A 72089-nucleotide genomic window follows, 5' to 3' on the forward strand; every position below is an offset into this window, starting at 1 on the left:
TTTAACATCAGTAGTTTCTGTGATGGCGAAATACGAGATAGAGAAGTTGGATGGAAGTAACAATTTTAATCTTTGGAAGATTAAGATGCAAATAGTATTAGTTAAACAGGGTCTGCTGAAGACGTTGAATGGGAAGGCTGTACTCGCTGAATCACTTTCAGAAGCAGAGAAGGAAGATCTCATGGAGAGAGCTCATGGTCAGATTCTACTCAATTTGAGCAATGAGGTCTTGCGGGAAGTAGCGACAAAAACTACAGCCTATGTATGGGCTATGGAGTAAGCTGGAGACAAGGTATATGATGAAATCTCTAACTGATTATTTGTATCTAAAGAAGAAATTAATTAGTTTACAGATGGTAGAGGGAGAATTGTTGAAAGACCATATGAATGAACTCAACCGATTATTCTTAGATTTGGCAAACAAAGATGACAAATTCGAAGAAGAAGATAAGGCAGTACTATTATTTGCATCCCTGCCACCACCATATGAAAGCTTTGTTGATTCTTTTATGTCTGGTAAAATAACTACAACCTTTGAGGATGTTAAAGCAGCATTGAACTAAAAGGAGTTTAGACGAAGGTCAATGGAAGAAAGAAGTTCAGGTGATGGTTTGGTTGTAAGAGGAAGGTCGCAGCATGTGGTCAAGGGAAGGGTCGTTCACGGTCTAAATCAAAACCTAAGAAGTACAGATGCTTTAATTGTAAGAAGGAGGGGCACTTCAAGAAGAATTGTCCTGAGCTTAAGAAAAAGCCAGGGGAGACAGCAGACATCGATGAAGATGATGGTAGTGTCTTAGCAATCATTGAAGAATGTGATGAAACTATGGTTCTAGCAATCATTGCATGCTTTGCTGAAAATAGGTGGATTTTGGATATTGGTTGTACATTTCATGTATGTCCTCATAAGGAATGGTTTTCCACTTACACAATCATTAATGACGGTAAGGTGTTAATGGGAAATGACGCTCCTTGTAAGGTGGTTGGAATTGGTACTATTCAGATCAAGATGCACGATGGTGTTGTGAGGACTATAACATACATCAGACATGTTCCAGATTTGAAGAGAAATCTAATATCTTTTAGAACTCTAGATGATAATGGTTGTAAATATACTAATGAAGGTAGTGTTCTTCGGATGTCTTAGGGGGAGTCTTACAGTTATGAAGGGGTTGAAAAAGAATGATTTGTAGCGGTATCATCATGAGACAAAGAAGTTGAGATTACCAAGCTGTGGCATATGCGGTTAGGTCAAATGAGTGAAAGGGGGATGGCTCTGTGGGCAGAAGGTTGGAAAACGGGCATGCTGTGAAGATTGCGTCTTCGGGAAGCAGTGTCGGGTAAAGTTAAGTACAACGGTTCATAATACCAAAGGAACTCTGGATTACATCAATTCAGATCTTTGGGGTCCCTCTCGGGTCAGCTCACATGGTGGGGGTAGATATATGTTAACCTTGATAGATGATTGTTCCAGGAAAGTATGGGTCTACATACTGAAACGCAAAGATCAGGCATTCGTCAAGTTCAAGCAGTGGAAGACCTTAATCGAGAAGCAGACTGGAAAATTGATCAAACGCTTGAGGACTAACAACGGCATAGAATTTCGCGGAAACGAGTTTAATAGTTTCAGTGCAGACCAAGGGATTGTGACACACCATACGGTCAGAAAGACACCACAGAAGAATGGTGTGGTGGAGCATATGAACAGAACTCTATTGGAACGAGCTCGTTATATGCTTTCAAATGCAGGGCTTCCGGGGGTGTTCTGGACTGAAGCAGTGAACACGACAGCGTATCTGGTAAATATTTCTTCCTGTACATCTATTGAGTGTAAAACTCCTAATGAGGTGTGGTCTGGTTATCCTGCGAAGTATGAGAACTTGAGGATTTTCAGGTTCCTCGGCTTATGCACATGTTAAAGAAGGTAAGCTGGATCCAAGGGCTAAAAAATGTGTATTTCTTGGTTATGAGCCTGGGGTGAAAGGTTATCGATTGTGGAATCCGGATTGAAAATCAAAGAAGTTTCTTATCAGTAGAGATGTTATTTTGGATGAGTTAGCCATGGTAACTCAAAAGGTAACGCTTGTAGATGCTCGGGACGGTGTTGGTAAATAGGTGGAGCAAAAATATCACGGAGAACAGGTGGAGTTTGAGATAGACACTTCGGAAGAGGTTCGGCCTCAGGTAGATGAGCAAGCTGAGGAAGATGAACCAGAGCTGGTTCATTACAGTGTTGCGAGGAACAAGGAAAGGAGAGACATTCGGGCACCGGAAAGGTATGGAATGGAAGATATGGTTGCATTCACACTTAGTGTGGGGGAAAACATTGATAGAGGTGAGCCATGCACCTATGAAGAAGCTATGAGGAGCAGGGACGGATCTACATGCAGGCCAAAGGGGGCCATGGCCCCCCTTGACTTGCCGTAAATTATTTTAGAAATGCTGATTGCTTTCTGATTTATCGCATAAATAAAGTTCGAGTCATATGTATAACATATATTTAGCGTGGGTGAGATGGTAGAGGTCCAAGTTTTGGACGTGAGAGACCTGGGTTCGAGCACATAGACTTAGATTTTTCACTTTTTTTTGGTTCGGCCCCCCTTGACTACTACTCCTAGTTCTGTCCCTGATGAGGAGTGGTGAATCAAGGCAGTGGTATCTTGCAATGAATCAAGAGATTGAGTTTCTTCCGAAGAACCGGACATGAAAATTAGCCGAGCAGCCTAAGGGTTAGAAGATTGTTGGTAGCAAATGAGTTTTCAAGAAGAAGGAAGGAATCTCAGGGGTGGAAGATGCACGATACAAAGCACGATTAGTAGCTAAGGGGTTTACACAGCGAGAAGGGATAAACTTCAATGAGGTAGTTTCTCTTGTTGGTAAACATAGCTCTATTAAAGTATTACTAGCTATGGTTGCTTTGTATGATATGGAATTGGAGAAGCTTGATGTTAAGAATGCGTTCTTACATGGAGAGCTGGAGGAACAAATCTATATGACTACTGATTCGATTTTCTTCTTTATATAAAGGGGAAAACAGAGAGCAAAAGGAACAAAAAAAAACCTGTACCAAAAAAGTGAGGAGAGAGAAATAGCCAGGTGGAGCATCTTTTTCTAGGAGGATTTCTAGCTTTTTCCGGCGGCGGCGGCGTAGGGTTTTGGGATTCCGGTTTTCTTGGAGTTCTCTTTTGCTGGTCTGGCGACTGGGGAACAGTTGCTTTTGCTCCCTCCGATTCCTATGGAGGGAGCAGGCAAGGATTTTTGTGCTGAGAATTCGGATGTTCCTGGTTCTTCTTCGACTGCTTCTTCTAGTGATTCCAGTTGGGCTGGTTTGTTTCGCAAGACTGAAAGGAAAACCAAATCTAGGTTGGAATTCTCTCCTCCAACATTTAATAAGGATGGTGTTTCTGAGGTGTTGATTGATGATTTCACTGATGAGATTCGTGACTGTGAGAAGTTATTGATGGGATCATTTGTTGGACAGAGGTTGGGTTTCAATATGGTACGTAGGGTTCTTCTTGCTCGTTGGAAGCCTAAGGGTGAAATGATTCTTACGGTTTATGGGGAATCAGCCTATATCATTAGGTTTACCTTGGAGGAGGATAGATTAAGAGTTCTTGATATGGAGCCTTTCTTCATAGCTCAGAGGTTGTTTATTGTCCGACCATGGGAGTTGTTCATGGAGGAGGATATTGATTCAATGGATTCTTTGCCTGTTTGGGTGTGTATGCGAAATGTTCCTATGTTTATGTGGAATCCTAAAGGGTTGGCAAGCATTGCTAGTTATCTTGGAAAACCTATTATGTTGGATGATACTACTGAAAGGAGGACTCGAACTGGGTATGCTAGGGTCTGTATTGAATTTTCTAAGGAAAGTTCTATGCCTGAGGAGTTTTCGTTTATTGTTGGAGAGAGGCTGATTGTTATTCGAGTGGAGTATGCTTGGAAGCCTATTAAGTGCTTGAATTGTGGTGTATTTGGTCACAGTGTTGGAAAGTGTAGGCAACCTGCTCGAGGAAATGCCACAGTGAAGGATCCTACTGTGGCTGAGGATAATGCTGGGTCTGGCCAGAAGGAAGGAGTGTTTGATAGTAATGGTCGTGCTCAGGGTGTGTCTCCCATTGGGAAGGCCCCTGCCAAGAGCTCTGCTCCTAGTCTAAATATGGTCTGTGCTCAAGGGTTGCAGCCTTCATTGGTTCCTCTTGCAAAAGGTCATATAGGGGAGTCATCTTCTTCAGCAGGCTCTGGTGATGTTCAAATGGAGGAGGGGGGATGGACAGAAGTTAAAAATACCAAGAAGAATAAGCAAATGGATGGTGCTAGAAGGTTGGTTGCCCCTGCTAGTATAAGTGATGTAGTTAAAGGGAATGCTTCTAAGAGGCAATGTGTCGTAGATGTTGGGGGCATATCTGGTGGTGGGAAGGAGCAGCCTAACATTCAGAGGAGTGATGGTGGTCCTATTGCCAGTGTAGAAGCTAATGAGGATCCTGAAGGGGTTGCAGGTAAGATTGCTTTGTTTGGTAAAGGAGGGGCTGGTGCCCAGGTAAACTTGGCCTTGAAGGGAAGGGGGCCTGTTCGAATCATTAAATGATTAGTGTTGGATGTTGGAATATGAGAGGGTTGAATGACCCTCTCAGAAGGAAGGAGGTGGTTAGATTTATTAGAAGTAATAATTTGGTTTTTTGTGCTTTGCTTGAAACTCATGTTGCTGAGGTTAATAAGGATAAGGTTAAGAGGATGGTTATGCCCACTTGGGATTGGGCTTGTAACTATAGTTGGGATAGTTCTGGTAGAGTTTGGCTTATTTGGGATTCTAGCCAGGTGATGGTGAATGTGGTTGCTATGACTGATCAGGTGGTGACTGCTCAGTTGCTGCTTAGGGATGGAGGATCTTTCTTCATTTCCTGTGTTTATGCTAGAAATACTGTAGTTGAGAGAAGGGGGTTGTGGGCTGAACTCAGAAGAGTCTCACATGCTCATAATGGCCCTTGGTTGGTTTTGGGGGAATTTAACACCATTTTGAAAGGAGAGGGGAAGGTTGTAGGGGCTGTAGTGAAGCCTAATGATTTGAGGGAGTTTGGGGATTGTTTAGATGACTCTCTTTTATTTGATTGTCCATTTTCAGGCCACTTTTTCACTTGGACTAATTCCCAGGAAGGGGATAAGTGTATTGCTGAAAAGCTTGATAAGGCTCTAGTGAATATAGAGTGGATTCAAGAGTTTTCTACTTCTCAGGCTGAATTCTTACCCCATGGAGTATCAGATCATTCCCCTTGTGTGGTTTCCTTATCTTCTGGTATTAAGGTTGGACCTAGGCCTTTCAAATTCTTTAATTGTTGGACTGAGGAGGAGGGGTTCCTTGAAGTGGTTGATAAGGCTTGGAGTATATCTGTGACTGGCAATCCTATGTTTAGGCTGGTTTGTAAATTGAAGAGTGTCAAGGCTGCTCTTACTAAATGGAAAAAGAAGAGGTTTTCTGGTTTCTCTAGCCAGGTTCTCAAGGCTAGATCTGCTATGGAGGACTGGCAATCTAAGCTACAGGCTACTCCTTTGTGTGTGCATACTAGGCAGGAGGAAAAAAGAGCTGTTGCTACTTTTTCTAAAATGGCAAGGATGGAGGAAGCTATGATTAGACAAAAGTCTAGAGTGCAGAAGATTGCCTTGGGGGATGGCAATACCTCATTTTTCCATGCTTCCCTTAAAGAGAGAAGGTCTAGGAATAATATTCCTTTCTTGTTCAATGACTTGAATGAGAAGGTTGCTGATCCTGACCTTGTAGCTGAGGAGTGTGTGAGGTTCTTTCAAGGAATATTTGGGATCTCTGCATACCCTGAGGAGGTGCCTGATTTACTAACAAATATGAAGTTTGACTCTGTTTTGCAGGATTTTGATGCTGACCCCTTGATAAGGAATGTTACTAAAGAGGAGGTGGTGCAAGCTCTTGCTTCTATTGGTGCTGATAAAGCTCCTGGGCCTGATGGGTTCACTGCTCACTTTTTTAACTTTTGCTGGGACATAGTTGGAGATGACTTCATTGATGCTATTAGAGGATTCTTTGTTTCTGGCAAGCTATTAGGAGAGGTGAATTCTACCTTTGTTACCTTGGTCCCTAAGTCTCCTAATGCTTCTAGGGTTGGTGAATTTAGGCCTATTGCTTGTTGCAACATTGTCTATAAGTGCATAACTAAGATATTGACTGTGAGAATGAAAGAGTGTGTTTTTAAGCTGGTTAGCCCTTGTCAATCTGCTTTTATTTCTGGGAGATGCATTCAGGATTATATTCTCTTAGCTCATGAGCTGTGTAGGGACTATCATAAGACCATTGGACCAGCTAGGTGTGCTTATAAAATAGATCTTCAAAAGGCCTATGACACAATTGAGTGGCCTGGCTTGATGAAGATTATGGAGCTTATGAGTTTTCCTTCTAAGTTTAGACATTGGGTTTTTACTTGTATTTCTACCTCTAGATTCTCTATTATGATCAATGGCAGCTCTTATGGATATTTTAAGGGCAGAAGAGGTTTGAGACAAGGTTGCCCCATGTCACCCTACCTCTTTGTCCTTGTCATGGAAGTGTTTAATGTGCTCTTGGTTAAGATGGTGGAAGGGGGAAGATTTGGCCTGCACCCTAAATGCACACAGCCTCTTATCACCCATTTAGCTTTTGCTGATGATTTGTTAGTATTTGCTAGAGGTGATCTAAACTCTGCTTGGGCTCTTAAGGAGACTCTTGATAAGTTTTATCTTTGTACTGGGTTACAAGTCAACAGGACTAAGAGTTCTATGTTTGCTGTTGGAGTGTCTTCTCCTATTCTTAGTCAGATTAAGGGTTGTTTGGGGTTTGATTGTGGAGTTTTGCCTGTTAGATACCTAGGTGTGCCTTTGATTTCTTCCAGGCTCACTTATTCTGATTGCATTGCTCTCTTGGATAGAGTCAGGACCAGGATAAAATCTTGGAAGACTAAGTTCTTATCCTATGCTGGTAGAGTTGCTATTATTAAATCCATTTTGCAGAGTATGGTCTATTATTGGCTCAGTGTATTTGTTCTTCCTAAGAGAGTGCTCAGAGAGTTAGATACTCTGCTTAATAGATTTCTTTGGTCTGGTGCTGGGGATTTTGTCAAAAGAGCTGCTATTGGCTGGAGTAAGGTTTGTTTCCCTATGGCTGAGGGGGGGCTGGGATTTAGAAGCCTTGATGTGCTCAACATTGCTTCCTGTTTATTGGTAAAAACACTTTGTGGGTTGAATGGGTGCAGGCTAATCTTATCAAGAAGAAGGACTTTTGGCTAATGAAGGTTCCTGCTTCTTCTTCTTGGTTTTGGAGGAGAGTGCTGCAATTTAGACAGTATGGACTTCTTTTTGCTGTTCACATTATCGGAAATGGGCAGTCTACTAGGTTTTGGAAGGATAATTGACATCCTCTAGGCTTATTGTTTGACTTGTTCTCCAATAGATTTTGGCATTGCAGCAGACTCCATATTGATGCTAAGGTGAGTTCTTGTATCTCTAATGGGACATGGAGTTTTCCTTGGGAGGCTATTACCTTTTTAGAGCCTGTTGTAGCTAGTATTGGCAATGTCTCTGTTGATGAGAGGTTTGAGGATATGAAGGTTTGGACTGCTGGTGATTCTGGGGTTTTCTCCCTGAAAGCCCCTTATGAAGGACTGAGGAGGGTTTCTGCTAAAGTGTATTGGAGCTCCTTGGTGTGGTTTTCTCATAATATTCCTAGGCAGAGCTTCATATCTTGGTTAGCTACCAAAGGGGGGTTAAAACCCAAGTGTAAGCTGCTGTTTTGGGGCATAGAGGTGGATCCTGCTTGTCTGCTTTGTGGCCAAGACAGTGAGGATGAGCAGCACTTATTTGGTCTCTGCTCTTTTTCCCAATTCATATGGGCAAGTATTTTGAATTTGCTGGGCATTGTGAAGGTTATCACTAGGCCTTGGGTTGAGGAGGTGAGGTGGTGCTCTTCCATGTTTCAGGGCAAGGATGGGTTTGCTGTTTTGGGCAAGTTAGCCTTTAATGGATTCATATATCAGCTTTGGTGGGAAAGAAACAGAAGGATGCATAATGAACAACCTCTGAGCAAGGAGGTTGTTCTGCATAAAATCTTAGAGGATGTAAGAATTAAAGTCTCTTCATTTCAATGCAAGGTTGTTGACAACTTTAGGAATAGAAGTGCTGCTGCTGCCTGGAATGTGGACTTCTTGTTCCATGTCCCTAGAGTGCTGGAGTGCCAATGGCAGAGACCCAGGTTTGGAGTTGTCCTCATAAACTCTGATGGTTCTTATTCTTTGGAGAGGGCTGGTTATGGTTGTGTGATTAGAACCATGAAGGGACTGTCTTGGCTGCTGCTAGAGGTAATTCAGTCCCTAAATCTGTTGCTTACCATGAACTTGAAGGCATTGCTGCTGGGCTTAGGATTGCTAGGGAGATGTGTATCTCTGAGATTATCATTGCTACAGACTCTTCTGTTGCCTGGGCATTGTTGAGTAATGCTGAGTTGAAGCCTCCTTGGAAGCTTGCTTTTATTTGCAGGAAGATTAGGCTTTTAATGGAGGAGTTTAGAACTTGTTCTGTTCAGCATGTCTATAGGGAAATCAATCAGGTTGCTGATTGGCTTTCAAAGCATGGGCCTGCTGAAGGGGAGGAGGTGCTTGGTCCAGGAGATATTGGAGAAGAGCTTGAGCAGCTAATTGAGGATGATAGGCTTGGTGTAATAAGGATTAGAACTAAATGATGTTAGGTGGTCCTGCTTTTCTCTTCACTCTTACAGTTTCTATGTATAGGTCTGTTATTGAATTGTTGCAGTTTCTTTGTTTTTGTTTGAGTAGGGGATTTGTCCCTACTGGTATTGGTTAGTTGGCTGTTGGCCTTTGTTTGTTCTGGGTCTGGCTCCCTTAGCCTGCTGATCAATGCAAAAAAAAAAAAACAAATCTATATGCGTCAACCAGAGGGGTTTGAGATTCTCGAGAAAAAAGACCATGTCTATTTGTTGAAGAAGTCCTTGTACGGACTGAAATAGTCTCCTAGGCAGTGGTATAACCGTTTTGGACACATTTATTGTTAAACACGGCTATGACAGAAGCATGTATGATAGTTGTGTGTACCACAGGAAACCATCATATGGTTCTTATGTGTATGTACTCTTGTATGTGGATGACATGCTTATAACTTGCAAGGATATGTTGGAAATCCACATGTTAAAGGATCAGTTAAAGGGTGAGTTTGAGATGAAAGACTTGGGTGCCTCAAGGAAGATATTGGGTATGGAGATACGGAGAGACAGATCTGCTAGGAAACTGTTCTTGTCTTAGAAAGCGTACATCGAGAAGTTGTTCGAACGTTTTGGTATGACTAAGGCAAAACTTGTCGGTACTCCATTGGCAGCACACTTCAAGCTTTCGGGGGAACTGTCACCGACAACTGATGCCGAGAGGGAGTACATTTCTCGGGTGCCTTATGCAAATGCAGTAGGTAGCATTATGTATGCTATGGTGTGCACAAGGCCTGATATTTCACATGTTGTTAGTATATTAAGTAGATACATGGGCAGACCTGGGAAAGGTCATTAGCAGGCTGTGAAATGGATACTGCGGTATCTGGGAGGAACTGCGAAGCTTGGGCTGGTTTACGACAGAAGGGCTGACACTTCTTGTTCTGTAGTTGGATTTGGAGATTCAGATTTTTCGGGAAATCTTGATTGGAAGAGGTCGCTGACGGGTTATACGTTCATACTCTGCGGGAGTGCCATTAGTTGGAGAGTAGTGATGCAGTCGGTGGTAGCTCTGTCTACAACGAAAGCTGAGTACATGGCAACAACAGAGGCAGTGAAGGAGGCAATATGGCTGAGTGGTTTAGTTCGGGATTTGGGCCTGAAGCATGACATGACAGAGGTCTACTGCGACAACCAGAGTACTATTCATTTGATTAAAAATCAAATGCATCATGAGAGAACTAAACACATTGACGTCAGGTATGACTTTATCAAGGACGTGATTGAACAAGGGAAAGATCACGATGAAGAAGGTTTCTACGAAAGATAATCCAGCAAATATGATGACCAAGCCAGTTACAATTTTGAAGTTTAAGCATTGCTTAGACTTGATTGGGATCTCCAGATGTTAACCCTACCAGGGTTGGAGCAACGATGGCTCAGAAGCGCTGAGCTATGATGGTGGCAGATTTAATTCAAGAGGAGCATATTCAAGTCAAGGTGGACAATTGTTACAAGTGACTCAAATATGAATTGGTATCGAACCCAGTTTACAACCTGCCATCCCACTTACAAGGTTTCAGCGGCGAATTTTGGACTTGTTAGCGGAGCTGATTACTGAGACGGGGCTGGTATGCGAAGCAGTGCTCCGAGGCAGAGCTGGAATGCGAAGCTAGGCTTATGTCGGTTATTAGCGTATCCGTGTAATGTCGGTTGTAGAGGGAGGCGATGGGATTAGGGTTTAGTGTCTATATAAATTTAACCCTAAGGAGATATCAATAACACAATGTCACGAAATCTCTTGTGTAACTTGTTTGCTTATCATAGTGGAAATCATCATGCCGTTGTCGCCGTGGAGTAGGTCTCAACAACCGAACCACGTAAATCTCTGTGTTCTGTTCTTGATTGTTCTTTATTTCCTATTGTTTCTGCTTGGATTACTCGTATTGATCGCATTAAATCCTAATTGGCATAACAGCATCTAACCGATGCGTAAATTCTTCTATCATTCGAGTCATCTGTTACCGCCATTCGTCAACACCGTCTAATCGTTGATTTATAGCTTCTGCTCTTTCATTAACAATATCCATGTGGTTCTCCCTACCTCTAGCAGGTTTTCTTCTCGGTGGCATTGTTAAGATCGACGCAAGCTCTTATTCTAACTGATGCAGCGCGTAGTAGGCAAGAGATTAAGAGTATAAAGATCGCTCCACTATGATCGATTAAATCAAACGAACTTTTATTCAATAAACTAAGCTCCCTTAACAATGAACATAAAAGGCCTATCTATAAGCTTCAAACCCTAAAATAATAGAAGTCTAAAATTACTAAAACTCCAAAATATTTAGAACCTAGATACTGCTGAAAACTAAAAAATAACTAAAACTGGGAAACTGCTAAAAACTAGGAAACCTTCAGTAAATCAACTAATATTCTGAAACTACTAAAACTAAGAAAATATAGAATTCGAAAACTACTAAAAATAGAAAATCTTCCTCTAAGTCATCCAATCCCTGACTTGTCACGACCCCACTTAGCATAAAATTTTTATGCTATTTTGTCAGGTGCATCAGATCCTTGAACGTAGGAACTTCTATTTATCCTAGATACGAGATAAACTCAAAAGGAGCAGGAGGGAGGAACGTAGGGACTTCTATTTATTCTAATGCTATTTTGTTAGGCTGAGTAAGTCTAACACACTCAACTCCCAAAAGGATCAATCAATATTCATTCTTTTACTGCAAAAAGCAATCTGTCTGTCTTGAGCATCAGAGCTGTTTTTGAACTTTTTGCAAGTTTTCCCCTAGGTTTGTCGAAACAAGGAGCAGGAGGGAGGATCATTGAACATCTAGACAGAATATTCTATCATAACAGACACTGTCATGCATCAAGTCCCGGTTTCATGTTGATTTAACGAAAAGCCATTTTTCCACAGCAACATTGAGGAAGCAAAGGAAGCTGAGTTTCAAGGATGCTTGGGAATGTGCTCGGCGCTTCTACGCTCCTGATGAATCTTCCCCCTTGCGTCAGATCAGTAAGGACAAGGTGGTAGAGCTCGTTGCTTCCGTTGCTGTTGAGAAGGGTATTAAGGAGAACATCCCTTTCAGTGATGACAAATGGGAAGTCGAAGCAAACGCTGACTCTGTGATTCGTGTTGATGATGATTCGGATGAGGGCATCACTTTGTCTGAAAATCAGCACCATTCTAGTGGTCCCCAGGACTCTTCTCCCCCCAAAGAGGAGCCCTGATGTTTCTGAGCGCCTATGTCTTTTGTTTTTCTTGCTCGACTTTGTACTGTTCTCCTTCTTTCAATGAACTTCTGTTTTTTCTGCGTGGCTCTTTTTTCCTATTTTTGTTGATACATAAGAAAATTGATCAAACAAACTTGTTATTGTTAGCGTAATCCTAAGCTTACTAATGCGATGACCCCAACTTACTATGCTTCACCTTGAATGTCTTTTTCTGCATAGAAAGTTTAAAAGTTAGACCTATCTTAATCATGCATGTCCTTCAGCAAAATAGAACCCTAATGAGCTATGTATAATCAATTGTAGCTCTGTCGATTTCTTAAGTTTATCTACGGCTTCCGCTTGGCCCCTGGTCGTGGCTTACGCTACCAGGGCTGACTTAATTTCCATTGAGATTCTTCCCTAACTCCTAGTCGTAGCTTTCGCTATCAGGGTTGTTTCGTCGGCTTGAGCACGCTTAGTTTAACTAGGACTTCTCCTTATTCGTCGGCTTGAGCACGACTTGTTTAGACTAGGACTTCTCCTTGGGCCCCTGGTCGTGGATTTGGCTACCAGGGTTGTTTTCCTTGGCTTGAGCACGACTAGTTTAACTAGGACTTCTCCTTATTCGTTGGCTTGCTCACGACTAGCTTAGACTAGAACTTCTCCTAGGGCCCCTGGTCATGGCTTGGGCTACCAGGGTCGTTTTCGTCGGCTTGAGCACGACTAGTTTAACTAAGACTTCTCCTTATTTGTCGGCTTGGGCAAGACTAGTTTAGACTAGGGACTTCTCCTTCAGCCTCTGGTCGTGTCTTGGGCTACCAGGTTGTTTTCGTCGGCTTGAGCTCGACTAGTTTTGCTAATGTAAAAAAATGGCCTTCCGTTATATCAGCATGAAACGGGGACTTGATGCATGACAGTGTCCGTTATGATCGAATATTCTGTTAAGTTGATTAAAATTCCTTTTGCCTGCTCCTAGATACAACTCCTGCTTCTAGGTGCAGCTTTTGTTCCTTGCTCCTGATTCCTAGGGGGGAACCTGCAAAAGGTTCGAAAACCGCTCTGACGCTCAAGACGGTCAGGTTACTCTTTGCAGTAAAAGATTGAATATTGATTGAACCTTTTGGAGGGAGAGTGTGGACACTCTTGTGTGAGGGGTGATCTTTCTGGTTGAGAGATCATGTTAAAGCATGTCGAGAGTATGGGAAAGCTTGTCATGTAGAGGACGATGGGGGGCCCTTTTATAGGATTGTGAGGCGGTCGTGATTCGCAGTCGAGGGAAGTTTTCCCTCAATGTTTATCTCGTATCTAGGATAAATAAAAGTTCCTAAGTTCAAGGATCCTTCGTAGATGCTGAGGTGATAGATCTTCTAGGAGATATTTCCTCCTTAAAAAGTCTTGCAGCCCAAGCTTGCTTAAACACTTAAGATTTATAGCCGATTGGAATCTTAAAGGTGATTCCGGGATTGAGTCAGTAAGTTGTTGGCGCGCTTCTTCCTCCCTAGTTTAGGGTGTGAGGCATCGACTTAACTTACGTGGGCCCCCCTCATTTCTTTGGAGACTCCAGATCTGATCTGTTTGTGTCGTGGGCGAAACAGGGCTGTCACGTCTAGCTGACCTCCCAGTTCGGGGTGTAGGTAGTGGACTGTTTTAGGGTTTAGCTGTTATATTGCCTTAAGCGGGGTTGACCCATTGGACTTCAGGTCTTTTCTTGACTCTTTGATGTCTGGCAACGTCTGGACAATTTATGCATCATCATGAGTCCTGCCACTCCTTATTCGGTAGTAGAGAAATTGAGGATAAAAAAAAACTTTCGAGTTTTAAATATCTAAATGACCCTGAAGACAAAGGGTATACCTGGACTAGAGTTATTTCGTGAAGCTCAGTCGTTATTTCGAGTTTGTTGAGATCCGTGTTCCGAGGCTGATCTTAACTGAGCTGTTAGTGAGGCCTCTTCTATGACTGTGCTGGTGAAGTGTCGTTTCATCAGGGTTGTTTTTCGTCAGAGTCGTCTGCATGATGGTTCCTTGGATATATGCACACCTATCCTTTCTCGCGTGACACTTTTCTATTTTTGCCTGAGGAGATTGATTTCCGCCTCCGTTCGTGATTCTATGACCTCATGGATCTGATCTTCTGATCACGCGTTTTTGGCATCGATATTTTGAGTTACTGCCCACGGTACCTCTGTTGCCATGCGAGGCACATGGCGTCTTGCGACTGGAGGAACGAACGAGCTTTGTCGGGTCCCATTAATTCCTTCTCTGACCTGGTCAGTCTTGAGCCGCACTTTGACACCCAGTATTGATTTGGTGTGTTATCGAGGCTATTCTTTCTTCCTTTGTTTTAATGTTCTCTAGTTTTGTGGAGAGGGTCTCTTGATCTTCTTCTTCCGTTATAGTCTCAGTTGGCCTTGAAATTTCATCAACACTTATCTTTTTCTTCAACACTTAACATTTTCTTCAATATCTTTTGCTTTTGATATTTCCCTTTCGAATCCCTTGCTTGGTACAGTTCCAGATGAGACCTCTGTTTGAGTTTATATCCGGCATTTCTTGAAGAGAAATTTTTCCGATGATGGTGATGGCCAAAGGTGTAGTTTCTGATAGTGGAGATGGCTACCCCCGTGGATCCTCCTTGTCTGGGGTTATTTCTGCTGGTGACGCCTTTCTCGATGTACGGGGGTTGTGAACCTCTCTTATCATGCGTCGATCAGCGACTGGCGATCTTCTCGGGTAGTGGCTGGGTGTCAAGTTTCTATCGGCCACCTGATATATGTCCTCCTTTTCTATTTCGAGGGAGGTGTTTCTAGCAATTGCTCTTTTTCCACGTGAAGGACTTTGGCGGCTGATCACATTTCTTTTCCAAGTATCTTGTTTTTGGTTTCCATACGTTGTGGGTGTTGGCGGATGGGTTCGCCATCCTTTTTTAAGTGATAATCACTCCTTGCAATTTCTTATGTAATAGACTCGAATGTCGGTGCTGACTTTTGTGTCCTTGATTGTAATTTCTTCTGTAATAGATACTGTTTTGAGATGAATAAGAACTTAGTTATTGCTCTTTGACCCTTGCTTTAACAATTCCTTAAATTCTTCATTCTTTCTTGCGCCAGTTTATTCTTTTATTCTCTTACCGCCATAAAGGTCCCCTGGCAACCGCGCTGTTCGCTTTAACTGCCTTGCTTATATATATACACTGAACAGGAGAATGTCTTCATCGTCTTTCCTATGGCTACTTTGTCGATTCAGAGGACTTTCCCTGGAGATAATCTTAGACTCGTCTTTCATCTGGTCCTTATCACTGATGATATCTTTATTCGTCGATATCTTATCGAAGTCGAAGGCGAGGGTTTCGTCCGGGTTCTTTGTTTCATGGGCTTGACCGTCTTCGAGAATTTGGAGTTAGTTCTCGCTGTCGATCCCTTCTGTCCCCTGAACTTTACTCAGAGGGGTGTTCTAAGTGATGGCCGACCAAAGACCTTCGAGGTTATGGGGTATCTGATCCGTCTGGCGAACGGTCGGCTTATCACGATGGTTATGACCACTTCTGTGGAGTTAATTCCTCCTGACGTGGTTCTTCTTTCTCCTCCGTCTCCCTATTATTCTTCTTCCTCTAATGCGTAGTAGTTTTAACTTACTTGTTTCTATTTTTTTCCTTCTATTGTACATGTGCTTTTGCTGAATGAACTCTATTTTTTCTTCGTTCCTGAAAACACATAAAGATTTTGTCCAAGAAAATCGATTATTTGTTAGTATAATCTTAACTTACTAATGCGATTTCCCTAACTTACGCATGCTCCGAATGATTTCCCCTGAAACATAGAAAGATAATTAAACCAATTCTAATATGCTCTAATCTTACTAATTCCTTCAGCAAAATAGAACCCGAGTTAACCCTGTATAATTGATTTCTGAACAACTTCGAAGTTTAAATAGGGCTCCCTCCTGACCCCTGGTCGTTGCTTTCGCTACCAAGGTTGTTTCGTCGGCTTGAGCACGACTATGTTAACTAGGACTTCTCCTTGTTTCGTCGTCTTGAGCACGACTAGGTTAACTAAGACTTCTCCTTGTTCGTCGGCTTGAGCACGACTAGTTTAGACTAAGACTTCTCCTTGGGCCCCTGATCGACGCTTTCGCTACCAGGGTTGTTTCGTTGGCTTCAGCGCGACTAATGTAACTAGGACTTCTCCTTGGGCCCCTGGTCGTTGCTTTCGCTACCTGAGTTGTTTCGTCAGCTAGAGCATGACTAGGTTAACTAGGACTTCTCCATGTTCGTCGTCTTGAACACGACTAGGTTAACTAGGACTTCTCCTTGTTCGTCGACTTAAGCACGACTAAGTTAACTAGGACTTCTCCTTGTTCGTCGGCTTGAGCACGACTAGTTTGGACTATGACTTCTCCTTAGGCCCCGGATCGTGGCTTGGGCTACTAGGCCTATTTCGTCGGCTTGAGCACGACAAGGTTAATTAGGACTTCTTCTTATTCGTCGGTTCATCCAGGGATGGAATCCTCGAACGGGCGGAAAACAGGCACTAACTCAACCGGTCCCGGAGGAACGGGCACCAGTCCTAAGTGTCCACTCGGACATCCAGACAAAATGGACGAACATTTTGGATTTTTCTCCAACAAAGTGCCCGTCCGTGACCGTTTTGATAGTCAGGCAAGCTGAGTATCAGTCGGTCGAGCGATCACTAGTGAAAAAATAAAAAAAAATTTATTCCAAATTAAAACTGTTTAGTAGCTAAATAAATACCACTTTCTAAACTCCCGCCTTACAATTCCAAAAAGTAATGAATACAATATCAAAAGATAATCATTGAGATCACTCATAGATCACGATCAATTATATTTTTCTTCTTATGGATTACGAACGGTTTATCGTGGATTCTAGGATTATTGATGAGATATTGAGATTTTGAAGAAGAGAAAGACTAGAGAAGTAGAGAGGAGAAGACAAGATTAAGCAAAGTAATTTCTAAGGCTATATATTTTTACCTTTGAAATATAACAGTTGTAGCTAACTCTACAGATCTAAAGGCTTAAAATCAATCATGCAAGCGAACAACTATAACGGGCAAGATAAACAGACAGGTGTGGAAGGGTTCGGTCGAGCAGATTATATACGCGGACGGACTCGTTCGGCTCACCGGTTAAGGACCTATGATCGCGTCCGTCCGCTTAAGCTCTTTCGATCGGGCGGGTACGGACCGCTTCGGGCATCAGATGGCAACGGACCCTTCGGACTCAGGCGGTAGTGGGCGGGTTCCGGGCCAAAATCCCAACCCTAGCTTCAGCACGACTACTTGAGACCAAGACTTCTCCTTGGATCCCAAGTCGCGGCTTGGGCTACCAGGGATGTTTCGTCGGCTTGAGCACGACTAAGTTTACTAGGACTTCTCCTTATTCGTCGGCTTGAGCACGACTAGTTTAGACTAGGACTTCTCCTTATTCGTCGGCTTGAGCACGACTAGTTTAGACTAGGACTTCTCCTTATTCGTCGGCTTGAGCACGACTAGTTTAGACTAGGACTTCTCCTTGGGCCCCTAATTGTGGCTTGGGCTACCAGGGTTGTTTCGTCAGCTTGAGCACGACTAGGTTAACTAAGACTTCTCCTTGTATAATACTTGTTTTGAAAAAGCATTATTTATTAATTGATACTGCAGCATGTAGCGCTACACTCCGGCCTAACCACTTTATTATAAAGAGAAATCGAAGAGAAGTAATTGTAAAAATTGTCCGTCGTACCTGGACGGTCTTTGTCTTACTCTTGCATGTCTGCTGTGTGGTCATCATAAAAGACTCTGTCCTTTCTCGTGCTGATAGGGACGGTTATCTCTTTCTTGCAGCTTCGGGTCGAGATTAGATAGCATTCTCGGGTTGTCTCTTGGTTTGCCCGAACTGTTCCTACGAGATTTGTTCTCGGGATTGAGAATTTCATCATCAAGTGATTCATAGAGACGATAGCCCCATATTCTTTTAGGAAGTTTCTCCCTAAGATGATGTTATAAGCGTGCAACTTGTCGACTATGGCAAAATTCAGCATTATTGCTTTGTTTGGTACTCTGTCCCTATTCCGCATAGGCAGTGATAGGATCCTGTCTGTTTCGACTTGGTTATCGCTGAAACCTACTAAGCAAGATTTGGAAGTACGTCCTGCTCATGACTTCGGTAGAGTTGTCAGTGTCGACTAGGATGCGTCCAATGTTCCAGTTAGCCACCACAGCCGTTATTACCAACTGATCGGTATGTGGGGTAATCACCCCTATTAGATCATCGTTCGTGAAGATTATGGGTGGCGCTTCCGCGTTGGGCTTAGTAAACAGGGCAGGCGGAGTTTTAGCCTCGTTAGCGTACCTGCGCTACATTTTCCACGTCACCACCGAAGGTCGGACCCCCAGCTATGGTGTTGATGTTACCTACCGCTTCTGGGTGCTGCTCAGATCCTCCCTCATCCGAGGGCCCTTTATGTTCGTGACTCGGAGATTGCCTTCTCTTCCTGTTCTGATTTTCCCTCTTATGGTGTTAGTCAGGCTCTTGTTTCCGTGCAAGTTCTTCCATCAGAGTTTCTGACACTTCGTCGATTTTTTGAATCAACCCTGACATCTACCGTGCCAGTAGTTCAACGTAGGTCGGGTTGCTTGTGCGCTCGAGATCGGCTCTTTGCCATTTTAAGATACCCGGTTTAAGTTGGGTGTTCCGATGGTTTATCTAGGTACTCTTACTGTAGGGATTTATACCCTTATACTAGTGTTTATAGCGGATAACGACATCTAATGTCTAACACTAGTATCCCCAAGATCATCATGCAAAACTAGTAATTAAACTAATGGAGATAGTAGATTACCTTAATCGCTTTTCCCTCGAACTAGTTGAATTGATTAAAGAAGACCAAGAGCTTCAAGTGTAGCTCCTCTACTTGGGACACGAGCAATCAACTTGATCTCCACCTTGTTGTATAGCTAGCACACCAATGGTGGTTGGAAAGAAGAACACCTTCTTCTTTGACTAGATAGATAGTAATGGGAATTAGCTCGATCACTTTCTCCTCTCTACTTGATGTGGTAGGGTAAGAAAGCTTAGAGAGAAATTCCACACCTTATTCTCTGCCCTAAGAGTGTTTATATAGAACCCTAATAAGAATCCACCTCCTTTTAGGTTTCCCAAAACACCCTTTAGAATAAGATTTAGGGAAATAGTCGAAAATAACAACTATTGATATTTTCTCAATTCCCTAAGGAGGAGGTGTCCAAACACCATGAAAACTGGCAGATATTATGTTTATTATATCAGAAACTAACCCTCCAAAATTCAGCCCAATCCGAGTCCTAGAAGTACCCGAACCGGTCTAGGCCCAAAAACCCTGTTTTTGGCCTTTTTGTACTATCTTTGCCTAATTCCTTTTTAGGCCTATGAGATATGTTTATGGGACACTCCCATGATTATATCTCACTCCCACTAGTCATATCCTAGATCAATTTGTCACTCTTATGTGTAACCCGTTGTAGGATCCGATCGAAGTTAGCCGCGAATTACTTCGTAATTCGACGATCGTAGTTGGTCTCTAGCTATAACTCTACGATCCCTAAATCAATCGGACTTGATGATCTTCTACATCAATTGTCCTATCCGACAAATTATTCGCATTGTCACCTTGGTCGGAGGACATCTCCTTCAACTCCTTCACTTACATCATCTGAATACCTTTGGTTGGGAGCGATTACTTTGCTGGTAGCTTGTTCCTACGGGAAGGTGCCTCCGGATGTGGAGAAAAACTTTCGGTCTCGGTTCTTGACCGCTCTAATTTTTCCTCCATCATTACTTCTTTCCGGGTGGATTGGGCCCTTCGAAGCCTTTCCTGTAGTTGCTTCATCTCTTGCTCTTTTTGCAACTGATATACTTCTAGTTGTTTGATTTCAACCAAGTGTTCTTTCCGGGTGGTTCTGGCCCTTCGAAGCCTTTCCTCAATTCGGGTTACCGGATTGAGGATATTGCTGAAGAGATGTCCTCCTTCTAGCACCAAATACTGATGTCAAAAAATGGTCTTCAGTTGTATCAGCATGAAATAGGGACTTAAGGCATGACAACGCCCGTTATGATCAAACATTCTGTTAAGTTTATTGAGATTCCTTTCGCATGTTTCTAGCTCCAGCTCCTGCTTCTACCTCCAGCTCCTGTTTTTTGCTCCTGCTCCTTGTTCCTTGCTCCTAATACTTGGGGGGCAACCTGCAAAGGGTTCAAAAACCACTCCGACGCTCAAGTCAGTCAGGTTGCTCTTTGCAGTAAAAGATTGAATATTGATTGAACCTTTTAAGGGGCAAGTATGGGAACTCTGTGTGAGGGGTGATCTTTCTGATTGAGAGATCGTGTTAAATCTTGCCAAGAGTATGGAAAAGCTTGTCCTATAGAGGACGATGGGGGGCCGTTTTATAGGCTTGTGAGGCGGTCGTGATTCGTCATCGAGGGAAGTTTTCCCTCAATGTTTATCTCGTATCTAAGATAAATAGAAGTTCCTAAGTTCAAAGATCTTTCGTAGATATCCTGCCGAGGTGATAGAATTTCTAGGAGATGTTTCCACCTTTGAGACTCTTGAAGCCCAAGCTTGCTCAAACAAATAAGATCTGTAGCCGACTGAAATCTTTAAGGAGATTCTGGGATTGAGTCGGTAAGTTGTTGGCGCGCTTCTGCCTCCCTAGTTTAGGGTGTGAGGCATCGCCTTAACTTACGCGGACCCCCCCCCCCCTCATTCCTTTGGAGACTTCAGAGTTGATATGTTTGTGCCGAGGACGAAACAGGGTAGTTACCTCTAGCTGACCTCCTAGTTAGGGGTGTAGGTAACAGAGTGTTTGAGGGTTTAGGTGTTCTGTTTCCTAAGGCCGGGTTGACCCGTTGGACTTGAGGTTTCTTCTTGACTCTTTGACGTCAGTCAATGTTTGGACAATTTATGCATCATCAAGTTTAACTAGGACTTCTCCTTGAATAATACTTGTTTTTAAATGCATTATTTATTAATAGGTATTGTAGCTATTGCTACATCATAGCCTAGCCGCCTAATTGTAAGATAAACTTGAAATGAAATAACTAGAAAGTTTGCTCATCGTACCTGAGCGGTGTTCGTCTTATTCTTGCATGTTTACTGTGGGGTAAAAGACTTCGCCCTCTTTGGCGTCAGTAAGGATGAGTTTCTCCTTTTTTCACTCCTGGGTAGAGATTAGGTAGCATTCTCGGGCCACTTCTTGATTTCCCTAGACTGTTCTTACTCAGCCCGTTCCCGGGATTAGAAACTTCATCATTAAGTGATTGATGGAGACGACAACTCCGGATTCCCTTAGGAAGTTTCTTCCCAGGATAACGGTGTAGGCGTGGTATTTCTCCACTATAGTGAAGTTCAGCAACATGGCTTTGTTTGCTACTCAGTCTCCGATGATCATGGGTAGGGATATGATCTCATCGGTTTCGACTTAATTGTTCCCGAACCTTGTCAGGCAAGATTTGTAAGGTTTAAGGTATTGAGAACTTCCCCCGAGTTTTTTGAAGCACATTCTGGACATGACTTCTGAGCTGCCTGTATCGACCAGAATTCATATACCGTTCCAGTTGGCTATCACAGCTTTTATCACCAGTGGGTCGATGTGTGGAATGATTACTCCTATCAGGTCGTCATCCGTGAACACTATGGGTGGTGCTTACTGCTCGGGCTTGACGAACAAAGTCGGTAGTGTTTTTGCCTCATTGGCATATCTTCGTTGTTCGCCCTTGGTGCTCCCGCTGAGGGATTGTCCTCCCGCTATGGTGTTGATCTCGCCTATTATTCTCGCCCGTTCTTCGGGTCCTTTGGTGGCTTTCTTAGTGGAGGTAGAATGAGTATTAGTGTCAAGCCCCGATCCGACTCCTTCTTTGCTGGCGGGTCTCTTATTCTTTTATTCGTAAGATTGGGATTCCCGTTTGATGTATTTGTCCAACTCTCCCTTTCTCACGAGTTCCTTAATCAGATTCTTGAGGCGTCTGCAACTGTCAGTCTTATGACCTTAACCTCTGTGAAAGTCGCACCAGGCTGACATATCCCTCGGACCAAACTCCTCCCTGTCGTCATTGGGCTTGGGTAACTGTACCTTTTTTTCTGCACTAGAATTTCCAAGATTTATTCTCTTCCTTTTGGCAGAGGGGTGAAGGTGGCGAAATCGGGTCTTTCATGCTTGCTCTGATCTCGTTCTCTAGTGGGCCTGATTTCATCTCGTTATTTCCTTCTAGATGCCTCGGTTTCGTATGGGATCCCAGCGACCTCTTTTTCTTCCTATAATTATCCTTTTATCTAATGAAATGTTGGACTTTCTCCACCAGTTCTCCGAGTGTATCTGGGTCGTGGTAGGAGATCTCCCGTACGATATCTTGCCCGAAGCATCTTTTGAGGGCAACGAGGCCAACATTCTGGTCGAGGTCAGGAACTTGCACCATAAGGTTCCGGAACCGCTGCCAGTACTCTACCAGGGGCTCGTTATTTCTTTGGACGATGTTGAACAGTTTTTCGGTCTTCCTTCTGATAGAGTGGCTGCCTCAGAAAGCGTTGCAGAAAGCCTTAGTTAGTTCTTCAAGAGATCCTATCGAACCGGCTTCCAGGCCCTGGTACCACGCCTGAGCTGGCCCTTTCAGAATTGTAGCGAAAACCAAACACCACATGTTTTTGTCGGTCGTGCTGAGGTTGATTATTGAGACGTAACTTTTGAGGAACACCTCCAGGTCTTCTGCTCCATGGTAATGCTCTAGAATGGGACAATCAAAGCTTTTGGGCTTCTCTGCTTCCAGTATCTTTGTGCTGAGAGGTGGGAGGTCTATGGCTGTTCTTGTTAAGGCCTGTATTTTCTCGCATATCTTAGTTAACTCTGCTACTTGATGCACCGGGATTTCACTAATGATTGGGTCATTTGTGCACCCTGGTTCTGTGCCCACTGGTTTGGGGACGTAGGGTCGATTCGAGTTCAACACACCTCCCGCATCTAGCTCACTTTCCAAGTACAGCTGCTCGAGGGCACTGAAATGACTGGCTTCCTGCTCCGTTAGGAAGACACCGACATGTGTGGAGAATAGTTTGCGAGCTCGAGTCTTTATGCTTTCCAGCTTTTCTTTCATAGTCGATTCCTTCTGAGCTAGCTCCGCTCTTTCTCCGGCTTTCCGGAGGTTGTAACGAAGCTCCTGCATCTCGTCTTCCCTTTGCTGGTGGTCAGCCCGGAGCTGCTCGATTTCAGCAAGAGTTCTTCCGACGTAGGAATCCTAGCCTGGGATCCTAGGGGGGTATGGTTCTCCAAAGTCATTATATTTTGAGAAAGGTAAACGTGGTTAGTGTGTAAACCGAGTAAGGATATTGGTTACAGAATTGATAGTATTGCTCCAGTTCTGCCTTCCTTCTAGCACCAATTAATGACGTCGAAATTTTGCCTTTCGTCAAATCAACGAGAAATCGGGACTTGATGCCTGATAACGTCTGTTATGATAGAATATTCCATTTAAGATGCTTCATGTTCGTGCTCTTAGCTCCTACTCCTTTACCTTGTTCCTCAGAAACCTGGGGGAAACCTGCAAAGGGTTCGGAAACCGCTCCGATGCTCAAGGCAGTCAGTCGTATTGCTCTTTGCAGTTAAAGATTGAGTATTGATTGAACGTTTTTTAGGGCGAGTAAGAGTTACTCAGTGGGAAGTTCTTGTGTCCTTGAAGACAATGGAGGCCTTTTTATAGGCAGAGTTAGGCCGAGTATGATAAGCGGCGTAGGTGAGGTTGCTGCCTTCAACCCTTTAGGGAAACTAACGTTTTTATTTAGGGTTTCTCTTTAAAGTTTATCTCGTATCTAGGATAACTGAAAGTTCCTACGTTTAAGGATACTTCGTGGATATCCTACCGAGATGATAGATCTTCTAAGAGATGTTTCCTTCTTCGAGACTCTTGAAGTCCAAGCTTGCTTAAACACTGAAGATCTTTAACCGACTGGGATCTTTTAGGGAAATTCTGGGATTACTTTGGTAAGCCTACGACACGCTTCTGCCTCCCTAGTTTAGGGTGTGAGGCATCGGCCTACCTTACGTGGACCCTTTTCTTCCTTTAGTGATTCGGGGGCTTGAGATCATGTTATAGACGACACAGGGTTGGAATCCTCCTAGCTGACCCTGACCGACCTCCCAGTTTTGGGCGTATGTGGCAGAGCTTCGAGGTCCAGCAGTCCTGCTGCCTCAAGCCGGGTTGACCCGTTGGACTTCTGATCATCTATTGACTTCTTGACGTTAGTCAACGTCTGGACATTTTGTGCATCATCAAAGGGGAGGCCTTGGTTAAAACCCTAACTGGCTCTGACCATACTATCAATGAACGACGAATCATTAACAGATCTAACCTAGTTCTTATTTTACAGAGAATCAACAACAATATCGAAGGATAGCAACCTAGGTCATGAGCATTAGGACGAATAGGTCTGACCAGAACTTTTCATGCAGGAGGAGACATTCGCACTATACAAAGTAAGTTAGGGAAACCACATTAGTAAGTTTAGGGTTACGCTAACAAAATAACAAATTTTCTTGTTAGTGTTTTGAACATGCTTACAGGAATTAAACTAAAAAGAAGAAGAGTTCAATCAGCAAGAAGAACAACAATAGCCAAGAAACTGTTCATCTTATCAAAAAACATCTGTCACAAGCATTTCATCCGATCAACAAACATTGATGTGAAATCTAGTTAACCTAATTAATAGGCTAATTGGACAAAATTAAAACTCGCAAGTGCACGTACCGTATGTGAATATGGTACGTATTACGAAGTCGATCCCACGAGGATTTGTTCGGAACTAAACCTAAACCTAAAATTAACTAGTAAACTAGGAAAGTGGACAATTGATTTTAGAGAAGATATTTGAAAAACTAAAAATTGGAGAATTTGGAAAACAAAATAAGGTAACAAACAAAATAAAGTTGTGAGGAAAAACTATGAGATGGTAAATCTAGGATATTGGAATTCACCACTAACAATCATATTCGAATCTAATATCTAATTCAAATTATTATCCCTCTTTGATAACTCAAAAATTGTTAGAAATCAATCTTCAATTTTCGGAAGATAAAACAATAAAGAACTTTTCACAATTAACTAAACCCATAACCCACTTCACTTAAAATATCATACAATTAGGAACCAAGTTGTTAGATTCTTAGGCTAACCAAAGTACGATTAATTTTAAAAGATTAAGGCACATTAAAAGAGATAATAAAATAAATACGATACTAGAATTCAAATACTTATGTTAGTGTTTCATCCTTTATCCTAGTGGAAGAGTTAGAAACCCATGGATATTAAATACACGGTTCAATAATAATAGTCAAGTAAAAGAAAAGAGAAAGATAAAACCGAATTGATATTTGATGAAGCCCGTTTACTCTCGTCTTTCTCGAAAACTTCTCTTCAATTGTAGCTCAAGAATCTCCCAAAATTATACTCCAAAAGAAGCTAATGAGTCTCTTGTATTGCTCCTCCAAATTTGCACTCAATATTGGTGGTGGAGTTGTTTTTTAATTCCTTGGGTTGTTTGGCTTTTATAATATCCTGGTAGCTAAAGATTTGGAAACCCATATTTTGGAAACCATACAAAATTGGAAACAGTAGGTGTTAATTGGAAACCGACTTGTACAGGGAATCACCGGCTCACTGTTGCTTCCACCGAATTAGAAAAGATGCTAGAGGCGCTCCAAAAGTACTGCTACGAGCAGTCCAAAACTTGAATTCCAACAGCACTTTGTCATTCTCGGGCCAGGGACATTGAAGACCCCTTAAGGGCCTGTTATTCGTTAAGGTCTTTTTAATAGATCTTCAAAGTCCGGATCTTCAAAGATCCAAAAGTTTTTTTTGTGTTCCGAGACATTTTTTATTAAAATTTTGAAGGTCCAGAATCTTTTAGGTGTTAAAACTTTTTATGTTTCGAGACATTAAAAATCCCAGATCTTTAAGTTCTGGACCATTCTTATTAAAAATTTGAAGTTCTAGATCTTTTTTTGTTAGAAATGTATAAATCTAAGTCGTTCAAACAAATGGTTAAGATCAAAACAAAAGTTATATAAATATTTGTTGTTTCTTTCATTCTCTGTTCCTCTCTCTCTATCTCACACTTATGTAAATACAAGACAACATAATTTTTTTTATTCTCTCTCTCACTCTTATGTAAAAAACGAGACGGCATAGAAAAAATATCAAATCTCATTTATCTCTCTCATTATTCTTGCACAAACGCGAGATGCTATAGAAAAAAGTGAAATATTCTATTGTTTTATTATCGTTACATTTTTCATTTAGAGCTGGAATAATAACTTGGTCATGGTACCTTTTTGAAAGTGGCACTGTCTTTGCCGCATTTACCGTTATTCATGGCTTCAACAATAAGTTGAAGCAACACTTTATTTTCAATTTGAGACTATTTCATGTATTTTTTTTTTGTCGTCTGTGAATTCATTTAATACAACAAATTGAATACATAAAAGTTTATCTCCAAATTTATCATAAAATTACACAAACTTACAAATTTCGGCTTTATCTTCCTAAAATTACAATTGGAAGACTATGATAGTAAGAACTTATGTTAATGATATACTATGATAGTAAGAACTAATGTTAATGATATGTTATGCAATCGTTGCCTAGTGTACTAATAAAATAAATAGATTATCCATCTCTGTGTAACCAAAGAATTCTCAAAATAAATAACAACAACCAACTTTTAAGAACAAAGAATTCCCAACTACATAATAAAGAATTTATTATTCTCAACTACTAGGATTATGCATGGATTGAAAGAAGTGGCTACTACTGAATTCTACCTGTTTTTGGGGTTACTACCGAGTTTCACACTTGTTTCTTGACATTATTGTTTGGGAAATCAAAACTGGGTTTAGCATACAAACACATGTTTTAGGGTTACTACCGAGTTTCACAAACAATGGTTACTTATTGTGAGTTTGTAGAATAATGAGTAATAGAGATGGCTACTACTGAATTCTACCTAGTCATGTGGGTAATGTTCTTCGACTACACAAACATCATGATGAAACAAGGTATCATAGAGTAGTCGGTAACCTTATTTGCTACAAAAATAAAAATTACTTATAGAAGCTCAAAACCGAGAAGGTGAGGAAAGCGACTACCAACCGAGAAGAAGAAGAAAACGGCTACCAACCGAGAAAGATAAGATTACCTGTTTCAGGGTTTTTTTTAGACTTAGTAAGGTTTTTTTTTTATTTATAATAGAGAAAAGAGTTTTTTTAGTTATTTAACTCATTATTTTTAATATCCACCCATGGCAGTAAGAACTCTAAAGATCCACCTATATAGGTGAAACTTTGAGTTTGACAAATTGTGAGTAAATTTGTCTCCAAAAGATCTTGGGTCGGACATTAGATTAAAAGTTCTTGATTTTTCTAAAAAAAATGAATAACGCGTTCTTTTAAAGTTCTTAAATAAAGGTCTGAACCAATAACACTAAACTTTGAAATTCTTAAAAAAAGATCTGAACCAATAACGCCAAACTTTAAACTTCTTAAATAAAGATCTAAACGAATAACACAAAACTTCAAAGTCCTTAAAAAGAGGCCCAAACCAATAACGCCAAACTTTTAAGTGGGACCCACATAATATAATCATAGTCCCCTTACTAAGGAACTAATATCAACATATGGTCTGACTACTGGATTCCTAATCATCCTCCGCCTATCAGTAATATTAATCATAGTCCCCTTACTAAGGTATCCCAACTACTTACTAATAACCATTGGAATACTAATATATTAACCCAATGCTTTACCACTGATATATGTCTTTCAATTTTGAGTATAAACCTGCAGGAACATCTAGATGACACGGCACGATGGACGCTTACCAAATCAGGTAAATTTACTATTAAATCCATGTACTATCACTTACGCACTGAACATCATAACTATGAGACAAAGGATTGGAACTTTATTTGGTATCTTTCTATCCAACCGAGAATCAAACTATTCCTCTGGAAATGTTGTACAAACAGTTTGCCGGTTCGAGGTAAAATTGGGCAGTTTATTGGCCAACAATTTGAATGCGAGTACTGCGGTGCTTATGAATCGTTAACTCATGCTCTTTTACACTGTGATATGGCTTCAGCTGTATGGCTTCATTTTTGTATACTTCCCGACCACATTACTAACATAGCTGACTGGATTGTTTCGTGGAAAAATATTGATGAGCAGATTAGTGGTCTTTTTGCTAATATTCTTTGGCAGATTTGGAAAGCTCGCTGTGATAAATGCTTCTCTCATGTGACCATTCACCCGATGCTAGTGATTGACCGAGTAAAGAGCTCCCCGAACCTCTGCAAGAATCAGTCGCCCTCCTTGTCGAAGGCAAGAAACATCCTCTGGTCCCCCCCCCAACATCCGTTCGTCAAAATCAACGTTGATGCCTCTTTTCTGGAAGGACCTATTATGGCGGGAATCGGATGTATCATGTACGATCACCAGGCCAACTTCCTAGCAGCGTCAGCTAGTAATTTTAGAGGTCAAAATGCCGAAGAGTGTGAATGTTGGGCGCTCGTATACGCCCTCCAGCGGGCGGCAACACAAAAAATCGAGTATCTTCATATCGAGAGTGACAACTTAAACATCGTACAAACACTAAATGGAGCAAAGGCGGACCTTTGTTGGCAAGCTGCTAAATACATCGAAAGAATCCGCGATCTCGATGGAAAATTCTCCAAAGTCCTATACACTCACATCAACAGGGAAGGAAATGAGAAAGCGGACATCTTAGCAAAATGGAGTCGCATGCACCCGGGTACCTGGTTATGGCGAACTCTGTCGGACCTTCCAGATTCCCTTCGAGAGGCTCTGTCTTAAGTTTCTGTTGCTTTTCTCTTTGTTTTGCTATTCTCAACAAAAAAAAAAAAAAAGTAGTTGATGATGTCATAGCACTATTATAATTTCTCCTTCACGTGCCTAGTAATGCCCACTTCCACTTTCGTTCAAATTTGAGTCCACCAAACCTTAGTATTTGAAGTTCAAACCCCATATGCAACATCTAATTTCCAAATACATCTTATATTAACTATTCTCTTGAACGGCTTCAACCCTCAAGCACCAAATCAAAGATCCAGTTTGATGTTTTCACCAACTTTTTATAATTATTAACTTCTTTGTATCTTTAGGAGTTTCCAACAAAAATCATGCAACTTAACTAATTCCACAAAAATTTACACGTAAAGATTGTAAAATAAAGCCCAAAAATGGAGTACTTTACGTACTCATCAAACATCCCCAAACTTACATTTTGCTAGTCCTCGAGCAAAACAGAAAAATACTATACTAATAAAAACAAAATCCTAACTCAGTATCGCAGGCATCGCGATTGCACTTAGCACATGCAACAAGCCGTTAAACCCCTAGGTTTTCCACTAGTGGACGAGTTGTGTCTCGTGAGGGTTTCTAGTGAAAATACCCACAAAATTCATATTTCAAAATACAATAGGGTTCAAACTATTTAGATTTTTAGAGGAGTCAAAATAAAACTAGTTCACCCAACGTCAGACTTTAGAAAGCTACTAGAAAAAGGTCAAAGTTTGAGACACTATTCAAGTACTAAAATTTCCTCACTAGTAACCTAGACCCGAAGTATCTGTTGTTAGCCTATATGAGCACCATTTCAGTTCTGAGAAAACAAAACTTCAATCCCTTTCCTAATACATTTCGCCTCGACTTCGACCTCACGGGCATATACACTCAGAAATAAAAATCACTCGGAATGGTTTACTCGCATGTGTGAGTATGAATATGGAATTTAGGACTCAACAAATGATTTTAAGAAAAACTAAAATTTCAGGGGAACAATCTCATGGAAGGAATTCAACCACTTTACTAAGGATAGGGAAGCTCACTCATCTTCTCACCTGATTAACTATCTAACAGTACCGTCCTAGAGGTAACAGATATGATGTCGAAATGGAATTTTTTGGTTTTCTGAGGACATAGACTCTTTGATATCATCGGAACTTTACTCCTTTGAAAATTAATTCTTTTTCATCTTCTTGTGGTTGTAACTTTTTTTTTTCTTCTTCTTCTTTCATCAGGGATCTTCACAGCTTCTCCCTTTTCTTTTATTGATTGTCTTCCTCTCAGATTTCTTTTGGACTAAGTGGTACGGTTGTATGATTTGTTATCCTCTACTATGGTATTGTTAATCTAGTTTCTCAGACTACAAGAATGAGGTTTATTCGCATTCCTTATGACACCCTCAGTGGTTGGAGAATTTAACTCACGAGATCAAATGAGTTTTCTAAAAATTACGAGGTTGAGTAGCTCTTCATTCTACTCGGAGTTTATGCAGAAGAGATCACTCGAAGGACATTGAAAGGCTCAGAAATCCTCACTGGGTTAAGTGTCCACTAATGATTAGTCTAGTTCTCTTAGTAGTGCTAACTCGTCACTTATGTAGTACTCATATGGCTAGATAACAAATATCCTTAAGACAAGAAATTAGTGACACTTTGGACGAGGATAGTATAACAACTAAGATCTAAAGCTATTAACAAGCTAAAAATCCTCAACTTAGTCTCACATAATTCAATCGACTCAAAATTTTTTAATTTTGAACCCTTTTGCATTTTGAAACAAGGGACAAATTTTTGTTCTCCCATCCCCAAACTTAAACCGAACATTGTCCTCAATGTTCTAAAATTGAACAAAGAGAAATGTTACAACAAATAGAAGGGTGAAAGGAAGAATATTACCAGATACCAGTGCCCCAAAACCTACCAAGTGTATGGGTTGCCTCCCAGTTAGCGCTAAGTTTAATGTTTTCAGCCAGACCATGGATACTTAAAGAAAAGAAAAATTACTATAGACCTACTGGATTCTGGTTTAGTGACTCCCCATAAAATAGTAATCGAAAAATCTGAGGGTCAACCCGGAATGTGAAATATCCAATGAGGTCTAGTCTCAGGTCTATGTAATGATATAACAGTTTAAGTGAGACTCTCAGAGTGAATGAGCGCTCCCCAAACTTAAATGATGCTAAGATCACTAAGTTTGGCAATACACTAAAGATGACAGACATTGGATAAAACGGATTCTCATAATTTTGACAAATGGATTGAGAGATCGTTTTAGACTTGACAAGTATTTCCAGGGGAAGGACATGAGTTTCTAGAAGACATGGTGCAAAATGATCTAAAAGATTTTCAGATTCACCAAGACCCACACTCAAATTAGGAGGTTTCAAAATAGGCTCATTAGGTTGTTGCATTGAAATTTCCTCCAAGTTAGGTCCTAGCTCCTTAATTTCTGACTTAGGTATGGATACAGATAAACCTTCTAAAATTTCTTTCATTATGATGTCGTCAGTGTCTCTAAAGAAATCTAAAGTCTCACCTAAGTCTAGTGGGGTATCACTCTCATTTAAGATTGTAGCAAGCCATAATTCATCATCTTCATCCTCTGCTAAATAGATCTAATGTTGCACCACTGAAGGACTTATTCCCTTAATATCAACTGATGAGTTAGGTACTAATGGTTTGACTTCTAAAGGTTCAGGTTTGGCTTTCCACTTGAGGTGATCTACGAAGGGAAATAGTCGAAAATAGCAATTAATGATATTTTCTCAATTCCCTAAGGAGGAGGTTTCCAAACACCACGAAATTTTGCCAGAAAGTCACCCTCCAAAATTCAGCCCAATCCGAGTCTCCTAAGTACCCGAACCGGCCTAGGCCCAAAACCCTTATTTCGGGCCTTTTTGCTATCTTTTACCCAAATTCTATTTAGGCCTGTGAGATATGTTTATGGGACATTCTCAATGTTATATCACACTCCCACTAGTCATATCATCCGATTAAATACCCATTATTATGTGTAAGCCGATGTTGGATCCGATCGAAGTTAGCCGCGAATTACTTCGTAATACGACGATCATAGTTGGTTTCTAGCTAAACACTACGACCCCTAAATCAATCGGACTTGATGATCTTCTTCATCAATTGTCCTAGCCGACATATTGCTCGCATTGCCATCTTGGTCGAAGGACATCTCCTTCAACTCCTTCACAAGCTTGCTTAAATAGTTCCAGATATGTAACCGACTGAAATGTCCTTAGATATTTCAGGATTAAGTCGGTAGGACAGTGCGTTTCTGCCTCCCCAGTGCTGGGCGTAAGGCGTTGACCAAACGTACGCGGACCCCCTCATTCCGTTAGAAACCCCAAGGCTACTCCGTGCAGGTCGAGGGCGTTACAGGTCTGGTTTCCTCTAGCCGACCTCCCAGTTAGGGGAGTGTATCGGGTCGTCAAGGATTCAGCGGTCCTGCTGCCTTAAGCCGGGTTGACCCGTTGGACTTCAGGTCTGATCTTGACTCTTCAGACGTTATTCAACGTCTGGACATTTTTATGCATCATCAGAAAAGCGAGAAGTTATCTCCCAAGGCACGAAATCGAAACGTGTCACGCGTAAACCAATACGCGGTCACACCTTCCAGAATCCACCACCTAGCATGTTTTGAAAGAACAACCCTGGCGAGTAAAGACTACACGAGCACAGCTGCGAGGAGATCAACTCTGTCATAAGCGAAACAACTCGGCCAAAATCAACTTCGTCATGAGCAGAATAGTTCGACCAAAGTCAGCTCCGGAACGCGGAGCTTAGGAAATCAAATATCCAAAGAACGCCTAGGCTTCACGAAACAGCTCTGGTCCAGGTATACCTATCGCCTTCAATATTTATTTAAGAATATTTAATGCTTTGAACTTGAAAGTAATTATACTCTTTAGTTTCTCTACTTTCGATTAAGGAGTGGCGAGACTCATAATGATGCACAAAATGTTCAGTCGTTGACTAACGTCAATCAGTCAAGAATAAACCAGAAGTCCAACGGGTTAACCCGGTTTAAAGAAATAGGAATGCTGGATCCGCTACAATCACCACCTACGCCCAGAATTGGGAGGTCGACAAAGATTAACTAAGGAGCTCCAGCCCTGCTTCACCTAAAACACAATCAGGTCAGCCCTGAGATTCTCCAAAGAAGTAAGGGGAGTCCACGCAAGCAAGGCCGATGCCTTACACCCAAACTAGGAAGGCAGAAGCATGCCGCATGCTTACCAACTTAATTCTGAATCTTCCTAAAGATCTCAGTCGGTTAAAGATCTTAAGTGTTTAACCAACTTCGACTTCAAGAGTCTCAAAGAAGGAAATATCTCCTAGAAGATTTATCAACTCGGCAGGATATCTACGAAGTATCCTTGAAGATATGAACTTCCATTTATCCTAGATACGAGATAAAGCAAAAGGGAAACCCTAACTACTGACAGTTGGATGTTTTCTAAACCATGTATCACAACCGCCTCATCTACACCGTCTACACAGTCGGTCCAATTCAGCCTATAAAAGGGCATCACATCGCCTTCTCCAAGGCACGTTGAGTTAGTTCAATACATTCCAAAAAGGTTCACTCAATACTTAATCTTTTTACTAGAATGAGATATCTGATTGTCTTAAGCGAGCGGTTCCCAAACCCTTTGCAGGTTTTTCCCCAGGGTTTTAAGGAACAAGGAGCAAGGAGTGGTAGCAAGAAGAAGGAGTATCTACCAATCAGACGGAATATCCATTCACAGACGTGTCATGTATCAAGTCTCGATTTCTTGCTGATTAACGGAGAACTATTTTTTGACATTAGCAGTAGTGAAGTACAATAAATCATCAATCTCCTTCAGCTCCAGCATTACACCTGAAATCAGAGATGAATTTACTTCGGTGTTCCATGCACCAATAATGGCGGATCAAAGCTACAATTGGCCAAAAGAGAAATTTAAAAAATCGTTGGCAGGATGGAAACAACACTTGGTTTCTCAATCAGGGATAACAGTGGTAATCAAATCAGTTCTGAATTCGTATAGTACCAATCGCTTTAGCTATCAACTCATCCCTAAAACAATTATTAAGTAGCTAAAACAAGAGAAGCGTAACTTTTGGTGGGGTCATTGTGACCCCCCGCGTCCCAAAATAGACACGACCACGCCCCGACAATTCACAAACGAGACAAAAATCCAACAAAGTCTCCTCTGTAAATCGAACCAGTCGCACCTGTAAAACCTGTCATGCAAACCTTTCATTCGCATACACAAAGAAATAAACTATCGAGCGGAAGCTAAACAAACTCAACTCAATCTCGGGTCGAAACCCAAAACAAAAAAATACAAAAGCCTCATAAAACGCCGATACAACTTATAAACAACTTGAAGTGTTATATATATACATATTCGAGTTTGGTTTCTGCAATAACTAAATAACTTCGAAATAACAAAAAGCCAATAAGAAAAAAAACAAAGAAAACGACGTAACGCCACTAGCCTCGTCATAGAAGATCACCGGCTAGAATACACACTCTGCCTCGAGGCTACGACTAAGCACCTTCACATTAACAACTGGTAAAGGGTCAGAATACTCACCGACACGAGTTATTCTGGTAGAAGACCAATCCAAAACCCATCATCTTTTTAAAAGTTCATTTGATAAGTTGTAAACATCATGACAAAATGATTCTTCAAACCAATTACTATATATACTATATACAAAACATTTTCCTTACATCTAGCAAGCAATAGTAGTGATTAGCTGCCCACCCATCGTGCGCTCCTAATTAAGAGAGAGTACCTCAAGAAAATCTACAGTGCGTTAGATAGTACCGTCCCATAACAGCACTAGCTAATGCACTAACATCTCCTCGAGAAAGAGACTTACCCATAGCTGGTAAGTCCCTCTCCGACCAAGGGACTCAACAATCATTGAAGAGTTTACCTCATGATACATATATACCTTAAGTACCTAAATACATTTTTTTATCACCGAGTTCGAATAATAGAGACGTCCCCAATACCCATGGAAGGACCTGAACATTATTGTCTTCGGTACCCTGTCATGCATCTAATGGGATCTTCCAAAATCAGTTACATTCATATATCAAAACTGATATTCTTATTCATTTCATTATCTTATCAAACACGAAAATGAAACGACCAAGAGCCATATCGCACAAAGCAGAGGGATTCCCAATCAATGTCACCTCCAGAGCGACCGGTCAGGGTGTACGGCCCGGAGCCTCGAGCTGGAGGCACGAACACCAATGGAGAGCAAGTGAAGCACTTTACTCCCATGGGTCTCATGAGTAGTGTCGCCCACCTCACCGGTCTCACACGGGTTACACCTGTGTCCGTATGTCATCCTAACCTCAATGTCTACATCTCTGTCGGTTGACATAATCCATAGTTGGGTACATACAAGAGAATCCCAAGTAGTTTGCAATCATAGTAAAACAGTTCAAAAACATTTCTCGCATCACAGTAAAACCATTCAAGCATATTTCAGTTCATCACTTAAAATCGAGTTTCATGCTACCTAAACTCTAGTTATAATGGCGCATATATAACTGCAGGACCTAGCATATTTCATTATCTATAAAACCATGCTGGGAAAAGGATTCAGAACCCCTACCTCAGTTCTTGCATCACCAAAGACTCTTGCCTACCAGACGAGCTTATTCCTCCTCATTCGCATACCCTTGGATTAGGAAGAATAACCAAAAACACCGAATAGAAACATTAGGTTCTTCAGATAAGAACCTTAGTACGAGAAAATAATAGATAAAAGAAAATAACGACAACTTAATATTGTTGAAGACTCGAACAACTTTTGAAACCTCTATGACTAGCTAAAACAGTAAAACAATGAGCAGTTCTCAGGTTTGCTGAATAGCGCGCTGCTCGCTAAAACAGCCGTAAATTTCTCGTCCGAGATTCAAATGACTTATGCCATACCATTACGAAAAGCTAACATCCTAAGCTACGACTTTCGTGTTTCGAGAAAGTGTATTCGAATACTCTACAAGGCCCAGAAATGCTCAAACAGTAGACTGAATGTAATAGTCCCTCACACCGTCTTTCTGTCGATAGATTATAGCTTATATAAGTTCCAAAATTACATGATTCCAACAGTATAAACCCTAGAATTACCTGAACTATAAAAATCCTCAAATTTCCAGATCATAAAACCCTAGGATTTAGAACAGCTAAATCATATCATCAAAGTTTCTTACCTTGATTTAGATGTTTGGCTTCTCCTTTGATGAAACCCATTCCAATTCCTCTAAATTCGAAACCAAAGACTCCATTAAAACCAAATACATAAGAAATTCGGTCTAGAGAGAGAAAGAGAATGTTACTTACCAAATTTCTATTAAAACCATGCTAGATCACTTTCTTGAAGCTTGAATTCGATAAAAACATCAATTCCCATTCAAAATTCTACCCGAATCACTGTGTCCTACGATTTTTCCTTCCCCCAAAACCTAACCCTTTCCATCGAACAGGTAAAGAATAAAAGAGAAGTTGGTTCTGATTTCTCACTTTAGCAGCCGAATTTCAACTTTAGTCCCTGGTTTTGGAAGGATTGCAAGATACCCCCAAATTGAACTCTTTCCCAAATTTAGCCCCTTTTGACTTAAACCAAATGTCAAATAGTCCTTCAAGTAACATTAAAAACATGGGAAGTTACAGTCATGACAAGAATGAGCAAAGACTACATTTTATAAACTGGCAAATCATAGGTAGTCTAAAAAACTACATTGGGTCGGGAATTCGTCTTTTCATATTTGTAATTGTTCCATTGTAAGGATATCTCTTTCATCCATGGACTTGTATTTCAAAAAAAATAAGAATTTGAAAGGATCCCACGTGAATTTATTAAGGTTATTTCCCAAATGGCCCCCAACTTTGTGACTAGCTTCCTGCCTGGCCCCCTACTTTAGCAATAATTCCCGTATGGCCCCCTTTTTTCGTTATCTTTAACATCCGTTACTTTCTCTCCTCCATCTCATTTTCTCTCTCTGCCACATCATTTCAGCACGCCACCTCATCTTCTTCTCCGACCGGCGACCTTCAAATATTAAATAATTTTTTTTTCTCTCCTCTCTCTCTCTCTCTCTAGAAAATTTTTTATTTTTCCTCACCCTCTCTCTCTCTCTAAAACTCCGACGAAGGGAAACCCTTCGCCGGAGTAGGTCTGTTCAAGAACAGACTGTGATCTGTTCAAAGAACAGACCTTGAAGGTCTGTTCCTTGAATAGATCGAGGTACTCCGGCGAAGGGAAACCCTTCGCGGGAGTGTGTAGAGAGAGAGAGGAGATATGATAAAAAAAAAAATTAGAGAGAGAGAGAGGAGATATGATAAAAAAAAAAATTAGAGAGAGAGAGGGGAGAGAAACAATGTTTTAAATATTTTTGACGGTCGCCGGCCGGAAAATTGGCCGGCCGGCGACCTTGCCGGAGAAGACGAAGAGGTGGCGTGCTGAAATGATGTGGCAGAGAGAGAAAATGAGATGGAGGAGAGAGAATAACGGATGTTAAAGATAACGGAAAAAGGTGGTCATACGGGAATTATTGCTAAAGTAAGGGGCCAGGCAGGAAGCTGGTCACAAAGTTGGAGGCCATTTGGGAAATAACCCAATTTATTAGATGGGTAATTCTAAAGTCACCTCCTAAAAGTGTTATTGGCACCCCGTTTCTTCAGTTGCACACTAAAATTGGCCATTGAGGAGCGCCAATAACACTTTGAGGGGCATCTTTAAAATACTCTCGTGAAATTAGTAAGATACTACACCAAGCAACAATTCATGTTACAACGGCATCTTTTAACTACGAAACGTAGTGGAAGCTTTTTAGGTAGCTTTTCTAGTTTTTTTTTTTTGTCAGGTAGTTTTTCTAGTTAGTCACTGAACTGTGATGATTCAGCAACCCAGATCGTTTGATTCAAATAAACTCAAGTTAACCCGTTTAGACATGTCAATTCAAGCACCTGAGTTAGATTTCATATCTTACTTGGACAGAAAAACAAAGTGTAGTGTTCTGCAATCCAACCCAAACTCTAGTATAGGAAAAACAATCAAGACAACTTCAAAATAATAAGAGAGAGACCATGACGGACATTCCAAGATCAAATGAACAATAGCAATATCAGCAAAACATATTACAGCCTAAACATTAAAAACCTGAAGCAAAATTTGACACACGAGAACACCGACACTAAAAGTCGAAGGAGTCGTTAGAGGACTGACTAAAAAAAAAGTTATTTAACCTGATAATGTTTTCTTGTTACTAGTATTTAACTAAACGGCACAAAGCTCTTGTATAACTAGTTCCATACTAAATATCATAGCTCTCACATTCATTCACTTGATGAAGTGAGGATTCAGCAGCCCGGAGATTTCAAGAAAGCCAACTCGTTCTTTTCCTGCAAAGATTTTCTTCAGCTTTTCGTCGCACACAATGATTTTCTTGTTCTCAGGATCCTACAAAAGTAGAAACCAGAGCTAGAATTTATAATATGACCAATCTGGTAGAAGACCAAAATCAAAAGAATCAGCCATGGTTAGTCCAGGAGATCACATAATGCGAGAAGTAGGGTGAGAGATATAACTAACGCCATAGGTGATTACTGACTAGTGTTTCAAGAGCAAAGTGAGAGATTTGATGCATTAAAATCAGAGATAGGTTAGATATTGTCCACATGGGAAAAAAGCCATGAGCTAAGCAATGAAAGGTCCTTGGAATGAAATTATAGACCAGCAGCAAACTTAAATTATGGAACTATAAGAAATGCAAATGAAGACTCTAGAAAGGTGGACATATCCACAAATATCATTGTATCAAGTGTCACAGTTATCCGAAATTGGATATCAGAGCATGGAAGATACTCACGATTCTGCCGTGGGGAATTGTAAAATATGTACTCTCTTGTTAAATGACAGAAGATATAATGTTTCTCTCTACTACATCATCTACTTGGTTAATTTTCCTATGCATAAGTATACGAAATTACTACTGAAAGAAGGAGATAGTAACTTCACGGTGCCATGAGACATCAATCAATCAAATCGTGTCATTTATGTATCATCACGCCAAGATCAGTAAATATTTCAATCTCAACCGTCTTTCACTTTGTCAACACTCGGATGAAACCCAAAAAACCAAAAAGGGTATGCGGGCTTCGATGGATTTGGCACACCAGCACTTGATAGATTACCTTCCCAAGTCCTCCCAATAATCTTACTGGATATAGAACTCCAGAGCAGAACAGTATATATTTCAATCTCAGCCGTCTTTCTCTTTGCCAACAGTCAGACGAAACCCAAAAAACTCGAAAGTGTATGCGGACTTCGACGGATTTGGCACACAAACGTTTGATAGATTTACCCGCCCCAAGTCCATCCAATAATCTTAATGGATATAAAACTCCAGAGCCCAATCTGTTGAGGGAGAGGCCAACGGTCACCCAACCAAGCCCTATTCCCACAATCCCACCCCTAAATTTACTTTAATTACCAATTGAAATTATGCTTTAAGCTAACTTTGTTAATTCATTTTCGCCTCCTACATATGTGACAAACTCACTGAAATGGCCATCAAAATATGGCATGCTTTCCAAAATGGCCCCCTAAATGAATATTCGATCAGTTAGCTTTAACTTTAACAACTTCTTTCTCGATATTTTCCTTTTTAAAAGTTCATCTAAAATTGACTTGCAAAGGCTTTGGTAGATTTGTTAGTGTCAACGGCCCTAACTCTTCCTAAAACTCAGGCCCAAAAGCCTTTTCTACTTCATAAATTCTCTAGTTCCCGTGTGACGTACGGAAATGCTAATACAATAAACTTAGAAATGCTGCAACTACAAAAGCCTAAAGACAAACAACACAACGAGGACCCCATAGAGGCTTCATTATTAGACACAAGAACAACATGAAACTGTTCCGTAATGTTACCTAGAGCACGGTTCGCTCTGGTACGTGGTATGGGTATCAGTGCTATACCATGTGAGTATCCTGTACGCTACCTCATCGGTACCTTATTATTTGTTTCGTAATGTTACCTAGAGCATGGTTCGCTCTGGTACGTGGTATGGGTATCGGTGCTATACCATGTGAGTATCCTGTACGCTACCTCATCGGTACCTTATTATTTGTTCCGGTACGTTTTGTGCTATTTTACTGGAGAACGTATAGTCTCTATGGTGCATATATAATGACTACACTTATTTTTTTCTTTTCTATGAACATTGATTGTGTATTTCAAAAATTATGAAACATATACATGAAAGAATAACATGAATATAAATATGTAAAACTCGATTTAACTCGGCTGAGTAATTCTGTTTTAGGCATATGCATGAGAAATTGAGAATAACATAACTACATGTAAGTCATTATATGGTCAAAGATTGAACTTTTATTTGCATATAACCCTGAGTCTCTAACTTGGCCGAGTAACCCTGGTCGACTTGACCTTCACTAGGGCACGGGCCTTAAGATAAGAGCTGTAAAACTTTTGTAGTTCTCTGCACATCCTTTATTTCTCAGAGTATCAACCCTATCCAAAACTATCATAACAACTACACTTAAGATTAACCATCCAAAATCAAACCACAACACATGTTATACTCATGCATTTGGTATGAAGACAAATCGTTCAAGTAATTAACAGTAAATACTGATAGTTTGACATAACCGGACCTAAAAAGAAATATGGATAAAGATTTATACCTGAAGATTGTTCTGCTTTATGTAAGCCCAAATCTGTTTAAGGGCTTGAGTTCGAGGAATCTCAGGGACGCCTAGAAGTTCTTGCATTGCAAGAGATATAGGCTTTGGCTTTGTTATCCCCCTTGGTTCACGTTTTGTTGCAGGCTTTGATGACGATGAAGATGAAGCAGCAGTGCATTTTATAGAACGCACTATCCGCAGGTTGGGTGAAGGAAAAGCGGAGGGTAGTAGAGTCGACCAAGAAGACCTGATGATTGAAGGCTCTGATGGTGAAATGGTAGACCAACAAGAAGAACAACCCAAAGACATTGCCATTTTGGTCGCTATGAAAGCTAGTTTCTCTCAGTTGGTTTGATTATGAAGAGGAGAAAACTGAAGAGGCAAGGGTTATCCACTGTTTCGTAAAGAGACTTGGAGCGACTAACTTTGTCAACTCCTCCTAATACATAAGAGGGAATGAGCGTTGGGCCCAAAACTGGGCCCAAAACTGAAACCCAGACCACAATTGGCCAAAAATGTAAATGAGGTCCAATGGGTCAGAGAGCCACGCCAAATTACCGTCGCCCCCATCGATCTGCTTCAAATTTACGATAGATGCCACTGAAAATTTGGGCGCGAAAAAGTGAAATTTTCTGAAAAAGCGGAATTTCGAGGGGACGTGCGTCAGGCGAACTGACCTTTGTTTTATCAAATTTACGAAAATTGCCACTCAAATTTACGAAATATGCCACTGAAATTTGCCCGGGAACGCGAAATTTTCAGAAAAATTTGGAAGGTCCGTATTTTACTTTCTCTCTCTAATTCTCTTTCCAGATTTATTTCTCTTTATTTATTTAACCAAATCCTAATTTCTCTCCTAATTTAACCAATTTCTAACTAATTTAGATTTTCTCTCTCTCTAATTCCTATTATCTCTCCAATCTCAACAAATTCCTCTCTTTTCAAAATTTCTCTTCAATGTAAACAAATATTTCCAGATTGGTTCAAAATTCTTTCTTTTTTTTTCTAGATTTGTTTCTTATCTCAAATTTCGAATTTTTCAAGATTGGTTCAAATTTCGAATTTTTCTCTCTAGCTTTCCAGATTTATTAATTTAACCAAATCCTAATTTCTCTCAAATTTTAACCAATTTCTAACTAATTTCGAATTTCTTTCTAACTAATTTCTCTCAATTTTTTTTCCAGATTGGTTCTTGTTTACGGAAATTGTTTAATTTACTGAGGATTTCTTGTGTACTAGACACTTTTGTGTTGGGAAATTTTCTGGTTTACCAGAAACTGTTTAATTTACTGGGGATTTCTTGTGTACTAGACACTTTAGTGTTGGGAAATTTTCTGGTTTACCGGAAACTGTTTAATTTACTGGGGATTTCTTGTGTACTAGACGCTTTAGTGTTGGGAAATTTTCTGGTTTACCGGAAACTGTTTAATTTACTGGGGATTTCTTGCGTACTAGACACTTTAGTGTTGGGAAATTTTCTGGTTTACCGGAAACTGTTTAATTTACTGGGGATTTCTTGTGTACTAGACACATTTGTGTTGGGAAATATTTTGGTTTACCGGAAACTGTTTAATTTACGGAAAATTTTCTTGTGTACTAGACACTTTAGTGTTGGGAAATTTTCTGGTTTACCGGAAACTGTTTAATTTACTGGGGATTTCTTGTGTACTAGACACTTTTGTGTTGGGAAATTTTCTGGTTTACCGGAAACTGTTTAATTTACTGGAGATTTCTTGTGTACTAGACACTTTTGTGTTGGGAAATTTTCTGGTTTACCGGAAACTGTTTAATTCACGGAAAATTTTCTTGTGTACTAGACACTTTTGTATTGGAAAGTTTCTTGTTTACCGAGAATTATTTTATTTACTAAGAATTTTCTTGTGTACTAGACACTTTTGTACTCGAAATTGACTTGTTCACCGAGAATTGTTTTATTTACTAGGAATTTTTGGGTTATGTAATAGACACCGAATTTCTCTCTAGATTTTTCCTATTTTCCCTCTCTCTAAATTTTATTCCTTTTTCATATTTTCTCTCCAGATTTTTCTCTTCCCATATTTCCTATTTTTATTCGTTTTATTTCTGTTTAAACATGTTTTCTCTCTCCAATCTTACTACTTTCCTTTTCTCAAAAAGATAGAGATGATGGCAAGAATATAATCGATTTCGAAATATTTATATATAGATAGAAAATTTATATATCTTCTTCTTCTATTTCTCTAAAAAATTTAGAGAGAGAAAGAAAAAAAATATTCCAGATTTCAAAAATCTTTCCAAAATCTGGGCGGGGGGCTTAATTACTTTAGATGGAATCTTTCAAAAATCTGGGCTGGAGTTTTAATTTTCGCCAAAACTTAATCCCAAATTTTCAAAATTTGAACGAAATAAGAAAGAATCAGCGTTTTTGAGAAGGTTTTAGAGAGAGAAACAAAAAAAAACAGAGTATTTTCGGGATTTAGATATATTTAGAGAGAAAGATGTTGTTTTTCGATAATCTAGAGAGAGGAAGAGTCAGTTAAGAGAAGGTTTAGAGATATTTAGGTGAGATTTTGCGGGATTTAGAGAGATGTATAAATAGAACAAGAGGATAGAAGAAAGATAAAATCTTCCAAAAATCTAGGCGGGAGACTTAATTTTCGGCAAAAACTGCTCCAAAATTTCCAAATTTTGAATCCAAAAACTGGTTTTGAAAAGGTTTTAGAGAGAGAAACAAAAAAAGAGAAATTAAATGCTCCCTCACCATCAGTCACTGAACGCGTCAGGAAGGAAGCAGCAAGAACCAGCTTTCCATGGGAGGGGCAAAACAGGTATAAAAAATTAAAAAAACTTGAAAACTCTTAGTTGTCCTGACATTTGGACTTAAAACGCATTTTGGTCCTTGTTTGGGCTGTAAGGGTATTGAAGGCTGAAAATTTGGACCATTCCCTCATTTTTTGAATACATAAATGGGTACCTCTATAGGCGCCTCAAGTATTTCTCCACTTCTGCTTTCACTTTCTCTTTTTCTTGTATTTTCATTTCGTTTTTTTTTTTTCAAAATCTTTGTCGAATCCCTTGTATTCTTTTTTTTTTCATGTTGGTATAATCTATAGTTTCTTAAGTAAAGAAAAAACTCTTTCAACAAAAAAAAAAAAAGTAAAGAAAACTAAAAGAATGGATTTAAAAGATCTTATTTCTTATAAGAAACCAGTTTTAAGAATCGTAGTTTTCTTTTCTTTTTTATAATCTTTATCGAATACCCACCAAACACACTTCTTCCGTTTTTTCAATCTACTCCGCCACTATTCAAACCCTAATTTCAAGGTACTACCACGACAACATCTCTTACTACAAAACTTGCTCATTTTGATTATTTTGTTAATTTTCTGATTTTGTCTCTTCTTCTTATTTCGATTTTAATGCATTTGTTTATTTGAATTTGGTCTAGTTTACTCGACGAATGATTTCAAACAACATGGAATTAGGACTTAAATGGATTTTCAGATTCAAATATTGACTTTGAATTTCCGGTGGATCTTTCTTATACAAGTACATTACCTCTTGTTTTGACGCTTCAACATGGACTCATTAGGATTAAAGAAGTCATTGGAAAGTTGAAATTAAATCCACCTTGTTTGACAAGTGTATATTGAGATTTCAGGTATAGTTAAAAAAGCTTTAAATATGTTATTAAAATGTTGTAATCTAGCTGAAATAAGATACATCTTTTATGTATGAATGCAGGTAGCAGTGCCACCTGATACAAAAGCTTCGAGTTGGATAGGCAGTGAATCTCAGTCTTCAGAAGTGTTTCCTCATTTTTATATGTCTAAGATGGATTCACATAATAAAACTCTTGATCCCTGTCTGGTTAATGGAGAGCTGGGAATTCAGGGAATTGGTTTAGCTGTTTACTTCAGCTGTTCTTCTTCTTGTGATTCAAGAAAGTGGAATTTGTAATGGTGGTCGCCGGTATATGGTAGAGGTCGCCGGATTTCTAGTGGAGGTGAGAGGGGAAGAAAAAAGAACAAAAACTGGAAAATAATTAAGGGTGATGTTTGGAGGAAAAAAACAAATTTGTTTCCACACAAAATTTATTGCCCCGGATTTTCTTATTTCCCCAATATTCAAGTGGACTCTGACTCCAAGCAGTCCAAGAGTATGCTTACTCTCTTGTAATGGAGTACTGGACAATCTGGGAAAAGTGCGCCTCTACAGTTTTTCAACAAGCTAGATAGATTGGAGTCAATGACTCTAGCAGAGCGCCTATAGAGAAAAAAAGAAAGCAAGGCGCCTAAAAAGCACCGTACATAAATATCTTTCCACCCAACCCATTTATATCCAGCTGAATAGCTCTTAGCCGACAACTCTTTTACCACCTTGCCTATTTCTAATGGTCAGTGTTTCGGAGAAATAAGAAAAAATTCGGGGCAATAAGTCTTGGGTGGAAACTAAACTTTTTTGTTTCCTCCAAACATCAATCTTAATTATTTTTTATTTTTTTATCTTCGCTCTATTCTCTCTTGTTTCTTCTCTTCTTTCTTATCTCTTTCTCTCTCTCTCTCTCTATTTCCTCTTTTCCTCTCTCCTCTTTACCTCTCCCATGTTTTCTTCTCTCCTCTTTCCCTCTCTTATCTTTTTCTCTCTCGTTCTCTCCCTAAGTTTCAGTGAAGGAAATCTCCCCTTCGGCGGAACTTAGACAGAGAAAGAAAGAGAGGAAAAGAGGGGAGAAGGAAAGAGAAGTTAAAGAAGAGAGAGAGAAGATAGAGAGATAGAGAGTAATAGAGTGAGAGAGAAAGAGAAAGAGGGGAGAGAGAGGATAAGGGAAGAGAAAGAGGAGAGAGAAAGACGTCGTCGGCTGTCGACAGCATCTCTGGTCGGCGACTTTATGCGGGCGACTTGAGGGGTGTGTTTGGTGGCCATTTTTTTTTGGTTTTCAATCTTTTTCCCTGGAAACTTTTCTTGTGCCCCCAAAGGACCCACCTTTTTAATTTCCAGTCAAAAGACTTGCTTTTGTTACACATTTTTTTGCTATGCATTATGTATGTTGTAGCTATTAGTCGGTATTTGCTGTGGAATCTTAGACGTTGTAGCGAATGATCACTAATAATTACAAAACTTTTGCAATATTTTTACAATGTATCTATAGTACTTGTCCTTCACGTTGTTTTATTTTCTCAATATCATATGTCATGATTCTATTACTACTCGATGGCCATAGCAAACGCGTAATATTTTCTACGACCTAATTGTAACAAGCATATAACACTTGATTGTGATATGAACTAAGTGATAAGTTTGTGGAAGTTGAGTTAGACCCAGCTACAGAAATAGTTGATCCGTCACAACATTGATTTTGTAGGCTTCGATCGCGTCTCAGTGATACCTATACTGCGATTTAAAGCATACTAAGGTGTACATCTGCTAAGGGGGGATGCTACACAGGGTCTTGTGGGAGCACGTGCCCCCATATTCTTTGTTTTTTTGGAAGCATGTCCACTTTAGCAAATTTTAAAAGCAATGTTTCATGCCATGGCTATTTTATTGTCATACATATTCAATTAAGCTATAACCCATTGCTGATGTCAAAAAATGGCTTTCCGTTATATTAGCATTAAACAAGGAGTTGATGAATGACAACCTCCGTTAAGTTGATTGTTTTGTTAAGTCAGGTCGAACTCTAGCGGTTGAATCTGCTTCCAGCTCTGGTTCTCTGCTTCTCCTACTCCTTGCTCCTTGTTCCTTGCTCCTGCTCCTTGCTCCTGCTCCTACTCCTTGCTCCTGTTCGTCTGATCCTTAGGGGGAAAACCTACAAAGGGTTCGAAAACTGCTCCGACGCTCAAGCTAGTCAAGGTGTTCTTTGCAATAAAAGAATGAATATTGATTGATCCTTTCGGGGGCGAGTTATGAGAACTCTGAGTTTCTTGTGATCTTTTTGGGGTAAAGAGATCGTGTCATGTGAAGGACGATGTGGGGGGCCTTTTATAGGCGATGTTAGGCCGACTGTGATTAGTGGCGGTGGTGAGGCGGTGGCTGTCAAACCGAAGGGAAAGTTTCCTCTCTTGGGTATCTAGGGTTTGTCCTAGAGTTTATCTCAGATCTTTGATAAGCAGAAGTTCCTAAGTTTAAGGATCCTTCGTAGATATCTTGCCGAAGTGATAGACTATAAAGAAGAAGTTTCCTCCTTCAGATACGTGGAGTCCAAACTGGCTTAAACACTTCGAGATGTGTGGCCGACTGAGATCTTTCTGGATGTTTCAGGATTAAGTCGGTAGGTCGCTTGGCGCTGTTGCCTCCCCAGTTTTGGGCGTAAGGCACTGGTCGAACCTGCCCCTTACTCCTTTGAAGACCCCCGGGCTGATCTGTCCATGCCAAGGGCGTTTTGCAGAGCTGGTTTTTTCTTGCCGACCTCCCAGTTAGAGGAATATTCGGTGGACCATCAGGGGCTCATCGATCCTGCTGCCTTAAGCCGGGTTGACCTAGTAGACTTCAGGTCTGATCTTGACTCTTCAGACGTTAGTCAACGTCTGGACATTTTATGCATCACCATGAGTCCCTCCACTCCTTAGTCGAAAGTCATGGGACTGAGAAGTAGAAGTTACTCGTGTGTTTTAAACATTGTGTTATGCCAATCGGGGTTTAATGTGAACAATACGAGTAATCCAAGACAAGCAATAGGAATAGTAAAGAACAATCAAGAACATAACACAAAGATTTACGTGGTTCGGTTGGTGAAACCTACTCCACGGCGATAACGGCGCGATGATTTCCACTATGATAAGCAAACAAGTTTACACAAAAGATTCGTGAGATTGTCCCTTACTAATATCTCCTTACGGTTTAGTTTATATAGCCACTAAACCCTAATCCCACCGCCTCTCTCTTTACAACCAACATTATACACGGATACGCTAATACTAATAACCGACATAAGCCTAGCTTCGCATTCCAGCTCTGTCTCGGAGTCCTGCTTTGCCCATAGCACTGCTTCGCACACCAGCTCTATCTCAGTGATCAGCTCCGCTCATGGGTTCAAGCTTCGGTAGGTTGTACTGGGTTCGATATCAATCCATATTCGAGTCACTTCTAACACATTGAAGACCTTGAAGTCAAGGATTTTACCTAGACCAGAGCTGTTTCGTGAAGCTTTGGTATTTCTTTTGGTTGTCCGGAGCTGCATATTCCTGAGCTAATTTGTACCGAGCTGGTAGAGACTGGTGATGGTAAAATCTCTTTTCTCTAAGGCAGTATTCGCCAGAACTAATTCAAGTTGTATTTGCCTTCTGCTCAAGCCATTAATTTCCTTTCCATGCGTGATTCTGTGACGTCATAGATCCGATCATCTGATTACGCGTTTTCGGCAATAAACCTTTAGGTAACTGCGCACTGCTGATGTCGAAAATTGGCTCCCGGTTAAATCAGCATGGAAAAGAGAGTTAATGCATGACAACCTCCGTTATGATGGTATATTCTATTTGGAGAGGAAAGATTCCTCTGTTCACCTCCGCTTTTCTGCTCCTTTCTGCTCCTTTATTCCGCTCCTGTGCTTTGGTTTTCTTCCTCCGCTCCTCGCTCCTTGCTCCAATTCCTGACTCCTTGTTCCAGCTCCTGGATCCTTGCTCTTGTTCGTCTTTTCCAGAGGGGGGAAAACTGCAAAGGGTTCGAAAACCGCTCCAACGCTCAAGACAGTCAGGGTGCTCTTTCCAGTAAAATAATGAATATTGATTGATCCTTTTGGGGGCGAGTTATGAGAACTCTGTTTTGGGGGGTGATCCTTCTTGGTATGAAGAGATTATATTTGAGAGAGAGTGCGTGTGTTTTCTCTCCGGAGGTCGTGTCCTCTGAAGGACGATGTGGGGGGGCTTTTATAGGCGAAGGTAGGCCGACTGTGATTAGTGGCGGTGGCCGTCAAACCGTAATAGAAGTTACCTCTTTTGCGTATCTAGGGTTTCTCTTCGAGTCTATCTCGGATCTTTGATAAGTGAAAGTTCCTAAGTTCAAGGATACTTTGTATATATCTTGCTGGAGTGATAGACTCTAAAGGAGAAGTTTCCTCATTTAGATACGTGGAGTCCAATCGGGCTTAAACACTTCAAGATGTGCGGCCGACTGAGATCTTTCTGGAAAGTCCGGGATTAAGTCATTAGGTTGCGCAGCGCTGATATCTCCCCAGTTCTGGGCGTGAGATATGGGCCGAACCTATGGAGACCCCCCTTTCCTTTAGAAATCCCAGGGCTGATCTATCCATGCCGAGGGCGTTTTGTGCAGAGCTGGTTTCTTCTAGCCGACCTCCTAGTTAGGGGAATGTGTGGTGGACCATCAGAGGTTTTAGCTGTCCTGCTGCCTTAACCCGAGTCGTTCGAAGAGACTTTTGGTCTGATCTTTGACTTTTCAGACGTTAGTCAACGTCTGGACATTTTATGCATCATCACGCACGGCAACTATCTCGGCATGCGCGGGACGTGGGGCCTTGCTATGGGGAGTTGATGCATGACAACCTCCATTATGATGGTATATTCAGCATGAAAAAGGGAGTTGATGCATGACAACCTCCATTATGATGGTATATTCAGTTTAGAGAGGGAAGATTCCTCTATTCAGCTCTGCGTCTCTGCTCTGCTCCGCTCCTCTGTTCTACTTCTCTGCTCCTTACTTCTTGCCCCAGCTCTTGATTCCTTGCTCCAGCTCCTGATTCCTTGCTCCTGTTCATCTGTTCCCGAGGGGGGAAAACCTGCAAAGGGTTCGAAAACCGCTCCGACGCTCAAGACAGTCAGGGTGTTCTTTGCAGTAAAAGGATGAATATTGATTGATCCTTTTGGGGGGCGAGTTATGAGAACTCTGTTTTGGGGGCGATCCTTCTGGTATGAAGAGATCTTATTTTTAGGAGAGATGGTGTGTTTGTTCTCCAGAGATCGTGTGTCCTTTGAAGGACTATGTGGGGGGCCTTTTATAGGCGAAGGTAGGCCGACTGTCCTTAGTGGCGGTGGTGAGACGGTGGCCGTCAAACCGTAATAGAAGTAACCTCTTTTGCATATCTAGGGTTTCTCTTCAAGTCTAGCCCGGATCTTTGATAAGTGACAATTCCTAAGTTCAAGGATACTTCGTTGATATCTTGCCGGAGTGATAGACTCTAAAGGAGAAGTTTCCTCCTTTAGATACGTGGAGTCCAACCGGGCTTAAGCACTTCAAGATGTGTAACCGAATGAGATCTTTCGAAGAGACTCAATCTCCTCATTTGCTATTAACAATCTTCTGACCCTTAGGCTGCTCGGCTAATTCCTAGGCCCGGTTCTTCCGAAGAGACTCAATCTCCTCATTCATGGCAAGAGACCACTGCCTAGATTCATCACTCCTCGTAGCTTCTTCGTAGGTGCATGGCTCACCTCCATCTATGCTTTCCCCCACACTAAGTGCAAATGCAACCATATCTGCCAGCCCATACATTTTTAGTGCCCGAATTTCTCTCCTTTCCTTGTTCTTCGCAACACTGTAATGAACTAGCTCTGTTCATCTTCCTCAGCTTGCTCATCTACCTGAGGTCGAACCTCTTACGGAGTGTCTATCTCAAACTCCACCTGCTCCCTATGATCTTCCTGCTCCACCTATTTACCAACACCTTCCCGAGTATCTACAAGAGTTACCTTCTGAGTTACCATGGTTAACTCATCAAAAGTAACATCTCTACTTGTGAGAAACTTCTTCGATTTTCCATCTGGATTCCACAACCGATAACCCTTAACTCCAGGCTCATACCCAAGAAATACACATTTTTTAGCCCTCAGATTAAGTTTACCTTCCTTAACATGTGCATAAGCCGGGCAACTAAAAATCCTTAAGTTCTCATACTTCCCAGGATAACTAGACCATACCTCATTAGGAGTTTTACACTCAATAGATGTACAGGGTGAAATATTTACCAGATACGCTACCGTGTTCACTACTTTAGCCCAGAACACCTCCGGCAGCCCTGCATTTGAAAGCATGCAACAAGTTTGTTCCAATAGAGTTCTGTTCATACGTTCTGCCACCCCATTCTGTTGTGGGGTCTTTCTGACCGTATGGTGTCTCACAATCCCTTGGTCTACACAGAACTTATTAAACTCGTTTCCGCAAAATTCCATGCCATTGTCAGTCCTCAAGCGTTTGAGCGATTTTCCAGTCTGCTTCTCGATCAAGTTCTTCCACTGCTTGAACTTAACGAATGCCTCATCTTTGCGTTTCAGTATGTAGACCCATGCTTTCCTGGAAAAATCATCCATCAAGGTTAACATGTATCTACCCCCACTATGTGAGCTAACCCAAGAGGGACCCCAAAGATCTGAATGGATGTAATCCAGAGTTCCTTTGGTAGTATGAACCGTTGTACTGAACTTTACCCTACACTACTTCCCGAAGACGCAATGTTCACAGAATTCCAGTTTTCCAACCTTCTGCCCACAGAGTAAACCCTGCTTGCTCAGTATAGCCATCCCCCTTTCACTCATATGCCCTAACCGCATATGCCATAGCTTGGTAGTTTCAACTTTCTTGTCTGATGATGATACCGCTACAGGTCCGGTAACAATGTTACCCTTTAGCACATATAGACCATTCTTTTTCAACTCCTTCTTAACTGTAAGACTCCCCTTAGAATTCCGAATAACACCACCTTTACTAGTATATTTGCAACCATTATCATCCAGAGTTCCCAAAGAGATTAGATTCCTCTTCAAATCTGGAACATGTCTGATGTCTCTTATAGTCCTCACAACACCATCGTGCATCATGATCTGAATAGTACCAATTCTAACCAACTTACAAGGAACGTCGTTTCCCATTAACACCTTACCGCCATTAATGACTGTGTAAGTGGAAAACCATTCCTTATGAGGACATACATGGAATGTACAACCAGTATCCAAAATCCACCTATCTTCAGCGAAGAAGGCATTGATCGCCAAAATCATAGCTTCATCACATTCTTCAATGATTGCCAAGACACTACCATCATCTTCTTCGATTACTGCTGCCTCACCTGGATTCTTCCTAAGCTCAGGATAATTCTTCTTGAAGTGTCATTCTTTCTTTCAATTATATCATCTGTACTTCTTAGGTTTCTATTTAGACCGTGAACGGTCCTTCCCATCGACCACATGCTTCGACCTTCCCCTTACAACCAAACCATCTCTTGAGCTGCTTTCTTCCATTGACCTCCGTCTCAACTCCTTCGAGTTCAATGCTCTTTAACATCCTCGAAGGTTGTAGTTATTTTACCAGACATAAAAGAATCAACAAAGCTTTCATATGATGGTGGCAGGGATGCAAGCAATAGTACTGCCTTATCTTCTTCTTCGAATTTGACATCTATATTTGCCAAGTCTAAGAATACTCGGTTGAGTTCATCCATATGGTGTTTCAACGATTCCCTTTATAACAAATCTTAATACCCTAAGACTACAAAATAGTAGTTTTAATACAATACAGTGGATCACAACTGTCTCGTCTCATCCGCCTATCTACATTCGGCTACAAAGGCCTATGAAAGGTAAAGTTACGCCTTAACCTAGGTATCAACTCAACAATACAACAACCTTGAAAATTTGGGTTCAATCAATATTCAATTACTTAACTGCAAGGGGAATGTTGAAAGTGTCTTGAATATGGGTTGATATCGAACCCAGTTCTTACAAGGCAATGGTAATTGCCTGTGATATGGCGTGAAAATGTCACATTTAGGTCACTTAACTTTGATGAGTTAGTTCTTTTCGGGTGTTATTTCTAATTATTTATGTGTTATTATTGCTAGGTAGTTTATTTGGGGTTTGGCGTGTGATTCGGAATAAAAATAGCGAATTATCACATTCTCATCTCATGCAACCAAAGGAAAGAAAATAGCACCAGGAGTATCGTGGTCATTTCGGTGAAAATCAAAGGTTAAATGAAAAGCGGAGTCAATGACGAGTCCGACGGTGAAAACGGAAATCGATTCGGTGTTCGGACGAAGAAGTTGCGAAACAAACAAGTCATTTGCTTTCTTAAAGCTAGAGTTGTAGACAAATGATGAAGGCGCCCCTTGACTTGCAAAGGAAAACCAAGCCCAAACTCCAATGGCCCAAAGAAGAATGACAAAGATAGTTCTTATAGGCACCCTTTTGGTCCAAGTCAAAAGAGTCAAAATTGACTAAGGTTGGAGTGGTCAAAAGGGAAGTATTTGGAGAAAAAAGGGAAGTTTGATTTTGGGAAAAAAAGATCAAGAGGAGAGAGAAAGGACCTAGGGTTTAGTTTTTTTTCTAGGGTTTTTTGTTCTTGGTGGTGAAGAGAGGTAGAGAGAGAGAAGCAAGGAAGGATCAGCCGGCCAAGCTTGGCCGGCCGTAACACTCGGCCGGCCAAGAATAGGCCGGTACATGAGAGCTCCGACGAACACTAACAAACCAACAGCAGATCGGAAAGGATAAAGCTCGCCGGAACAACTACTCTTCTTCTCGGGACGGCTGGAACATCAAGATCACCGATACAGCAGTTAACTCAGGTTGGAGAGAGGACGCGGGACAACAAAATTGGAGCAGTCCGGTTGCTCGATCTTGCTCGGGTCGTCTGAGGATTGGCCGCGACAAGCACGGGACGGCTCGGACAGAGCTCACTTGGCCGGAATCTCTATTTTTTGGCAAGATTTTTGTCCTCTAGATCGGATTTCTCTATGGTTATTCCAGCCATTTCTTGGCCGGAAAACCTAGGGTTATTGGTCGGCAGTCCTTTGGCTTGAACTCCTTGTGGTTTCTTCGATTTTTGGTTGTTGATTTCAAGTGAGAGAAAGCTTAGTTCAAGCTTTAATGGTGGATGGATTTTGAGAGGAAGAAGATGACTAACGCTATGGGGCTTTCTAATTTTGCTTGGGAACACCAAATTTGCAATACTAAAGGGAAACATACATTCTGTTAAGGGGAGATCGGCTGTACCTTGACACTTATATTTCCCGATGATCCTAGCCTCATGCCACATCGAAAAAGGGGAATTCTTGCTTTAACTCATGTCTTTCTTTATCTTATTTTCATTCATTACTTGTTTTCGCCATGTTTAGCTAATTCATGTGTCGAATATGGGATGAAGTGCGATGAATTCGTGATTATTTATGTGATGATTTAATGCTTTGATAATAAATTGATGTTCTCTTATTCTGATTACTTGTTTCAATCGTTTTTCATGTGTCTTATCAAGTACTTCGCATAGTTAATCGATTAGGCAATGTGATCGATGATTCGGCTTTATTCGTTTAGGAAGTTTGTTTGACTAAGTATTATCTAAGGACATACATAGTGCTTATGAACATCCACCTTAGGAATCGAGACTAGGTTTGTACCATGCATGCCATTCGATTGGACCGTATATAGTTGTAGGTTCATCACAACGGATTCCGGAACCTCAACACTTCTCTCACTTGCTCCCGATTCTCGTTCCTTCGACTCTTCTCTCGAATCTCTCTTGCCATTTTGCTTTGATAATCTAGTTAGTTTTACTTGTCTTTTCATTTTTTCGTTTTTCTTCGTTTATAAAAACCCCCGTTATCTTTGTTCCTTTTTAGTCTAAGTTAACATTTGGTATCTAAACCGTGGATAAGACCCTTCGATATCCAAACTACATTCTTATCCTTGGATCGACTCCAGCTTTGCCGGTTACTACTTGATACCTCTGCTTGGGTGCGCAACCCTGTTGGGTGCATCAAGTTTTTGGCGCCGCTGTCAGGGATAGGTCCAGTAGTTTGGAGATCATTTGTCGTTTTGTTCATTAGTTTAGTGTTACTTATTTACTTAGACATTTTCTTTGTTTATTTTTCGTAGTTTCTTTTCATTTTTTTGGTTTTCTCGAAGGTACTCATTCAAGGAGCTCTAAAGGACGAAAGCTAACAAGTTAGGGATATAAAGGAAGAGACAAGAAAAAGGAAGAGGATCAAATTGTTCCCTAGCCTTTAATTATTTGAGCGGCTTAAGTGCATTTGCATCTTGTCTATTATTGATAGTAGTAGTCGAACCGAACACTTGTGATTGCTTGCATCTTGCTTTAATTGTGCTTCAATGGATATTTATGGGAATGGTAGTTTGAATGATGGGTATGAGGTTCATCAACCGCTTAGGAGTCTTAGAGACTACCTTGAACCTAATATGGCTAGCATACCTTCATGCATCATATTTTCGAGTAATAAGTGTAAGTTAGACATAGACCCTGAGATTATTCCATTACTTCCTATGTTTCGAGGCCTAGAGAGTGAAGATCCGTATTTTCATTTGAGAGAGTTCGATGAGATTTGCTCGATACTCCCAATCAATGGAGTACTTGAGGGAATCACTAAGCTCAAATTATTTCCATTATCATAAATGAAAAGTCGAAGATACGGTTTCATTCTCTAAGGCCTAGGTCTATAAGAAGTTGGGATGAGATGACTAGGGCTTTTTTGAAAAAGTTTTTCCCCTATCATCGAACCAACACCTTAAGAAGAGAAATTATGAAATTTGAGCAAAACAAAGAAGAAACCTTCTTTGGGTGTTGGGAGAAATTTAAATACCTCCTTGCATGTCCACATCATAACTACGAAATATGGAGGGTCATCGGGTTCTTTTACGATGGCTTGACCTCCAAAATGAAACAATTTGTGGAAGTGATGTGCAACGGGGAGTTTATGAGTAAAAGTCCTAATGAGGTTTGGGAGTATCTCGACCTATTAGCGGAAAAGGCCCAAGATTGGGACACACGCGTTAACAGTGACCGAGATATAGCCGAAGGAAATCATAACTTAAAAAGAGGCATATGCTTTTTAAAGGAAAATGGGGAAGTAAATGATAAAATTTTCAATGTGTCTAGGAAAGAATTTATAGATATGCATGATGGTGATTTAGCGATTGATAGTGTCTGTAGCATTTGTGCAAGTCGAGAACACCTAGCGAGTAAATGCCCTACTATTTCTCTTTGTCGAGATGTCTTCCTAGGATGCACAAATGTCGTAAACACTCATATGAAGCCCGTAGGCTCGAGGAGTGATGTCTTTACAAATGATTATGAGAATCTTCAAGAGCCCTTAGTTGCTTTCACTTAAGCATCTCATCATGAGAGGACTCTTGAAGATGTTTCGAAATCATTTTATGAGGCAGAAACCCAATTTAGCCAAAACACCTTGCACACCCTTAAAGAGATGGAGGGAAAATTGAAAGACATAGAGAAAAGGGTTTCACAACCCCAAACTTCAATTTAGCCAAAACACCTAGTGTTAATGTTAAGTCCAACTCCATTCTCGAAAGTGATGAAATGATTAGCTTGGATCTTACAAATTCTGAGAAAGGAGATGGACATAAGGAGGTTTTAAAGTCGAAATCTGAGTCTGAACTAGTTGATAAACCTTATTCCGCTTTTCATAAACAATTGTTCCCTACCAGTGATATGAATATACTTGCATCGATAGTTAAGAGGGACAATACTACTAGTTCTCAGGAGAACCATAACGACATGACTAGTTTTTTACCTGAGACCTTTGTAGCTAGTAAAGAAGGATTAGATGTGGATGCCCTCTTGAGCGGGCCTCTAGATTTCTTTAAGGACACGGATGATATCGGGACGATAATAATGTTTAAAGGATTAGTTGAACCCTCACTTAAGGAAACTTCTGACTTAGTCCTGAGCCTTATGAACAAACCTTTACGATGTAGTTCGACATCTCAATCAATATCTCTTACATATGTAGATCCTTTTAGTGAAATGCATGTTCCCTCTATTATTTTGTCAAACTTTGTTGGCTTGTCGTCATCCATGTTTGGGGATTACCTCTTATTTTTTGTCGTCTCACTTATGTACCCATGCCATTACATTGTTGTGAGACGGTTCTCACCGGTTACATCTTTTCTTTGGGTAGACCCCCAAATCTTTCGTCTTTTGTGGGTATCATCTCTGGAAACCCTCCACGAGACAAAACTCGTGTTTTCGTGCATACGAGAGACCCAAAGGCTAGTTGCACAGCTTGATGCAATCGAGTGATCCCGCGTGAGAGGTCTTATCGTTATATGGTCATGCTCATGCTTCATTCTTATGTTATTTATTGATGTGTTAGGAGCGTTTCTCACTTTGTATACTTTAAGGACGTGGTTCGTTCCAAGTTTGGGGATGGCGATGGACTCATCATCAACTTGGAACTCGAATACATAAGTCTTGGTAGTATCACCTTTTATCTCCTTCGGCTATGATAATATCCTTCCACTCTTCTCTTTAACTTATTGTTGTAGACGGTAAAATGTCTACGGGTCGGAAAGTCTGACAGTCAACGGGTCGACGGTCAAAGGTCTTGTCGGGTCGGGTCGGGTCGGATGCTTCGGGGATCGGCTACGTGTCGAAAAGAACCTGCACACAAAAAGAGAGAAGAGATCGTGAAGCCTCTGGGACACCGGGATGGTGCCGGCCTAAGGGGGCTCCGACGGTCAAGTCAGATACTCGATCAAATATAAATAAGAAAGTCAAAGTGGGCAATAGAGGGGTAACCGTCGTCGGAGTGCTTAGGTGTCGCGGCTCGTGAAGTTGTCAGAACAGATCTCCACGGTAGTGATTTACTTACGGTAATTAAGAAGGTGATGGTAATGAAGTATTGTCGTTAACTCGCTAGTCGTAAAGGGATCCGCAATAGAGTGCTGGTCGTAAAGGGATCCGCAATAGGGTGCTGGTCGTAAGTGGATCGGACGGTGAGGATCGTTGGATGGATGATGACGATACGCCTAGCGTCTTATCGCTAGATGAATGATGCGGTGAGGAGGTGTTGGTATTAGGATGGTGATACGGCCAGCTAGTTACTGCTGGAAGGGTGTTACCGTTAGCTCCTTACCGTTGGATGGGGGATATATCAAACCAGAGAGCTCTTATGCAACAAGGTGGTGGTCGTATGGTGTTGATACGGTTAGCTAGTTGTCGTTTGATTTATGACTATCAGACTCCTATCTCCCAACTTCTAAGACAATGAGTCAGAGACTTTGAGAGGATCAGAAGATCTTTGAGATGCTTATGGGAGAGCAAGTGAGTAGAGAGAATGGATTAGGCTGCTCGAGTACTGTTGTCGAATATTGAATGCCTTGGTCTGGTTATAGCCTCTTGTATTTATAGTGGTAGAGGAGGGTCGTCTTGATGACGGTCAGCTCGTAACCGACGTAATTATTCTGTGACATTACTCATGGAAGTACGTTAAGAGATATGGGATCTGACGTATCGACCGTCAGATGAGTATTCGAATCTCTTGGGGGACGGTCAGGATGTTACCGCGTGTGCGATAAGCTACTGGCCGGTAACGTCCGTCTTCAAGTGGAAGATACGGAATATTCACCATTAGTGCGGTTATGGATTGCGCGATAACCTTCTAGCCGTCAGATAGCTTAGTACTAGGAGGTGGTTATCGCGCGACACGTGTCAGATACGCTTAGTGTTAAGCGGGTATGGATCTTGTGATCATGCTAGCGTCTTGGGCCGTTACCGGGCCTCCTTATCAAGCTTCGTGGATTTTATCCTTACGAAGCGGTTGTTCATAAATTCTGCGGGCACTTATGTTTTGGTGAGTATATATGCTTTGAAACATTGAGGACAATGTTTGTTTTAAGTTTGGAGATGGGGATACGACCTTTTGGTCGCATGACATCATGACCTTAGATTTCAAAAGACAAGAGAGTTCAACTATCGATGCAAATAAGGTGATGATTACTGAGACAGGGCTGGTATGCGAAGCAGGGCTTCGAGGCAGTGCTGGACACCGAGAAAGAGCCGGAATGCGAAGCTAGGCTTATGTCGGTTATTATTGTTAGCGTATCCATGTGTAATTTGGATTTAGAGAAAGAGTCGGTGAGGTGGTGGGGTTAGGGTTTAATGGCTATATAAACTAAACCCTAAGGAAATATCAGTAGCACAATCTCACGAAATCTCTTCTGTAACTTGTTTGCTTATCATAGTGGAAATCATCGCGCCATTGTCGTCGTGGAGTAGGTCTCACCAACCGAACCACGTAAATCTCTGTGTTCTGTTTCTTGATTGTTCTTTATTTTCTATTGCTTCTGTTTGATTACTTGTATTTATCACATTAAGCCCCAATTGGCATAACAAACTAGTATCAGAGCCAAGGTTTTGAGGTTTCTGTGATGGCGAAATACGAGATAGAGAAGTTTGATGGAAGTAACGATCTCAATGTTTGGAAGATGATGGGAAAAATATGAAAAACAATAACGAATAACTCACTTTTTCCTTCTCTCTCTCTGTTGTTCTCTAAAACCCATGATACCTCTCTTCTCTCTGCTTTTCATTCTATTTTATAGACACAAAAATAACAAATCGAATCCACCCCAAATCCGAACCACCCTCTCTGTTGTTATCTTCAATTTGACTTTGTTAAGATCAGGGCAGGAGAGAGAATCACGTACTCGGTTGTTAGCTGATAAAATGGGACGATTCTGTGCTTCGCGGTTGGACGAAAAAAGCTTCAAAGATAATGCCATATGGTCGTGAGCAACATGTCACAACCCACACATTTTGAACTATAAACAACAGCTTATGTATGGGTCTGACAGCAGCTAAAGCATCCCAAAATAGCATCATGGGCCAGGTTGCATGAAAACCCTCACGAGACAACACTCGTCCACTAGGGCAACCTAGGGGTTTAACGATGCCTAAAAAAGGCCTAAAACTTGATAGGCCTTTTTTGATTTAATCAAGTTAGTCTGTTTCGAGTCTTTATTATAATAAAATGGTTGATTTTCTGGATTAGGTGTCTTTTACAGAGTTATGTGGAAACGGTTAAAAAAGGATGCATGAACGGTATTTTGGTCATTTTGAGTCAAGAGTATTCTGAGAAATTAGACCAAGGTCAGTGCATGGGTGAGAAGTAGAGTTCGGGACGAGCACGTAGGAGAAAACAGAATTCAATGCGGAGTTCCGACGACGGAATTATGTGAAGTCAAAGTTGAGTCAAATGCTGTTGACCAAGTGGGACACTATCGGGTACGATTCTGGCGCGCGGTACAAAGAGCAACACGTGGCCAAGCCTGGAGACCATTGTATATAAGTTCCGTGTACCCATTGTGCATCGAAATGGACCTTGATGCAGACGATCCAATACAACCGTGGCCACATAACTTCCGTAGTCCCACATCATTTCTTTTAATCTTGGCAATCTAATCCCCCTCAATCACATCCGATGGTTGTTGTTCCTTCCTCCACTTAATAGCCTAAACCGAGTTACATGGAATCATCTATTTCACAACCACTTAGCATGCAAACGTCTGGTTGCTTTAATTTTAGGGTTTATTCTTTTTAAACCTGAAATTACAACTTAACCCCCTCCTTTCTTTCCCACTTAAATTTCAGACAATAGGAGTTTTCCTTGCACAAAAAGTCACCCCAACTTTCCCATTCTAACCCTCTCAACCTTATGCTCCTAAAACCCTAGCCATCAACCCACCTATAAATAAATCTCTACCTCTCTCAATTCTCTTTAGACTTAAAATCCCTCTCAAAAGGCTTCCTTCTCTGATTTCTAAGCCACTTCTCCTTCTATCTTCTAACCCTAAACCTATTTCGTTCTCCTTTCTCTAGCCACCTTCATCTATTCTCTACAATTGCTTTCTACTCCTAATTTCTTCTTCTAAACTTCTAATTTCTCCATAACTTCTTCTCTAAAATCTCTTCTTCTTCTATCTCTCTTCTAAATTTCTCTTCTTTCATCTTCTAAAAACCTATTATTTGGAGTTTTTGGTAATATTCTTGGAAATATTTGGAGCTAATATTGGACATCAACATGGAGGCACAAGGAGTTATGGATCTAAATCTCATTTGGTGATTTCTTTTCATTATCTTTTGTAATTCCATTTATTTAGAATTTCAATGAATAATACTTTAGATTTCATGAGTAGTTAATCTTGTATCTAGAGTTTTAGAGGAAACCCATACTTGGGCTTATTTTGAAATATGTTATTGATTAATTAAATCCCTTGATGTGCTTCAATGTCTATTAATTGTTATTTCATATAGATCTTATAGTCTTGTCTTTGTTCATGCTTCATAGTGAGATATTTCATGCTTTTGTTAAGTTATTAGATGGGATATGCTTATTAGATGATGAATGATTATTAAGGAATATAACTTTTATGTGATAATCAATTAAAATATAAATGATTTTTAAATGTGTTATTAAAGAATATCTTCTGGAATCTAAATAGTTTATTATGTTAGATTTTGAGTTATATATGAAAAAAGGAATTTGTTAATTGAATCCATGTTTTAGATAGTCCATTTATGTGGTGGAATCAAGAACCCTAGATTTCTTTCCCATCTTGATTTCATTATTCTTTAGTATTTTATTGTTTTCTTTTTAAAATAGTTTTTTAAAAAAACAAATCAAAATTATTAAAGGTGGTGTTCGTTTAAGATTTAGATAAAATTACTTGTCCCTTGGAACGATTTCCCGATTTACAAACTTTACTATAACTTGATCCCTACACTTGGGGAATAGACCTTTTTTAGGCCTATCAAGTTTTTGGCGCCGCTGCCGGGGATCAAGAAAAGACTCCTAAAACCCTAGCCATCAACCCATCTATAAATAAATCTCTACCTCTCTCAATTCTCTTTAGACTTAAAATCTCTCAAAAGGCTTCCTTCTCTAATTTCTAAGCCACTTCTCCTTCTATCTTCTAACCCTAAACCTATTTCTTTCTCCTTTCTCTAGCCACCTTCATCTATTCTCTACAATTTCTTTCTACTCCTAATTTCTTCTTCTAAACTTCTAATTTCTCCATAACTTCTTCTCTAAAATCTCTCCTTCTTCTATCTCTCTTTCTAAATTTCTCTTCTTTCATCTTCTAAAAAGCTATTATTTGGAGTTTTGGGTAATATTCTTGGAAATATTTGGAGCTAATATTGGACATCAACATGGAGGCACAAGGAGCTATGGATCTAAATCTCATTTGGTGATTTCTATTCATTATCTTTTGTAATTCCATTTACTTTAGAATTTCAATGAATATTACTTTAGATTTCGTGAGTAGCTAATCTTGTATCTAGAGTTTTAGAGGAAACCCATACTTGGGCTTATTTTGAAATATGTTATTGATTAATTAAATCCCTTGATGTGCTTCAATGTCTATTAATTGTTATTTCATATAGATCTTATAATCTTGTCTTTGTTCATGCTTCATAGTAAGATATTTCATGCTTCACAGTGAGATATTTCATGCTTTTGTTAAGTTATTAGATGGGATATGCTTATTAGATGATGAATGATTATTAAGGAATATAACTTTTATGTGATAATCAATCAAAATATAAATGATTTTGAAATGTGTTATTAAAGAATATCTTCCGGAATCTAAATAGTTTATTATGTTAGATTTTGAGTTATATATGAAAAAAGGAATTTGTTAATTGAATGCATGTTTTAGATAGTCCATTTATGTGGTGGAATCAAGAACCCTAGATTTCTTTATTTTATTTTATTTTTTTGTTTTGTATTAAGGTCTTTATTGTTTTGACCCTAAATTGGAGGGCATTTAATTTTGTAACCGAAACTAAGAAGCCTCGGGTTCGCACACTTGCGGAAAGAGTGGCCCGGGTCGTCTACAAAGGTCGTCGCCCGTCTTGAATGGGAGGTAACTTTTAGATCACCCCCGAATCTCCTGTAAGTGGGTACTTGTGATGTTTTTGCTTGCCTAATTGATTGTTGAGCTGTTAGTTTAATTATCATATTAGTAAGGGCATTAACTCATTACAAGATAGGAGTCGGATTTCATCACCGGTCTCTTGCCCATCTAGGTAACAACATTGCACGATCCCAAGCCTCACTTAAAATTAAAAATCGATTTAGACATTGGCCAAGGGTAACGAGCTTATAGGACCTTCTTGACAAGTCTCGAACTTGATTAGTATTTGGAGTTTTCCCAGGAAGAGGGAACGATCCTAGCGCACCATTCTTGATTGTTGTACTGTGACGGAGTAACTCCTTATAAGAATCATAGTTCGAGCTTTTGAAAGAAGTAGAAGTTGTCTAGATCTATTTTTAGGTGAAAAAGACCACCCAATTGTCTATATTGTGTCTAGGTTGCTTGGTTGAGTCAGCTTGTTTGCGTGTGTGTTTTCCTTAGGTTCTTCGTAGTTTCGTTACTCTTTTCAAAAACAAAAAAAAATGGTCCCATTGCAACCAAAAAATCTAGCAGATGATCCGTTGGAAGCATTATTGGCCCATTTTGGCTTCGATTTTGATGAGGAGAGCAGTATCAATGAGGTAAATCTTTTAATTGGTTCAACCCCACTGATGGATACTGCAAAGTGGGAAGCTAAAGCTAAACTCCTCATAATCTCAGAGCCAAATTTGGTGTCAACTTTAAAGACACCTCACCCATCAGAAGAGGACTCCAGTCAGCCTAACTCAGAGTCGTCTCCATCTTTGGAGAAACTAATAGGGTGGTCTATAACAGACCAAAAGAGTATAAGTTCATTTGTCCCTGAGAGTCCTCTAGATTTTTTTGTATATGGTCCATTGGATATAGGTCTAGATGTTTTTGCAGTTCCACACCCAGTTTTTCATTCATACATAGACCCTTTTTATCAGGTCTATACTCTTTCGGGTGTAGTACCAAACTTAATAATTGTAGCTTCATCTAAGTTTGGGGATAGCTCGTTCACATCGGAAGTCTCACTTAAACCGTCATCGTCTGGCTGAAGACGATAAACTTAGCGCTTTTTGGGAGGCAACCCATGCTTCTGATATAGGACAGTGGAGTCTGGTAATATCTTTCCTCTCATCTTTTTATTTTGGCATGGTCTTCAGAACATTGAGGACAATGTTCGGTTTAAGTTTGGGGATAAGGAAGAACTTTTGCTAAGTCCTTCATTATGTGTTGACAAGCCTTTAAACCCCTAGGTTGCCCCTAAAGGACGAGTGTCGTCTCGTGAGGGTTTCCATAGATGACACCCACAAACATCGTGGTTTCAAATACACAAGGGTCCAACATCCAAATCATAAATAAGCATGGTTCATATGGTAAAGGGTTTAAGCATGCCAACACATAATGAATCAAGTAAATAAGTTCTTGTAAAAGCTAAAGGTCCCTTCACTAATGATCTAACCTTAAAATGCAAGTGTCACACCATAATGAGCACCATCTATGATCCGAAGCCACAACGCCTTGATTCCTAATTTAGTACATTTCGCCTCGACTTCGGCCTCACGGGCTGTAATAGTCCCACATTGCTCACAAGAGTGTCCAAAGACTGGGCTATATGTGTAAGCTCAAGCTTAGTAAGTACCGAGGCCTTTTGGGTAGGCTTGTGGTGCCTTCTCCAAGGACAAAACCCCGTACCTGTGTGAGGTGGTTAAAGCGGGGACAATATCGGCAACTGCTAAGGCTTGGGGAGTTACAAAATGGTATCAGAGCCGAGGACGGCTCTTCGCTGAGGGTGGGGGATTGTAATAGTCCCACATTGCTCACAAGAGTGTCCAGAGACTGGGCTATATGTGTAAGCTCAAGCTTAGTAAGTACCGAGGCCTTTTGGGTAGGCTTGTGGTGCCTTCTCCAAGGACAAAACCCCGTACCTGTGTGAGGTGGTTAAAGCGGGGACAATATCGGCAACTGCTAAGGCTTGGGGCGTTACACGGGCATACACTCCAAATATGAAATCACTTAAGAATGGTTCGCTCGTACGTGTGAGTGTGATCACTAACATGGACTCAACACATAAAAAGGGGTGAGGACAACATTTTGGAACGAATGATCTTCGAAAAGAAATTAGCCACTAAATAGAGTGGGGAAGCTCACTCGCCCTTCTCACCCATTCTACCCTCTAAGAATGCCTTCTAAAGGTTAACGGATACTAGAAATGGATGATGATGGTGGATTCCCGAGAATGTCGACCTCCTTATGATAGAACCTCTTAAGCATTTCCACATTTGTTTCTTGCTTCGAATACTTATTCATGAACACAAACATCAACACATATATATACAATCACTCACACAAAAGAGCTAACATGCTCAAACATAACATAAACTACTTTATTAATCATTCATTTTTTTTTCTTTTTGTCTTTCTTTTTTTTTTTTTTTCATTCCTTTTTTTTTTAACACAAAGACAATCAACCAAAACAAGATACATCACATACAACTCTATTCTTGCAATGAACTTCTCTTTTCATACTTGCTTTTGACATTCTTCATTCTTTCTTCTCATGTCTAAATTCTCGGGATATAAGATGATGATGGTAATGGAGTATCCGCCTCCCTCTAGTTGACACTCTTATTGGGTTTCATGGACTACAAGGGCAAGGTTAATTCGCTATCCTAATGTCACTCCTAGTAGCTAAGAAAGTTGAGCACACAAGATCAAATGAGCTCTTTTGATAGTTACAAGGTTGAGTAGCTCTTCATTCTACTCGGAGTTAGCGCAGAAGAGTACACTCGAAGGACAATTTAGGCTTTGAGCTCTCACATGGGTTAAATCTCCACTAATGACTACTCTAGGTCTCTTAGAGATGTTTCTTCTTCACTAAGATGTTACTCCCATAGCATAACACAAACACTCAAGGACTCGACTTTCATGCAAAGACCATTAGCAATCACAAAACTCATCAACTCGACACATATCCATCAACATTCTTAAAACTATCACTATAATCACATGCAAATCTACTCAAAATGTTCAAAAATTTTCAAATTTTGGCTAATTTGAACCCTTTTGTCTTTGAAACCCATGGTCATGCATTGGTTATGGTCATATCCCGCATCCCCAAATTTAAAACTAACATTGTCCTCAATGTTCTAAGCATACACTCACCAACAAATAAAGAGGCACATCAATTTAAAGAGAAGAGTGGAATGATATTACCATAACCGAAGGAGATAAAAGATGATACTACCAAGACTCATGTATAACAAGGTTCCAAGTTGATGTCAAGCTCGCGCCATCCCCAAACTTGGAACAAACCACGCCTTAGAAGTAAAACATATAAGAAATGCTCCTAAAATACCCAAAAATATAATGAGAATGAAGCACATAAAAAACAAGACCATATAAAATGACCACTCACGCGGGATCACTCGATTGCATTTAGCTATGCAATTAGCCTTTGATTCCCTTGTTTTCACACAAGAGCACGAGTTATGTCTCGCGGAGGGTTTCCAGAGATGCTACCCACAAACATCAAGACCCATCTTAATCGGCTAACGATCATATAGCAAAAGACGGAAGATTTGGGGGTCAACCCAAAGAAAGCTATATACAAATGCTAAAAGTCTCACAAGAATATTAAACGAAAGAAGTGCAAGTGAGACTAAAAGAGAAAAGAAGCTGATGGGCTTAGAAAGGTTACCCTAAATAGGTCTACACCCGCAAGTGCACGGGTGTCAAGTTGTAATATTTCCGTAAAGACCGGTTCGTTCCTCAGAGACTAGTTAAACCTATTCTAAGACTTGGAAATATCACGGTTTTTCTTTTTAAAATTGAGTTTTTGGGATAAAATAATAAAATACTAAAACAAATGTATGAACTCAAATGGGGGGAGATGACATGGGGTTTTAGAATGTGTTTTAACAAGTATTAACGACGACCCAATCATTCATATCTTTTTTATCACTCAAGTTTTGGTAACCGAATGTACCAAACCCCGGAAAATATTCGAATTAAAGCTGAATAATCCTAAAGTCAAAACTCAAAGTATCAAAATATCGAACTCGCAACTATTAACTATCAATCTATAAGCACACACCATCAAAGGACCTAACCTAAGTATGATGTGTCAAACTAAAAGTATAGCTAATGAAGAAATATTCGTCCATTGAAACTAAGAATTCTTTTATAAAAATCAAAACACTTCAAGATATTAGAACATGAAAGGAATATCATCAAAAATAATATGTTAGAACTTCATCATAAACCCTAGTCAGAGAGTTTTAGCTATCCATGAAACAAGACTAAACTAAACATGAAATATAAGAGAGAAAATGAAAGAAGGATAAAGTTTTTCTCACTGATTTAACCAAACGCGTCCTAAAGGAAAATATTTTCCAGCACCCTGAGAAAATAAATTTCTGGCAGAAATCTTAGACCAAACGAGGTCTTCTTCTTCACTCTTCCCCTCTCTCTGTTTTGATCTTAATTTCAGTTCAGAACATCAACATTGAAGAAGGTAAATGATAAATAATGCTCTCTGTTTGTTCTTTCTCTCTCTCTCTTTACAAATACTGATTTCTCTCAAAACAGTTAAGGTTTCCTCTTCTCAATTCTTTCTCTCTCACAAAGAAGAAGATTGAAGAATTAAATAAATAAAGCCCTCTGTTTCTTGCTAAACTCTCTCTACAACTTCTGTTAATTCCTCTCTCTCACTAAAAGAAATATAGAAGATGAAGATGGTGAAAGTCAGCCGAGTGATCTATGTTTCTGTTTTCTCTCACTAAAAGATATACAGAGGAAGAAGAAGAAAAGGAAGATGGTGATGACCCTTGATGTTTTTCTTGCTCTAGCTTCTCTCTCTCTCTCTCTGGTCTTTCTATTCTGGTTGAGCTTAAGAGAGGCTCATCCCTCCAAAGATGAGATCCCCTTTCTTCTTTCTGTTCTCCAATTTATATCCAACTAAGAGAGCTTTATCTCCCTTTCTCAATACATTTCATTCTCGGTTTGTATGAGAGAAGGAAATAAAACTTTCATTTCTCTCTCTAAAACCAGAGAGAAAAAGATAACTTTTGATTTCTCACAATCATCTCCTTCTAAAGAAAATAAACTTCTCTTTCTATCAATCGATTCCATCTTCAATCTTTTCTTTCCTTCTCTGTAAAATTTCCATAAGCTCCATCTCTATTTCAGTTGCTCTTTCTGTCTAAATCAGAGAAAGGAAATCAAAACAATTTGATTATTCCATCTCTCTGTTATTATCCCACGTCCTCTCTCTATAATCAATATAAAAGAAATTCCAGCCGAGATCTCTTTCCATTTTCTGTTATAGTTTCAATCTTCACTGTCAAAGAAAGAAATAAAGAGAATACTCACTTTCTTTCCCTCTTGATCTTAGCCGAATCTCCCTTGCTTTCCATCTCTGTAAATCTCTAGATTTCAATCATCCTTTCCTTTTTTTGTAAAAGAATTCCTTTCCATAATCTTCACACAAACATATCCTATCAATCATTTCATTCTCTAATAAGTTCTTGCCATAAAACAGTAAGGATACTGTTTATATGAGAGGTATGGTATGAGAGAGAAATAAAGAAGAGGTATTCCCAAATTTTGACCAATTCAAAAGAGAGAAAGTGGAAAGAGAAAAGATTTGCAATAAATCTTCAATGGCCCAATCGGTGTTTACAGTATGGTGTTGACGTGTTGGCTGTTTTGATAAAGGATTCGGTGCATTGCAACCTACCATCTTATCTTGCGTCGGCCTACGTGTTAGCAACAACCAAGAAAATGTCGGAGTGACCCCACTTGTAACCAACTGTGTACCTCAATCGTCTAGATTGCTCCACGTACTCCGGCTAGATCTGTGCCACATGTTCTCTAGATGAGTTGGTCAATAGATATTGATCTCAACTTTGACTAGCTATAATCTCCTCATCCGAACTCCGTTTGGACTCCCGTTTTCGCCTACGGACTCGTCATGGACTCCACTTCTTGTCTGAGTACTAAAATTTTCAGAATACCCTAACCTCCAAATGACCAAAATGTCCTCAAGTGTGTCTATATCCCGATTTTATCTATTTTCACGCTTAATTCCGAAAAAGGCACCTGGACAAGAGAAACACATAGTTCATCAGAGTACCGCTCGAATTGGACTAACTAACCCAAGTTAAGAGATTTAGATGGGACATTTTCATGTCTCATCAGAAGCCATCCCCAAACTTAGTGGATGCACGGTCCACTAAGTGCGTATAAATGCTAGGGGCGACGACTAAACAGTCGTCAAAACGATCAACATACAAATGAAGGGCCTAAAACTAGGTGACGGTGAAAAACAAATACCCCATTTCCCGAGTAGAAGACTTGTTCGATCAATTGGGAGGCGCCAAGGTCTTTTCTAAACTTGACTTGCGATCGGGATACTATCAAGTCAGGATAGCCGAAGGAGATGAGTCAAAAACTACGTGCGTCACCAGGTACGGAGCTTATGAATTTCTTGTGATGCCTTTCGGTCTAACCAATGCTCCAACAACATTTTGTACTCTGATGAACAAGGTATTCCACCCTTTCTTAGACAAGTTCGTAGTGGTTTATTTGGATGACATTGTCATATATAGCCTGACCATGGAAGAACACATCGATCACTTACAAACTGTCTTCCGAGTCTTAAGAGAGAACCTTCTCTTTGTCAAGAGGGAGAAATGTTCATTTGCTTCAAATAAGGTGTCCTTTCTTGGACATTGGATCGGGGATGGACAAATATGGATGGATGGGAAAAAGGTGCAGGCCATCCAAGATTGGGAGGAGCCAACCAAGGTAACTCATCTTTGGTCTTTCTTGGGCCTTGTAAACTACTACAGGAGATTCATTGAAGGGTATTCTAAAAGGGCCGCCCCTTTAACAGATCTCTGAAGAAGAACCATACTTGGTCGTGGACGGATGTGTGTCAAGCAGCTTTCGATGATCTTGAGCATACCGTAACGAAGGAGCCAGTTCTGAAGTTGCCAAACCATTTGCAGCCCTATGAGGTATATACCGATGCTTCTGACTTTGTCATAGGAGGTGTTCTAATGCAGGAAGGTCATCCCATTGCCTATAAAAGCCGGAAGCTAAACGACACGGAGAGGCGATATACTGTGTAAGAGAAGGAGATGCCAGTCGTAGTGCATTGTCTAAGGACTTGGAGGCACTATCTCTTAGGGTCTTCCTTCACCATTTATACCGACAATGTGGCAACTAGTTACTTCCAAACCCAGAAGAAGTTGAGTCCCAAGTAAGCTAGATGGCAGGACTTCTTGGCCGAGTTCGATATGAAATTAGAATACAAGCCCGGACGCACCAACAATGTAGCCGATGCGCTAAGCAGGGCGGAGCTTGCATCCGTGGAATTCCATGCAGCCGTGAGTAAGCCAAACTCCACAATATTGGACCAGATCAAGGAGGGTCTTCAACAAGATCCCTATGCTAAGGGACTCATACAGGCATCCTTAGAAAGAAAGACCAAGAAGTTCATGATGTATAATGGTCTTCTATACACAAGGAGAAACCAACTTTATGTGCCAAAGGTTGGTGATCTCAGGAGGGCTCTTATGAGGGAGTGACACGATAGTCGGTGGGCTGGACATCCGGGCTAAAGGACTATGGCCTTGCTCGAGCTGAAGTATTACTGGCCAAAGATGAAAGATGACATTGATGCATATGTGAGAACCTGCCTCATATGTCAACAAGATAAGGTGGAGCAAAAGAAGGCGGTCGGACTTTAGAGCCGCTTCCCATTGCTGAAAAACCATGGGCAAGTGTCTCCTTGGCTTCATTTCTGCCTTACCCAAGGTAGATGGCTTGGGTTCCATACTAGTAGTGGTGGACAGGTTCACTAAATATGCAACTTTCATAGCTTCCCCAGTTGATTGCACGGCGGAGCAGGCAACACGGCTATTCGTCAAACATGTCGTGAAATATTGTGGTGTTCCAGCCAACATAGTAAGCGACCGAGACCCAAGGTTCACTGGGAAATTCTGGACCGAGATTTTTAAGCTACTTGGGTCAGAGTTACGCTTCTCTACGAGCTTCCATCCGCAAACTGATGGCCAGACAGAGCGTATCAATGCATTATTGGAGCTGTACTTACGACACTTTGTTTTGGCAAACCAAAGAAATTGGGTGGAGCTCTTGGACATTGCTCAGTTCAGCTATAACTTGCAGAAGAGCGAATCCACAGGGCATAGTCCTTTCGAGTTGGCTATAGGCCAACAGCCACTCACTCCTCACATTATTGCAGGTGGATACAAAGGAGCTAGCCCGGCAGCTTATCAAGTTGCCAAAGGATGGCAGGGGGAACTTGACATCGCCAGAGCATATCTCGAAAAGGCCGCTAAAAAGAAGAAGAAATGGGCAGCCAAAAGAGGCGACCTTTGGAGTTCCAGGTCGGAGACTTGGTGATGCTCAAGTTCAATCAAAACCAGTTCAAGTCCCTTAGGAGGGTGCACAAGGAGCTGATTAAGAGGTATGAGGGACCATTCCCTATACTTAAAAAGATCGGGAAGGCGTCATATAGGTTGGAGCTTCCAACACATCTCAAAATCCATCCCGTCTTTCATGTAAGCTGCCTAAAGCCATATCATGCGGACCCAGAAGACGCAGCCCGAGGCCAAAGCAGTAGAGCACCAGTCACCATGACTACCTCCTTTAACATAGAGGTAAAAAGCATCGAATCGCATAGGCGGATTTCCAAAGCTGGTCGCATCTATAAGGAGTACTTAGTACGATGGAAGGGGCTGCCAGACAGTGAAGCAAGCTGGGAGCACGAAGATGAAGGAGTTGAAGGAGATGTCCTTCGACCAAGATGGCAATGCGAGCAATATGTCGGCTAGGATAATTGATGAAGAAGATCATCAAGTCCGATTGATTTAGGGGTCGTAGCGTTTAGCTAGAAACCAACTACGATCGTCGAATTACGAAGTAATTCGCGGCTAACTTCGATCGGATCCTACAACGGGTTACACATAAGAATGGGTATTTAATCGGATGATATGACTAGTGGGAGTGTGATATAACATTGGGAATGTCCCATAAACATATCTCACAGGCCTAAATAGAATTTGGGCAAAAGATAGCAAAAATGCCCGAAATAAGGGTTTTGGGCCTAGGCCGATTCGGGCACTTTTAGGGCTCGGATTGGGCTGATTTTTGGAGGGACGTTTCCTTATGTTATGAAAATTAAATATACTAATTTTGGCTGCGTTTGGACGTCATCTCCTTAGGGAATTGAGAAAATACCAATAGTTGCTATTTTCGACTATTTCCCTAAATCTTATTCTAAAGGGTGTTTTAGGAAACCTAAAAGGAGGTGGATTCTTATTAGGGTTCTATATAAACACTCTTAGGGCAGAGAATAAGTTGTGGAATTTCTCTCTAAGATTTCTTACTCTACCACATCAAGTAGAGAGGAGAAAGTGAGCTAATTCCCAAGCTATCTTCTAGTCAAGCAAGAAGAAGGTCTTCTTAATATCAAACCACCATTGGAGTGCTAGCGAGCTTTCAAGGAGGGAGATTAAATACACTATTCGGTGTCCCAAGTAGAGGAGCTACGTTTGAAGCTCTTGGTCTTCTTTATTCAATTCAACTAGTTCGAGGGAAAAGCGATTAAGGTAATCTATTATCTCCATTAGTCTAATTACTAGTTTTGCATGATGATCTTGGGGATACTAGTGTTAGACATTAGATGTCGTTATCCGCTATAAACACTAGTATAAGGGTATAAATCCCTACAGAAGACACCTTATGGCAACACAAAGATCTCATTGCCAAGTACCATGAGGAGATCGCGACGAGGATGTCTGCGGCTTAAGTGGGGGAGAATGTCACGACCCACACATTTTGAACTATAAACAGCAGCTTATGTATGGGTCGGACAGCAGCTAAAGCATCCC

The 72089-nt window shown here is 40.6% G+C and overlaps 1 protein-coding gene and 1 long non-coding RNA gene across 3 annotated transcripts; both read right to left on the reverse strand.

The window, feature by feature from the left end:
* Positions 1–30007: 30007 nt before the first annotated feature.
* On the reverse strand, positions 30008–36335 carry LOC147544017 (uncharacterized). 2 transcript variants are annotated; one of them, XR_015224377.1, is made up of 4 exons: positions 36184–36335; positions 36054–36103; positions 35453–35518; positions 30008–33689 (listed from the first exon to the last, which is right to left on the reverse strand). It is a non-coding gene; the product is annotated as an uncharacterized LOC147544017 (long non-coding RNA). The 2 variants fall into 2 exon arrangements; XR_015224378.1 differs by lacking the exon at positions 30008–33689 and adding an exon at positions 33793–34054.
* Positions 36336–37935: 1600 nt separating this feature from the next.
* Positions 37936–40970, reverse strand: LOC147544018 (SWIB/MDM2 domain superfamily protein). Its single transcript, XM_086636484.1, has 2 exons — positions 40550–40970; positions 37936–38302 (listed from the first exon to the last, which is right to left on the reverse strand). The coding sequence occupies exons 1-2, from the start codon at positions 40862–40864 to the stop codon at positions 38183–38185; spliced, it is 435 nt and encodes a 144-aa protein (XP_086492610.1). The 5' UTR covers positions 40865–40970; the 3' UTR covers positions 37936–38182.
* Between the last annotated feature and the right edge of the window lie 31119 nt (positions 40971–72089).

Source organism: Eschscholzia californica, unplaced genomic scaffold (assembly GCF_041429995.1).
Source record: "Eschscholzia californica isolate CP2 unplaced genomic scaffold, dmEscCali1.0.p SCAF_4, whole genome shotgun sequence".
Lineage (NCBI taxonomy): Eukaryota > Viridiplantae > Streptophyta > Magnoliopsida > Ranunculales > Papaveraceae > Eschscholzia > Eschscholzia californica.

Bases quoted from the DNA above. Each gene is read 5' to 3' on its own strand.
- LOC147544018 (XM_086636484.1), bottom strand. From the start codon at position 40,864: ATGGCAATGTCTTTGGGTTGTTCTTCTTGTTGGTCTACCATTTCACCA. The intron at 38,303-40,549 runs GTATAAATCTTT...CTACTTTTGTAG, and splicing joins TAAAGCAGAACAATCTTCAG to GATCCTGAGAACAAGAAAAT.